Raw genomic sequence first — 72089 nt, 5'->3', positions numbered from 1 at the left:
ATTTATGATGAACCCCATGAAAGAGGTAAAAGGCATATACTAAGAACCACCAAACTCTGATAAAGGAAATTAAAGGTAATTTGAAAAAATGGAAAGATAGCCAATGATCTCTTATTAGAAAAATTAATATTGTTAAAATAGCCATACTACACAAAGCTATCTACAGATTTAATGTTATCCCTATCAAATTACCCATGACATTTTTCACAGAACTAGAACAAATAATCCTAAAATTTATGTGGAACCATAAAAGATCCATAATTACCAAAGCAATCCTGAAGAAAAAGAACAAAAATGGAGGCACTACCCTTCCAGACTTTAAAGAACACTACAAAGCTACCGTAATAAAAATAGCATGGTATTGGCACAAAAATAGACATAAGGATCAATGGAACAAAATAGAAAGCCTTGAAATAAATCTACACGCCTAAAATCACTTGATTTTTGACAAAGGAGGCAAGAATATACAATGGAGAAAAGACTGTCTTCAGCAAGTGGTTTTGGGAAAGCTGGACAGCCTCGTGTAATTAATAAAGATGGAACATTTCCTCACGCTGTACACAAAATTAAACTTAAAATGGCTTAAAGACTTAAGTATAAGACATTACACCATAATATCCTAGGAGAGAACATAGCAAAATATTCTCTGACATAAATAGTATCAATGTTTTCTTAGTTCAGTAGTCACAAGGCAACAGGAATAAAAGCAAAAATAAACAAATGAGACCTATTAAAGCTCATAAGTTTTGCATGACAAAGAAACTGTCAACAAAATGAAAACAACCTGAATGCCAGACTAGGGCTTTTGCACATCTTTCATGTAAAACATGCTTGTTTTGCCATGCAATCTGCCCTCATCCAGAGGCTATCTCAAAGTCACTGTTGAGCACAAATGGCTAGCTCTCAGAGCCTTCAGCAAAGTCCTTAGAGATCTGTGTGGAAAAGTTTCTTTGAGTTCTTAACCTTCTTTAAATGAATGTGATCCCATTATTCCTTTCCTTTATGATTTTTGTTGTTTCCAACAGTTGCCCCAGTGACACTCTCCTTACAATTATTTACAAATGCTGACATTTTCATAAGAGACTTATTGAAATATAATTCACATAGCATAAAATTCACATTTCAATTCTATGATTCAGTGATTCTTAATGCATGTAAAGAGTCATGCTATCATCACCATTATCTAATTTTAGAACATTTTTATCCCTCCAGTAACAAACCCCCTACCTATTAGCTACCATTTCCCCATTGTTCCTAACCAGGTCTTAGAAATCATGAATTTATGTTCTTTCTCTACAACTTTGCCTGTTCTGGACATTTCATATAAATAAAATTACATAACATGTGGCTGTATCAGTTAGGGTTTGCCAGAGAAACAGAACAAACAGGATGTATATATACATATATACAAGAAAAAATTCAGTATAAAACTTGACTCACATAGCTATGGAGGCTGTGATGCCCCATGGGCTATTGTCTGTAAACTAGAGAACCAGGAAAGCCTCAAGAGTGTAATTCAGTCTGAGTCTGAAGGCCTGAGAACCAAGGAAATCTACGGTGTTCATCCCAGAATTTGCCCAAGAATGGGGGGCACTTATGTCCAAGGGCAGAAGAAGTCTGATGTCCAAGCTCAAGAAGAGAGGGAATCTACCTTTCCTTCACCTTTTTTTAATTTAATTTTTTATTTTTTTTGTCTTTTTGTTGTTGTTGTTATTGTTGTTGTTGTTGCTATTTCTTGGGCCGCTCCCGGGGCATATGGAGGTTCCCAGGCTAGGGGTTGAATCAGAGCTGTAGCCACCGGCCTACGCCAGAGCCACAGCAACGCGGGATCCGAGCCGCGTCTGCAACCTACACCACAGCTCACGGCAACGCCGGATCGTTAATCTACTGAGCAAGGGCAGGGACCGAACCCGCAACCTCATGGTTCCTAGTCGGATTCGTTAACCACTGCGCCATGACGGGAACTCCTCCTTCACCTTTTTATTCATTAGAATCCCTGATGGATTGCATGCTACCCGCCTTCATGAATGAGGGTGGATCTCTTCACTCAGTCTACTCAATCATATGCTAATTTCTTCCAGAAACATTTTTACAGACACACCCAGAAATAGTGTTTTACCAGCTATTGGGGTGGCTCTTAGCCCAGTCAAGTTGACACATAAAATTAACCATTACAGTGTCCTTTTGTGTCTGTTTTCTTTCACTTAACATCATGTTTTCAAGTTTTACCCATGTTGTAGCATGTATCAGTACTTCATTCCTTTTTCATTCCCAATTTTTTTTTTTTTGGTCAAATAATATTTCATTGACTGGATATACATTTTCTTATCCATTCATCAGTTGAGGGACATTTGAGTTGCTTCACTTTTTTGCCTATTATAAATGATATCGTTGAGAATATTCATTAACATATTGTTGTTTGGTTGTGTTTTATTTCTCTTGGATACATACCTAGGAGTGAAAATGGTATGATATCTTTATCATTTTGAGGAACTTTCCACTATTTTGCAAAGTGGCTGTAATATTACATAATCCTACCATTATATGATATATAAGGGTGTGATTTTCTTCACATCTGTACAAAAACTTATTGTTGGTGGCTTTTTATTTTAGTCATGATGATGTATATAGAGTGGTAATTTGTTGTAGTTTTTATTTGCATTTTTCTAATAACTGATGATGCTGAGTATTTTTTCATGTGCTTATTTTTTCCATTTGCATATTCTTTTGATAAATGTCTTCAAATTACTTGCTTATTTTTATTTTTATTTTTTATTTTTTTATTTATTTTTTTATTTTTATTTTTTTTATTTTCCCAGCAAGGGGATCAAGTTATCCTTACATGTATACATTACAATTACATTTTTTTCCCCACCCTTTGTTCTGTTGCAACATGAGTATCTAGACAAAGTTCTCAATGCTGCTCAGCAGGATCTCCTTGTAAATCTATTCTAAGTTGTGTCTGATACTTGCTTATTTTTAAATTTGAGTTATTTGGTTTTTATTTTTGAATTATATGAGTTCTTTACATGTTCCAGATATGTCCCTTATAAGATATGTAATTTGCAAATATTTGCCCCAATTCTGTATATTGTATTTTTGCTTTCTCTAGTGTCAATTGAAATGCAAAAGTTTTACATTTTGATAAAGCCCAACATATCATTTTTTTTTGGTCACTTGTGCATTTGGTATAATATCTAAAAAGCCATTGCTTATCCTAATGTTATGAAGATTTATTTTTATGTTTTCTTCTGAGAGTTTTATAGTTTTAGCTTTTATGTTAAGATCTATGACCTATTTTCACTTTTTGTGTGTGGTGTGAAATAGTTGTCCAGCTTCATATTATTCCTTGTTGACATCTGGTTTTCTCAGCACCATTGATTGAATAGATTATTCTTTTCCTACTGAATTGTCTTGGCACCACAGACACAACTGTATTTTAATGGTTACCATACATGTTTAAGCACATCCTTATCCTTCAATAAATTCTTTCATAAATTTAAGATTAAATATACTATTTAATTTCTAAGCAAATGTTTATGGGAAACACAGATGGACTAATTTATTGTAAGTTTGGTGGCCTTAGAAATTGACTTAAAAACTTGTCCTTATTTCCAAATTAGGAAGAAGGATGGATGCATATTCAAATCCTGAAGGTTGACTCTGGTTGAATCTACTTCTCAGAGGATCATTTAAGACATTTCCAATAAGGAGACAGGGCCCCTGAGTAGAGAGACTTATCCATAATAAAACATAATTAAGAGTCCCTGATCTCTGTGATCAGAGAGACAGAGATCAACTCAAAAAACAGACCAACTCAAAAAAAAAAAAGGAAGAGGAAGTCTCCAGTTTTGCCTACCCAGTTCTTTTCAAATTCACTAGTGAGGATAGAGTGAATGAGGGAATGTAGGAAGATCAGGTGTGTAATGCTAATGGATTACAATGTCAGAGTCATGCATATGAAAAGAAACATAAGGCATGGAAAGCAAGCATTTCCCCCTAAACCTTCTACCATACTTCTGGCAGGATGCCAGCCTCTGGTGCAGGTTGTAATTCTTTCCTGTTCACTTCCACACCCTACTTTCCCAAGGTATTTGGTGAGGAGAATCTGATGCTTATCTTGTTCAAGTATAGCTTTAAGATGAGGGTTTATCACATACACATTATAATTGTTCCTTTATTTTAATGCCTTTCATATGAACAGTCACCATAAATGATGAATTTTTTTTATTCCCTTTCACCCAAAGACCAACTGACTCATGAAACAGCTCAAAGCAAAAAGCAAAGGATAGATTTGTTGAGATATATTTTTTTCTTTTTTTAAAAACCGTTGTAGGCAAAAAGGCCATTATTGGAGGATTCTTGGTCTAAATATACTCTAAATTTTGAATGGAAATTGATGGTAATCTACATTGGGCCAAGGATTCATTTCTGGGCTCTACAAAATGACATTTTGGCTTTACTTTACATGGAGCCAAAGGAAATTGTTCATTAACATTTGCAAGCTGTTTCTTTGTATTCACAGTCTGATGAAAATGAGTTGAGAGCCAGAAAATGTGAACTGAATTTCTATTTCTATCATTGACTCCATGTGTGGCTTTGGACAGAACTCTTAATTTCCCTGAACCTATTTTCTCCATCTGTAAAATGGGGATAACAACAATAGTAAAGTTAGTTCCCATATATAATTTTTAAAAGGCTCTCTCACAAATGAGACAGATACAATTAAATGACTCATATGAATAAAAGTTGGAAAATAAAAGTTTCCTATAAATCAAGTCCCAAAGTTTAAGAAACATGCACATATTGGAAAATCTGGCATAAAGTATAACATATTTTCCATTTTTAAAATGATGATGGTGATACATTAAGAAATCTTGACTTTAGCATGCAATAGCAATCATTAAATTAATTTTTTAGTACCTTTTTTTTCATCAAGCAGATGTGTCTTTTTTTTCCCCAGAATTTCAGTACAACTACTTTTCTAACAGTTTCTGGGTTACAGCAGATGTTTTTTACATGTGGTTCTGTGTTTCAGAGCTTAGCATAATACCCAAACCTACGGAGTAACAAGTTAGTTATTTGAGTTCTATGGTATAAAACCAACACATGCAGAGGTGGTTAAAAAACTCTAAATACTTCGTAATATTCCCAATAATCCATTTTATGTTTTCTTTAAATAGGGAGCTCATTATTTCAACAACTTGAAAAATTTCAAGTTCACACTGTAAGGAACACATCTGCCACAGAAACAGGCACTCTCTGCTTCCACATCACTAAAATGAATACAGCACTTCAGATGGCTGCTGGGTCCTTGGGAGCAAGAGGGTCTCTTTAGATGTAGCATATGGCTTTACTTGTCCCACGTACACTTTCATTATAAAAACATCCAGTGTATAAAAGAAAAGCTTGTGGCTATTTCCCAGATCATACGGTTGGCATTTACCTACTGAATCCAAAAGGGTTTATTTCAGCTTCCCTTTCATTTTGAGCTATTCAGGGATTGAGCAAATGATCAAGTTCTATTGTTCGGCATATTTCTTCAGCTGCATTACTAGGTAAATGTTTAGGTTAACCTTGGTTTTGCTGAAATAATGGCTATTTCAAGGGACTTCATTCCTCTCATAAAGTGGTTCACAGCATAGATGAGTGTCAAGCAGAGGCTAAATTATCCATTCAGTGGTTGTTATCAATATAAAGACACATTTGTGGGTGTTCCCTTTTTCTCTCTCTCTCTACACACACACACACACACACACACACACACACACACACACAGCTACACCATGGCATGTGGAAGTTCCTGGGGGGCCAGGGATAGAACCCATGCCACAGCAGTGACCCAAGCCACCACTGCAGTAAGAATGCTGGATCCTAAACCTGCTGTGCCACAAGGGAACTCCCTGGATATTTTTATCTTTCTGGTTGGTGAGGTGCCCTGGGAATTTAGATAGAAAAGGAAAACAAACAAACAAAACTTTCAAGGTGAGTCCAACACCCAGCCATGCATGAGAATTACGTCTTAGGTTTCTTGAACCCCTTCGTGAATTCAGGGTAAATATTACTTATGTGATTGCCACTCTGCAGACCAGCACCAACATTTTAAATTCCCAATACAGACTTTATGTGGACTTCTTTCCTACTTATAGTATTTGGATGAAGCTGGTGCTTGGCCTCTTGACTTTCACATGTACTATAAACACAATGTTTATCTATTTCCCCTATGAAACCCTAACCTGGAATAATTTGAGAATTAGGCTTGCATCCAGGTGCTTATGCCATTTATTAATTTATTCTTTCAAAATGTATATACACATTTTGAGTGTATAATATGTGCCCAGCAAGTATATTTTATTGTAGACATTTGAGCACAAAGGAGGAGGACCCCTAGCCATAGCAAGTCTCTTTGAGGGAGAAAGCATTAAATGGAGACATTAAAGCAAGTAAGGTGGAAAGGGCAAAAATAAAACAAAATAAAAGATGCAGGATACAAGAAAGGTGAAGTTTCACTGATTATCCCCTTAATCTATCACATATTTCACACCATTTAGGCTTGAAAATTTAGTAGCTAGTATTGTTTCCTTCCTTCTTTTTTAATGAAAGATTATTATCTTGATTATTAGAGATTACTTCAAATTTCTAATTCAAAGCTCTTAGGAAATATCAAGCAGAAATTTGAAAGGCAACCTTTGAAAATCCTACCAGATTGAATAGCTCTGATGTTGTTATATTCTGCTGCATCCTGTGTATAATAATAATATAGGACATTAACTGAAGATTATTTTCAATCTGGACCATCCTTTTATGTCTTCAAAATGGCATTCCCACACAATAATCTTATTCTATAATGTTGTTTCTGCGAGAATAGGCCACTCTTTCTATTAACTGTGTCACAGATTGTAATAGCAATGGCAGTGATTGAGATCCAAGTGAAATGTGCATCAGCTAACCTCTGAATTGGAACTGGACCCTTGTTAAGTGAAATTAGCTAATACATCGACAAAGCTCGCCACAATCCAGACTTCTTGGTAGCTTATCAACATCAGCCTCAGGGCTGGAGGTAGTCTGGTCAGCAGGTGGATCTGAGGGAGTTCTTTGATTTTTGCCTTCCCATAGCTGTGCCCTTGCTGAAGTGAATGGCACCCCTGTTATTCCAGGGATAATGAGGTAGCAATAATAGCAATTTATTAAAAATAAAAAAGCCACACATTAGCAAACTAAAATTATAATTAAAAGAAAAAAAAAGAAGAAAGCATCTGCATAAATCGTTCCAAATTTTCAAGGGACTGCTCCTTAGAGGACAGAGACATCAGGATTCAAATTTGATGAGTAATTTTCCTAGGCCACATGAACCAAATATATCATCTGACACAGATTTTCCTTTGATTTCCACTTAGGTTTAATGGTTGAATAATCATGGCTCATAAGTTTATCTTTAATAACAGTCACAGCAGACAGTTTATTAGCAGATTCTGCAGGCTGCAGGGTTGTCATTTGCCGTTATAGTGATTGTCTGTTTTAAATATCACAGCTGTTGGTGTTTTTGTTTATTTATTCATGATTTGATTCCTGCCTCTCCCACATCGCTGATGCTCAAAGGCAGGCTATTTTCCTTTTCTCTTTGAATTGTGAAAGGCGGCTGTGACAGCCCCTAGCCTGAGCCATGGAGTGTCACACAGGGCCCTATGGTGCTGAACAAAAAGCCACGTCTTCCTGAATCTGGCAGGGTTCTTTATGAGAGCCCAGCCTTCTTGCAGCGGACTTTCTCTGTCAGTGAGTGGTGGGAATGAATGGAATCCTATCAGGGGCTCTAGGCCAGTGAAGACCCTTCTTCATGTGTTTCTTGGCCATGAGAGTGGAACCACTGGGAGAAATACAAATGTCCAGGCCTCCCATCTCCTATGCAAAATGAGGTACCTCTATGAATAAACATAGAAAGCACTGTAAGCTGCAGTCTCTAAATCCAGCTGAAAGGAGAGCTTGGTCATAATACATAGCATCTTTCATTGAATTGTAAGGGGACAGACTCATATTGAACAAATGACATTATTTCATTAGTCTTCAGAAAAGCCCTGTGAGGCAGAAAATCTATGGAGTGATACAATTTTGTAAAGAGCAAGACTGGGGCCTCACATTCTCAGCAAGGAATGAGAGGGGCTACTGCTGCTATGCTGAGGCTGATGTGGGGAGCCTGGACATCCCCCAAATACCAAAATCCTCCCCCTTTTCCCTGAGGAAATAATGTCATGTGCCCTATGTCCCTTGAGTAAATTAAACAATGTCCCCATCTGATGAATAGGAGGTGGGAAAAGTCTGATATTCTACAACTTAATGTGTACTCCCTGGACAGAGGGCACATGAAATGTACATAACTAATCTCAGTCAATTTTTGTGAACAGGCTCAGATCCCTGGGAAGTCCATGAAAGCAGAGAGAAGACAGACCTAAGAAAGGAAGAATGAAGCAGGAAAGCTGGAGGCACATTTCATTCATTTATTGATTTTTGGAGGGATATATCTCCCCCCACCAATACTCCAGAAGGTACCCATCAGTTTTCTTGCCAAATTTAGCAGGAAGGAGGCTCAGAATATCTCTGTGCCCCTGTTGCTTCAGGAAAGGGGAAGGTGCAATCTGCCAAGTACAATTGCCCTTCCCTTTACTGGAGCAGCAGTAGATTTTTTTTTTTTTTTTTTTTTTTACTGCTACCCTGCCTTTCAGTAAGTACTTTTGTAAAGTAACAGTAAAAGCTAACGTGCAATAATATTTCAGAAGTTAATGGTGGGTGCTGAGGATTATGGAGCACTTTAATTTTTACTGTTGCTTTGCTAATATCTTTATCAAAATAATGAGAACCAGAAAGTAGTATCGATTGGTAAGCAGAGCCAGAGATAGGACTCAGTACTGTGAGCTTTTCAACCTGCCTGGCTCCAGAGGCTCTACCCAAAAATCAGGCTGAAACCAGAAAATGCTGTTCCTTTTAATGAGTGAGATGCCCCCAATAATACCCTTGAACGAGTAATTTCAATATCAGCATCATTATTCTTTGAATTTGTGCAGCTTAGTAGTTCTCAAACTCTGTCCCTACAAATTCTGGGAGTCTGCAAGCTGGGTATCAATGTACCAAGGTTCAAGTCTAACAATTACTCATTCTTGACAAAATTGAAATGTAATAAACATAATACGGTAGCAGATACGGTCTTGTTTTATTCTAAGTTTCTTTGCCCATAAATGTTTATAAATCCTTTGGCATTTGATGGTGCTTATCAAGAAACGTTGGCCAATACTTCTTTATTTAAACTATTTGCTGACTCTATGATAAAATTATGTTGACTCTGATATATCCAGCATTCAAAGGATTTTCATCAGGGACACACCCACTACTTTGGTCTGAGACACCAAAAATTATGGCAATCACCTCCTATCAGATCTTTTTGCTTCTGCCTGTTCTCCACACAACAGCCAGAGTGAGCCTTTGAAAATGCAGGTTGGATGATGGGACTCTTGCTCAAAACTCAGCAGCTAGTTTTCCCATGGCAATACCAATGTAGGCACAAGTCTTTATATAAAGTCCTACAAGGCCTCACATGGCCTGGCCATCCAGTCTTTGCCTATGCCCCTCTTCTCCTTCACATTATTCCAGGCACTTTGACATCGGGCTGCTCTTTGAACAGGCCAGGGAAACTTGTCCTGTACAGCCAGTGTCCTAGTTTTATGCTGGAATGCTCTACCCCTAGATATATGTTTACCTGAACTCATTATTTCCTTCAAGATTTTGCTCAAATCTCATTTTCTCAGTGAAACTCCCCTGCTTAATACCTAACCTGTTTGCCTTTCCAATTCCCATTTCTTCTTAACTTATTCCACTATTTTTCCAATCACATCTATTACTTTCCATCACTTTAACCCTTTAGAATCAGATATTTAACAAGGATCTACTGGAAATCTACTAAATAGTCTGTAATATTACAGACTAATATATAATATTACAGACACAAGGAAATCTACTAAATAGTTTGTAATAACCTACATAGGAAAAAAAGAATGGATATATGTATATGTATAATGGATTCACTTTGTTGTAAAACTGGCAATAAAACACCTTGTAAGTCAAACATACTCCAATACAATTAGAAAAAAAATTAAAAGTGGAATTCAAATGTCAATACCATGGGAACAGAAATCTTGGACTTAAATGGAATTTCACATCTTCTAGTAAATGCTCCAGAAGTATGTTGAATAAATGAATATCTATTATTCATGAAAAAATCCTGTTATGTTCTGAAGATACAAGAATTAGCAATACATGTTAGCTTATTATTCAGTGGGAAAAATACAATTAACCAGCAGATATGGGAAATAGAATCATGCAAAGCAACAAAAGAATAATAATGGAAGAAATCATGAAGGATTACGGAGCTGAGTTTAATAGTCATGTGCATTGCATGTACTTACACTTGTGATCTAATGCTACATTACATTGTATATTTTGTATATTGTATATTGTCATTAACATGGTTCCTCCAATGCAATTCAAAACATCAGTATTCACTGCGCCCTCCAAAGAACACTATGACATTCAAGTGCTCCACACCTATGAAATTTAAGAACTGCTATTTGATTGTGAGGTGATTTTTGAAAGGCTTTTCCATATATTTTTCTTATCTAATTCCCAGGACAACCTTCAAAATGCATGTCTTATATGCTATTTCCCTTATTACGTTCTCGCTGTTGTGACTTTCAAGTTTTAAGCAGTGACATTTAAGGTAACTAAGATGCCTAAGGTTCTCAGAGATTCCTGTTATATGTTGCTATGAGTGCTATGATTGCTAACCTGTGTTCACTTTTTTTTTTTTCCAGTTGTAGTCCACCATTATGGGTCTTTCTTTCAAAATAATATTAAATTCTTCAATAATTGCTGGGAGTGGGAAAAGCACAGCTTAATAAAAACTTTTATTTTCTTACCGTGTACTCAGCTGGACCCCGGACTTTGGATCCTCTTCTCTTTCAATTTCATACACATTTATCCTGTAGTGATTGGATAAAAGGAATGGCTTAAGTAGTTATAGGAAATACAAAGATGAATAAAGTAGTATCCTTGTTTCAAGAGCTTGTAGTCAAGGAGTGGTGTCAGTGGTGTCAGCAGCAGCAAAAAACACTATTCTTGCAAAGTTCTTGTGTGTGTGTATAATTTTTGTCAACTTTTCATTTTAGGGTAGATTTAGATTTACAAAGTCGTGAAGATAGAATAAAGACTTAAATATAGCCCACACCTAGTTTTCCCTATTGTTAATATCTTGCTTTATTATGGTACATATTTTACATAATGAACCAATATTGATACATTAATTACATTATTAACTAAAATCCATACTATATTCAAATTCCAATTTTTTTTAAGGGCCACACCTTCAGCATGTGGAATTTCCTAGGCTAAGGGCTAAATTAGAGCTGTAGCTGCCCATCACAGCCATAGCAATGTGGGATCCAATCACAGCTCACAGCAACACTGGATCCTGAACCCAGTAAGCGAGGCCAGGGATCAAACCTACATCCTTATGGATACTAGTTGGGTTTGTTACTGCTGAGCCGCAATGGGGACTTCCCAAATTCCCTTTCTTTTAAAAAACTTAATGAACTTTCTCTGTGCTCAGACCCCATCCAGGATATCACATTGCATTTAGCCATCATGTCGCTTTAGGCTGCTCTTGATTATGATAGTTTCTTAGACTTTACTTGTTGTCAATGACTTTAACAGTTTTGAAGTGTACTTGTCAGGTATTTCGAAAAAAAAAATGTCTCTCAATTGGGATTTGTATGATGTTTTCTTTATGATTGGACTGAAGAAAACATTTTAGGTTTGGGGAGGAAAAGTCCAAGGAGGTAAAGTACCACTTTCAGCACGTTATATAAAGAGGACATGCTATCAACATGACTTATCCCTGTTGATGTTTATCCTGATCACCTGACTGAGGCAGTGCTTTTCAGGTTTCTTCACCGTAATCCCCATGATTTTCATGTACCTTTACTTTGAACAAATCAGGATTGTGAAGAAGTTTCCTTGGACTTTCTGTTTTAGGTCCAGCCTCTTCAAACTCTGAACCAGCTCACTTTCCTCTCATTTCCAAGATTTCCCAAGTACCTTTTTGTCTTTTTGTCTTTTTTTTTTGTGTGGGAAAGACATTTATTTGATGTCATCCATGAAGAAATATCAATTTTGTGTGTGGAGGATGCTTTTTATTGCTTTTAACTAGTGACTCAGATTAGCTATGAAATTAAATACCTTAGTTTAAGAGCAGTCAGGCTAAGGAATTAAAAAAAAAAAGACTAATAATTAATTTCATGGATTCACAAAATTCTAAAATTAAAGTAGCTTAATTTCAAATGAGAGACATAATGCACATAAATTGTTTTAAAAGTTGGAAAACAGAATTTTAGACAAAAACCCAAGCCATCTGTGATTATCAAGAGATACTTACTGCTATAATTACCTTCAGTCATTTTTCTATGTGTGTATATATTTACCCATGTATCTACATATCTTCATTTTCTTTTGACTGGGGGGGTGATCTTATCGGTATACTTCTGCATTTTTTTTATACTGATTTGTTTCCCCAATTAAACCACATTTTGAAGGATCTCAAAATTCTGTGACAGACTTCTGGTCAAACTGTTTCTATTAAAAACACATTTTTAAAAATCCCCTTTTCTCTGAAGGTTTTACATTGGGTTATCATTAAGCAGAATTTTACTATTAAGCTTAAATGGCCAGTTGAGAGAAACAGGATAGCCAGGGAGCTCTCAACACATAGGCTTTCTAAAAACCATAGAAATCACGGCAACAACCAAATTTCAAGAATTTGAGGCCATTTTTTCAGCTCCTTACCAGAATGGTGGTCAACCTTCCTCCTCAGCTCAGCAAACTTGCAAACAATGTGAGTTGCATGACAATCCAGCACAGGTTTATATCCAGCGCTGATTTGGCCTGGGTGGTTCAGGGTAATCACCTGATCAGTGAAGCCAGCTGCTTCCCTTGGTTGGTCATTTTCACTATCACCAGCCTCGATGCCATGATGGATATCCTTGACAGACACATTCTTGACACTGAAATCCACATTTTCCCCAAGAAGAGCCTCATTCAAAACTTCACGGTGTATTTGAACAGGCTTTACTCCAGTTGTAATGCTGACTGGAGCAAAGGCAACCACCAGGCATGTTTGACAGCAACAGTCTCCACTCAACCCCCAGGAACAGTACCAATAATCACCAATTTTGTAGACATCCTAGAAGAACAAGCCCAAAGACCTGTCAGTGAGAATTGGTGGCAGGATGTAATCCAAAGATTTGAGCAGCTTGGTTTTCTTGTCATTACCATCTTAACTGGTGATTTTCGATACTGTGAACCAAGGCATATTTGCACTTGGTTCCAGCATATTTCTTTCATTCCAATGAGAAATTTGCACAAATTCTACCCATTTGGGTTGTAGCCCATTTTTTTTAAAGTAGGTACTGACTTCATTATTATCTCTATGGTTGAGGAGTATCTCAGTGGAATCTATTTTGTTAATACCAACAATTAGTTGTTTCACAACCAGAATGTAAGCCAGAAGGGCATGTTCATGAGTCTGTCCATTATTGGAGATACCTGCTTCAAATTCACCAACACTACCATCAGTACAGGAGAGTCAGTATGAGATGTACCTATAATCATGTTTTTTGCTCAAGTCTCTGTATCCTATAGCATCATTATAGTCATATAATACTTACTGGTCTCATATTTTCACATGGAATTGTCAATGGTGATACCAAGCTCACACTCAACTTTCAGTTTTTCCAAGACCCATACATATTTGAAAGAGGTCTTTCCCATCTCAGCAACCTCCTTCTCAAATTTTTCAATGTTTTTTTTTTGGTCAATCCCACACTCGTAGATCACATAGCCAGTAGTGGTAGACTTGCCTGAATCTATGTGTCCAACAATGTGGATGTTAATATAAGTCTTTTCTTTTTGGCTAAGATTTAGTGATGGTTTACATGGCACACATGTTTTGAGAGCAAATGTTACAAAAAAAAAAAAACTACACTAAAATTAAATATGGAGAATTTACCCCTATTAATTAAGTTTTAAAAATGGCCAACTCCAGTATAAGCATTTAATCATACTCTTAGAGTTGGAAATTTTAGTTGGGGAATTTATAATTATTTCCTCTGTCATAAGTTCTGTGATGACTATATTGATGCATCTTTTGACTAATCTTTACATTTTTAATTATTTCCTTATTATAGTTAAGCTCACTAGAATTCACATTCTTGGAGGTGGGCTTGATGGAAAATTCATAGATTCAAGGATTACCATCTTCCTTTTGTTGACCAAGAAATAAGATGGTGCCATAAGGCAAAAAAGAAAACAAAACTCCATTTATTTGGGTTTTTAGGAATTGCAATTCAGGAGACACAGATTTGAGTAGCAACGCAAATGTACTTCTAGATGAGCTGAAAACCAAAGAGTTTTAAAAGGAAAAAGGAGGAACCTCATATAAGTTATTTTGAAAGAATTATGATTGATGTTGGTAGATTGGAACCATTCTAGTCTATATGTGATTGGTTGCTAAGGCCGTTACTATGAGAGAGTCTGGTGTGTAAGCATTCTTCAAAGTTATTGTGACCCTGTTCGAAGTTCATGTTCCATCTTGTGGAGACATGCACAATCCCCTCTTCCCCTCATGGCCTCTGTGAGCATTACAGACTTCATTCTACTTATTCTTTCACACTTTTTGAAAACCAAGGTAACTAGCCTGGTGCCTCTGAAGGAACAGAATCTGACAAAATGCTCTTCTACCTCTAAGATTCCATGATCCTATGATCATTGGCTATTTTTAGAAGTTTTTTCTGGATTATAATATTTTACACATATATGTATACATATAAAAATAAGGAACACATGTTATATATATAAACACTTTAATGTGGATAATAAAACTTAGACTGCAATCCTACAGAAATTAAAATATATATTTCCTTGGAAATTTAATAAATTATTGATATTTCAATTTACATGTTCAGTATAACTCACTCAAGAAGAAATAAAAAACAGAACACTATTTTGGAGAAAGGTAGTAGAACTGGAATATTAGTTGTTGTGATTCCTTCAGTCAGATTCTATAAACATAGTTGAAGAAAGCCTAGATTACAAGGTAATAAGTCAATAACACATGCTCACCAGTTCAAATCAAGCTCTCAAAGCCAGGTATTGGAAATATGAAGTGATTTTCCCAATATAGTTCACTTAGTTTTACTCTTAATTGCTATTGTGTTTGAGACTCATTTTAATCCTATTATTGATCTAAGAAATAAAGAGTTTGAATAGGGTTCAGAGGAAGTGAGAGTTAAAAAAAATGATTAGTGGATTGACTAGGAAACACTGAGTTCATTGGGGTTATTGAGTTTGGAGCAGGCTAAGGACAGACTTAATATCAGTTTCAGGCTGTATAGGCAAGACTATGGTATGATTAACTGTGTGTAACTAATTTCAGCTTCCACCAAGGAAAATACACATTTACATGAGTATGGATTTGCTTTGGTCATTGCGACGATACAATAGCCTAGGAGACAGCTACAATTTATCATCAACCCTAGGACTCATTGTAGCCAGGAGAAAGAAAGTTCATAGTTTACCATGAGAGGCCCCATGAAATGAACAGAATTGTATTGCATATAGACAAGAAGTGATATCTGCCTCCCAGTCACAAAAGTTTTAGCTGCTACCACAAATAATGATAAGGAAACCATCTGTCCATGAAAAGCAAGCCTCCCAATACTGAGCCCAACTCTGTCCTGTTCAGTCTTTTATAATTGGTTTGGAGGCTATTGAACATAGGCCATTGCCTTCTATGTTATTCTGTGCTTCTCTGTTATTCTGTGTTGCGCATTAGTGGGGACTGACTAGCATTAAGTAGACAGCATCTGTGACTGCAGCATTACACTTTGAGCTCACATAATATACACACAAGATATGTATGTCGTGAGTTACACTGATTTAGAAAAAAAAATTATTCTGCTTTACTCCAGTATAACAATTTACACTTTTGGGAACTTCTTTTGGTCACCGAATCAATAATTCACTATTTGGAAAGTTGATGCCTTAAATTACATTCTGTAATAAGTTCAAGCCGGTAGGTTACACAGATCTGAAACAAGGTAGTGGTATTATACATTCTTCCTGAAGAATCTAGAATAGAGTGCTATATGGATAGAAGTATGGTGAGGAAAATGCTGATTTTGTTAATTGTCAGGGGACCACTCTGTCTGGAATTTAACCCAAGGTAGTTGCAGTCTGTTGCATAATCTATATCTTTTCTCTTTGCTCTGTGACTCAGTCATAACCTCTCCACTCAGACCCTGTTCTTGGACTCTGCTTCCTTTTCTTTCCTCCTTCAACTTTTCACTGTCTACTAAATTCTTCTTTTCAGACAGCATAGTATAGTGCTAAGACCTGGTGCTTAGGTCTTGTGCTTTTGAGTCACCTAGGTACAGGTTTGAAAGCCGCTCTCTTTCCTAGTTCAGAATTTTTCCCAAATTTCTCAGAAAGTCAGTTTCCTCATCTGTAAAATTAACATAAGACTATCTCTAATGTAGGGATATTGGGTGGATTAAATGCAGGAGTATTTGTAACAGATCAACCTTTATTGCACATACTAAAACTAACAACTTCTAGGAAAAAGTAGGTATTTTTTATATGATCACTTACTTCACCTTTAAGATATTACTGATCATGCAATAATTGTGAATTGAGCACTTATCATGTCACAGCTTTATGCATAGCAGTGTACAACAGATTGTGCTGGATGAATAGTTACTAAAAATCATAATAATGGTAAAATATAGATATGTTTCTCTTACATTCATGGAGCTTAGAGTAGATTATGATTCTCTTTTGGTTTAATAACAGATTTTCATGGAAAATAAGAAATGATACACATTAAACTATGTATTATTTTAAGGTACATCATCATTACAGAAATATGTTAAGTATGAAAAATGCACACATTTTAGTAAAAATATTGTATAATTACTGTCCCATTGTGAATTTAAAACTGATTAATTTCTGAATACTAGCCATCATCTTGAATTTTTCTTGGTTATGTTTGTTCCATTCTTTAACCAATCTATTTCTTTTAGAGCAGCTGTCCTCATAGGCTCTATCCAATCCTGTGGTTGTTGCTCTGCTGTGTGTTCAGGCCTTTCTGCTACCTTTGTTAGCCCATTGTTCTGCTAATATTGTGGGTTATGCCTGAAAATTCCAGACCTGGTGAGGTGTCACATTCAACAGAAAGCACAGTCAAGAAACCTTAAGTAATTTAATACAGTTCCAGCAGTCATTTTCTGCTTCTTTTCTGGCAGAACATGAAAGAGACTTTCAATTCCAATGCAGCCCCTCTCCACACTCAACTCCTCTCCATCTACATCTCTAAGTGCTCAGCCTTTCCAAAGCCTCTCCTTCTATCTCTCCCATTCTTAACATGCTCTTTAATATTCTTTAACCTCTGTGATAAAAATCAGAAAAGAAGGAAATGTCAATTAGGCAATTCCAGGATCTTTCCCAATTGAAGGCAAGAAGGAAGCAGGGTTTATGAATATTTCTTCAAACATGAATCATTTTGTTTCTGTCATGCAGTTATAGCCTTTTGCTATTCTCACCTAAGGATGGGGCAATAAGGCAAATCAGGATAAGGAGTGAGGATGGGATCAGCTGAAACTGGGGGATAACTGACAGAGCTGGTCTTTTCAAATGCTGAGCTCCTCTTGAGCACATCTCTGTACTCTTGACAAGTGTGTTTCTTCAACACTTCAATGCAGACTTTTGGGACAATCCTAGGCTTGGGCGGGAGCAAGAAAACATTTGTAGAAGTTGCTCATTGATTCAACATGGACTTAGTTTTACTGTTGGCTCCCCTGGCATGTAAGCCCCATTTCTCTGGTAACACTGTGTCTGATACCCCAGTATCAACCCTGATTGAATTCTAAGTGCCAATTATTTAAGAATATTCAGGACATTTAGGGTTAACATAATTGCAATATAACAATCATTCAGTAATGTACAAGGCTAACAAAATAGAAGCGTGAGTATCAATATAAGAAAGAATCATAATTTATTGTAATAATTTTCCCTTGGCATTAATACTTTGCTATCTTATAGTTTATCATGTGTGCTTATCATTGATGTTTTATTATGCAATTTTTAAAATGGAAGATGTCAACATATTGGATTCACTTTATTAAACTAAGTACTGAATTTGGGGGGAATTTGGCTTCCAGGTCTGGGACAATATGCTTGAAATAAAACTGACTTAAACATACCTTAGATCTTCCATGTAGGTAGGAAAATTGCACAATCTATAGTAAATTAGGACAGTGGCATTATTGGGTTAAATCATAGCTTAATTATTCAGTTACTTGAGGCTACATAATCATCCAGCCATATCTTTTGATAATGTTCCTTTAGACTCTCTGGGAGTAACCAAATTTAGAATGATGTGCTGTCATGCCACTTCTAAAAAGCATTTTGTGTGCTGTCATTGGTGGTTGGTTAGCAATGCCTCAGAGAATACTGTTTGTGTAAATTTCATTAATTATTTTACTTCAGACATGATGAAAGTGATTTTTAAAAATTCAGATGAGATCTAAAACAAAACCAGACATAATTTTGGATTCAGAGCCACAGAGGATTTGTTTCAGGAGCAAAACTGTTTCCATGGAGTTACAAAGTGTATCTGAAGTTTATAATTTAGTTAAAATTATCAAGTATTTGTAAAGTTACTCTGTGTTTAAAATATGTTAAACATTTTCATAGATACTCTCAGACATTTAGGATCAGAAAAAGTTTGAGACAGCCAAGTTTTGAAAATGGAAGTGCTAGTTATTCCATAGCTGCCACTCCGAGTCTCACTGCATAATTAAGCTAGAGTTGTTGCATGTTCCCCAGAGGATCCAATTCAGCAACATATATCTCACCTCTAGATTTATCTCCCATAGTCCTATGAGCCCTGGGGGTATTGGGTAATCACCTATTGACTTATTGTGCTAGACATCCAGCCATATCATTTGTTGTTTTACTAAGGACAACTGATATTTCCTCAGAGTTTGGGCTTTCCAAGTAAATAAATATAATTACTTTTCCCTCTTTCCATGAACTGTCTGCAGTACAGATAAATTATCACTAGGTATATAGAAATATATGTATAGTAACATCACAGGCCAAAGAATGGAAACAGTTATAGCCAAGGTTAATTGAGACTGGTGTTAGAACTCACACTTCCTCTCCTTTACACTTTTTATAAATACAACTGCATGTTAGAACAACGAATTATAAGTGTGAACCAATCAATAATGAAGAGTGTTCTAAGTACAAGGCTAGAGAAAATACAGACATCTAAGCACCATTTTATACTTTCTTATTAATTGTCAACATTCAAAATCACTGCTTAAAATAATCCCATCATGGCTCAGCAGAAATGAATCTGAGGACACAGGTTCTATCCCTGGTCTTGCTCAGTGAGTTAGGGATCCAGTGTTGCCATGAGCTGTGGTGTAGGCTGCAGATGCAGCTTGGATCCTGCATTGCTGTGGCTGTGGTGTAGGCTGGCAACTGTAGCTCCAATTTGACTCCTAGCCTGAGAACTTCCATATGGTGCAGGTGAGGCCCTAAAAAGATAACAATAATAATAGTAATTATTATTATTATTCTAGTTTTATCTCTGAATTTGGATAATTAACCCTCAAAATTTTGAGGGTTTCAAAATACTGATACTTCAGGGCTTCTACATTTTTTTTTATACTCTTTTAAACATTTAACTGTGCAATATGGTTTATTCAGAGAGCCTGGGTATAGTTCCCTGTGCTATACAGTAGAAACTCGTTGCTTATCCATTCTAAATATAATAATTAGGATCTACTTTAGATTCCACCTATATCTTAAAGATTTCTCTGATAATTCTAGCATAGCATATTCCCTTTTCTGAAGTTTCATAATTTTTATTATTTTCACCATGATTTGGGATCCTAACTACTAGCAGTACTCTGTTTTCTTTATGAATCCTTGAATATGCATATGGAAGTTGAGTATTTGAAAGATAATTTTTATGTTGAAAAGATGATATGTGGTCTTCTTCCCAGAGTACTAAATATATTATAAAAGATAATTTCCAATGATGTATACTGAAACTTTCTCATCTTTTAAAATTTTATTCTCTTTGGGTACAATTGAACATACAACTAATAAGCTGAGGCCCAATAAGTATCTCATTGGGCATTTATGCTTATTGCAATTCTTATTTGCTCAACTGTAATAAAATTAGGAAATGACTGGTAGCAGCATTTTCGCTTCTGTTGAAAAACTAAGTTTATATCATTTTAGCAGATATCCAAGATGCCGAGATATAATAATTCATTCTAGACTTATTAAAGTCTAATGCAAACTATTACTTTTATCCCTTTAAGTTCCATTTATTCTTTTCTCTCTTGCCTTTTTGTTGTTGTTGTTGTTTTTGTTTGTTTGTCTTTTTTAGGGCCACATTGTGGCATAAGGAAGTTCCCAGGCTAGGAGTCCAGCTGGAGCTATGGAGCTATGGCTGCTGGCCTACACCACAGCCACAGCAATGCAAGATCTGATCCTCTTCTGCCACCTACCCCACAGTTCATGGCAATGCAAGATCCCTAACCCACTGAGAGAGGCTGGGGATTGAACCTGTGTCCTCATAGACCTTTTTTTTTTGCTATTTCTTGGGCCACTCCCACGGCACATGGAGGTTCCCAGGCTAGGAGTCTAATCGGAGCTGTAGCCGCTAGCCTACTCCAGAGCCACAGCAACGTGGGATCCGAGCCGTGTCTGCAACCTACACCACAGCTCAAGGCAACGCCGGATCGTTAACCCACTGAGCAAGGGCAGGGACCGAACCTGCAACCTCATGGTTCCTAGTCGGATTTGTTAACCACTGCGCCACGATGGGAACTCCTGTCCTCATAAATCTTAATGGGGTTCCTTACTGCTGAGCCATGATGAGAACTCCTGTCTTTTGCCTTTTGAGTAATTTTTGTTTAGTATTTTAGTCTACATGTATTATAACTGCAAAAGACATTATAATTATGATTTTATATAGTCAATATTCCTTGAAAATGACCCAATAATATTTTTTTCTTTCTCTTTTCCTTGTCTAGGTTTCAACTAGAGTGAATTTCCATTTGTCTGAAGAACTCACTTTGGATTTTCTTTTAGTATAGATCTTCAAGCAAAAACAAAAACAAACCAAAAAACCAAAAAAAAAAAAACGAAAAACAAAAAACCACACTGACTTTCGTATGAAAATTACTTTATTTTAACTTCATTTTTTGAAAGACATTTTTATTGCATATAGAATTTTTAGGTTGTCAGTCATTTTCTTTCAGTGATTAGAAGTGCTACTCTATTGTTTCTGGCTTGTTTCAGTTCTGTTGAGAATTCTCTTGCCAGCCTTATAATTACTATTTTAATGGTAATACATATTTTTTAATTCCTGTCACTTTTTAGAATTCCTTTTTGTCCTTGATATTCTGCAGTGTTACTATGATGTATCTAGATGTGCTTTTCTTTGTGTTTTTCCTCTTTTGAATTGAGTCTTACCTCATTGGAATTCTTTGGGTTGAGGTCTTTTACCAAATATTTTAGTTTTAGAAAGTATTTGGTCACTGTCTATTCAAATATTGTTCTTGCTTCACTCTCTCACTTCTCTCCTTCTGGAATTCCAACTATAAGTGCCTTTGAGATGTTCCCATTTTCTCATGTGTTCCCATGTTTTTATTTTACTTGTCCAATATTTTCCATTCTACTAATCCTGCTGTCTCCAACCTCTGATAAACCCATCTAATATGGTTCTTACTTTCTCTATATATTTTTTAATTTTTAATTTCTAAAATATCCATGTGATTATTTTATAGGTGCCAATTTTATGTTAAAACTCTCAAACTTTCCATTTATTTCATGTGCTTTGTCTTTTTTTCTGAATATATGAATCAGAGCCATCTTAGAGTCCTTGTGTGTTAATACCAGTATCCAGATCATCTGCGAAACTGCTTATATTGTTGTTGATATCGTTTCTTCTATTTTTCTATGATATTTTCTTGTATCTTCTCATTTATAATTTTTAAAAATTATATGCTGGACATTATGTACTAGAGAGCTTTAGGGGATCCCCTTGATGTTATATTATGCCAGTGAGAGCCTCCCCTTTCCTATGATCAACAGATAGGATAAGAAGCAGACAATTTGAATTCAACAAAAAAATCAGTTGGGTCAGTGCAAGTTTTCAGGTTTAAAAAGACAGTATAACTCTTGTTTACCCTCATCTCTAGGTAGACACATGGGATATGTATTAAGAGGCTTTCACTAATTTTTCTTCTGTCTTGAAGACTGTCAATAATGCAAGTCTGCTTTTAAGAGATCTCCAGCCAAGATTTTTAGCTTCCTGCTTAACAAACCTTCAAATACAGCAAATGTTTTTAAGATAGAGTTTAAAGTGGGTTTTTCAGCAAAGCAAAGCACAAAGGAACTGCAGCAGATTTCATTCTCCCTTTTAGAAAATTTGGCCCAGCTAACCAGACTCCCACGTAACACCGGAACTCAGCGAATATCCTTATGGGCAAACTAGATGCCTTTCAAGATTCCAGTTTGTTCTTCAGCTCCCAGAAACACTCAAAATAATGCTTGACCCAATATCTGGGTACCCTGTGGCCTAGTCAAGTTGACACATACAATTAACTATGACACTATTATTAAATTTATATATTATGATTATATGCTTTATAATATATACATGCATATGGGATATAATTTATTAAACATTGTGTCATAGAATATATTATTATGAGAACTACTTAAATTGGCATTCAAGGCCACTCAATATATTATATGTGTTCAATTCATATTTGTTAATTATTAAAAATGTTTCATTCAAATACCATTTTATGTAGAGATATAGTTAAGCACTCACATTTTGGAACTATTTTGCCTGTGTTAAAATCCTAGCCCTATCACTACTAGCTGTGTACGTTTGGGTATCTATTGTCTTATCTATGTAATGATGACAATAATAACTATGTCAATGTGTTGCAGTGAAGATTAAATACAAGAAAAAAACTAACTAGTGACTGGTACCTGATAGACACTCAACCATATGTGTAACACTATCATCATCATCATCATCATTGTTGTTTTAATTGTTTTTTAGTTTTGAGCCCTATTTCCCATTCCAATTGATATGTTCTTCTACTTTCATATTTTCTTGACCCTATACATGCACTTCTCTAATGACTTTAACATAGCTGAAAATTGCAATTCTTTGGATATATTTATTGATGAATATTTAAGTTTTTTATTTTCCTTTTTTTCATTTTTTTTATTACTCAAATGAATTTATCACATCTGTAGTTGTATAATGATCATAACAATCTGATTTCACAGGATTTCCATCCCACAGCCCAAGCACATCCCCCCACCCCTCAAACTGTCTCCTCCGGAGACCATAAGTTTTTCATTGTCTATGAGTCAGCATCTGTTTTACAAAGTTCCGTCTGTCCTTTTTTCAGATTCCACATGTCAGTGAAAGCATTTGATGCTGGTGTCTCATTGTATGGCTGACTTCACTTAGCATGATAGTTTCTAGGTCCATCCATGTTGCTAAAAATGCTGGTATTTCGTTCTTTTTGATGGCTGAGTAATATTCCATTGTGTATATGTACCACATCTTCTGGATCCACTCCTCTGTCGATGGACATTTAGGTTGTTTCCATGTTTTGGCTATTGTAAATAGTGCTGCAATGACCATTGGAGTACATGTGTCTTTGCGAGTCGTGGTTTTCTCTGGATAGATGCCCAGGAGTGTGATTGCTGGATCAAATGGTAGTTCTATTTTTAGTTTTCTGAGGAATCTCCATACTGCTTTCCACAGTGGTTGCACCAATTTACAATCCCACCAACAGTGTAATAGGTTTCCTTTTTCTCCACACCCTCTCTAGCACTTATTGTTTGTAGACTTTTGGATGATGGCCATTCTGGCTGGTGTAAGGTGAGTTTTTTATTTTCTTGTCTAGTTATTGTGGCAGTTTTAATCCTCCTCCTCCTCATTATCATCATCATTTTCATCATTCTCATCATTTATCATCATCATCATCTCTAGTCATTAAGACATGACAAACATTATCTGTTGAATGAATGAATGAATGTATAAAAGGATGAGTGAGATAACATTTCCCATATTTGCTGAGAGAGTAAATAATAAAAAATACTACACAGTATATTCAGCATCTAAGTCTATGTTTGTTTGTTTTTTTATTCAGAATGATATTTCTACATAAATTACCCAGAACCAATAAGAAAGAGGAAAAAAAAGTTGACTTAATACTGAATTGATGTAGTAATGCAAATGCAAATTGAATGACTTCATGGCATATAGTAGGAAGGTCAATGTTGCTTTAGTTCAAATAAAGAAGAATGTTAGACAACTGAATCACCACAAGGCACACAGTAGTTTAGGAATGAAAAACAACATAATCAGAGTCTGGGTTTTGAGTGGAGATTCATTTTCAGCAAAAGAGTATCATCCATCATGTTAAATTTTGTTAATTTTAGGTTTTTTCATTTATTATTTGTATTTATTTTACAAATTATTTTGGATTTTAAATTACATAAGAATTAATAAACATAAGGGTATATATTTAAATTCATAGGTTTCAGATGCATTGATATTAAAGTAATATTATGATAAAATATAATTTCGGATTTGGAGTTCGTGAGACATTTTACTTTAAAAGGAGACCATGCCTTACTCAGATATGTGTAAGCACCATATGACTCAAGTATTTTATTCAGTAGAATTCCATCTGAGCACAGCTTGTTAGCCTTTAGATTTGGATATATGTGCCCCCAGATACATCACAGAAATGTACCAAAGCTCAATATATCAGAGTTAATCTGTGATGCAGGCATCAGTCCAGCTGGTACATCTACTGCTCTGAGTACTTCACTCTATTTTCGGCAGTAATTTATTTGGCATTCAGATGGAGATCTTGTGTGGGAGTAACAAAAAAGACTCAAGTCCTGAACTGCCCAGTTCTCCTAAGAGCCACCATGTGAAGATGTACGGTCCTGAACCTGAGACAGCTGGTAGTTGCCTGTTCCTATCCCTTCTTCTACATTTGTATGAACAGTCTTGAATAAATGGTGAATAACTCATTTTTCCCCTACTCCAACAACTAAGTCTCATAATTGGAATTTGCTACTTCTCTTAATACATTCAATTATCTGCTGATTCAAGCATCTTCAGGTCAAATGCATTAGAAAACAGCTAATTATGCCCTTTCCCATGGGTAAGAAAATCTTTAAATTTAATTAAAAAACCTTAACTCAACTCCTTCACATTAGGGTCTACTTCCCAATGGATTTTCTACAGGGTGACTTAAAGAACCAAGCTCAATATTCAAATTAGCAGCAGCTATTACTTGTTATTTCTTTCTCTTTAAAACAAAATTATTTTTGGTTGAAGGATACTTTGATCATTAATCTCATTCTCTCAGTTATGCCTCTGCATTCACTCTCAAAAGCATAGATTAATTGAGAAAGTTTGCTCGCTGGTTTTAAAGTTGTTTACTTTCTACATCTTGTGCCAATAAAGCACCCTAAACACAGACTTCCATTTCTCAATCTCAATATTCTCTTTGACATACTAATCAACACATAAGCAAAGGTGGTAGAAGAAATTCTTAAAAGAAGAGGGAAAAAAATGTTAAGCACCACATCTGAGCTATGTGGGGTTCAAATATAACAGGGTGTTCTGACTTTTATGAGAGAAAGTCACAAAAACAGTTTTCTACTTCTCCTGTCTAAACTGGAAAATTGGAACACAGAGAGCTATCTTGGTTTAATATCTTCCAGAAAAGCATAAAAATCAAGGCAAATCATGTGCTTTTTCTTTAGTTTCATGAGCTTTTTTTTTTTCTTGACTTAAAACAAACCTGTTTTTCATTAAAAGCTGGCCTTACACAGAAAGAGAAATCCAGATGTTGAAAGGAAGAAAGCAATCTGGAAAAAAGGAAATTATGTCTTATCCATAGATGAGTTTCCCCCTCTCATCCAATCTCTCTCTGTCCCTCCTTTCTTCTTCCCATTCCCCTTCCTTTCCTTCCCTTCCCTACTCTTCTTCCTTCTCCCTTCCATTCTCTTTTCTTCTTGTTTGACCAATTACTTTTAGAAGACAGTTAATATGTGAGTGATGTAGTGATACCTCAAGGTGCCTGTGATGGACCAAACCCACTTCTACACCCCGCCCCCCGCTTCCTTGCTTGTTTGAATCAGAGTCACTGGAGAGTAATTAATGATAATAATTGTTCTTACTGATTCAACAAGCAGGCATTGGAGAGAAACTGGAGATTTTTAAAAGAGAGATGACATCAAGAAAGTGATTTTTGGGAGTTCTTGCTGTGTGGCAGTAGGTTAAGAATCCAACTGCAGCAGCTCAGGATACTGTGGAAGGAAGTGCAAGTTCAATCCCTGGCCCAGTGCAGCAGGTTAAGGATTTGATGTTGCCACAGCTGTGACATAGGTCACAGCTGCGGCTCAGAAGTTCCTGGCCTAGGAATTTCCATATGCCACGGGTACAACCATTAAAAATAAAAGTGATCTTTTAGGAAAATTTATCTGTCAATGATGGGCAAGAAGAATTAGAACTGGAGGGTGGCAGACACGTTAGGGTTTATAACTCTCAGATAGAAGGTGTTGGGGTTTTAAACAGCCTAGCACCATGAAAATTAAAAGGACTTCATACTGAGAGACATTTAGAAAGAATTAACCCATGTTAGATTAGGTATAGAAAATAAAAAATAGAGGTGAGCTAAAGATTATGTTCTGCTTTCAACCCTGAATGACTAAAGAAAATGGAAGTGTTATAAATGAGGGCTGATTAACAGAGCAGATTAGGTAAAGAGGATAAATTCAGTTTTAGGTAATTTGCCATTCAGTGTTATAAAGCTAATTCTAAATGGAAATGACCAAAACACTTGGGGGAAATTTGGAGAAATTGAGAAAAAAAACCCACCTCAGTCATATGTTGACATAACTCCCTGAACCTCTGGATACCTCCTTATTCATTATTTTATCTGCATGTGTACTAAAATCTCACTCATCTGCCTTGTGTGACCAGAAAACAATGTCAACACAGAAAATGGACCATATATAATCTCTTATCTGTTTTCTAAGGCAGGTGTATCCTAATAATGGGAAGATATTTTTCAAACTTAGGTATTTTATTAAAAGATGACCTGAGAATGCATGTTTGGAGGAGGGAAATACATGAGAAAGAAATGGTAAGTGCTATAATGAGGCCAGGAAGGAAGGCACAGAAGGCTGTGATCAGGGGATCTTTGGAAGCTACCATAGGAGACAGAGGAAGTAGGGGTGGTGAGGGCCAGAGGAGGGAACTTGGAGGTAAACATAGAAATACCTAATGATTAATTGGGGGGTGAAATGTTGCATATGTGCTACAATACAACTATTCCATGTATACCCCCTAACCCCTATGGATTTTAAATATGTATTACTCATCATTCCATACAGTTTGCTTGTTTGTTTGTTTTGTATATGAATAAAAAAAACTTTGATAGAATGAGAAAAATAAGGTCTCTGGGGGGATGATCATATGTGGTTGATATTCGTTTTTGTACAAATGTGTATATGTACGTGTGTGTGTGAGAGAGAGTTAGGAAATGAGTATGCAGAGGGGTGATTTACTGATGGTGGGTTGCTTGTCCAAGTTGCTCAAGAAGTTGGGGAGTTTGGGAGGTGAGTTGGCCTCTGCAGCAATGATGGGTGCAGGCCTCATGGTACAGGATGGGCTTGTCAAAGAACAGAGGAGGCAGTTGAGGACATGGGTATCTGTGGTCACAAGTGAATTCTATGATCAAAAGTAGGTTAAATCACTCTACCGTGTGGCTGAGCCTTAATAGAAAACAATTTTTTACATAAAATAAAGAATAGCTTTGGGAATAAGAAAAATGCTTTTGTTTTCAACATCCAAGAGACTTGGCCTTAAATTAATCAAAAGTTTATGAAAAGAAGAGGGAAATCTAATGGTTTAAGCTACGCTAGGTGTTCTTTCCTAACGTTAGAGAGACTGAGAAAGAGATATGCCTCCAGGGCAAAGCTTGGTCTCCTGTTACTCCCCTGATCAGAATATTTGAATTAAAAGATTTCCTCACATTTAAAAATTTCTGGCTAGGCTTTGTAATATTAGTCTCTGTAGATAATAAAAACTCAAAATAGAAGATATGGCACTCCATGTCCTAAGAGTACAGTCTTTTGAAGAGAAATACCAATGATCCCATGGTGGTTATGAATGCCTAGATGTTGCTTAGGTCAAGAAAGGACCCAGTAGGGATATTGCTGCCTAGAAAAATCAGAACCTATGACCAGGTCTGTGCAGCAGAGAGTAGAGGTGGAGTTAAAACTAATCAGTGAGATGAGGCTATTTGTACAGCTAGGCCAATCCCAGAAAGCCCATAATATTTCAAGGAGACATTGAGGTTCAAGGAGTCAGGGCTAGCTTAGCCACTGCTTCAGTCTTTGAGAAGAGGTACAAGGGTGGGAGCAGATTGTGATATCCACTGTCTGAATACACCATGGGCTTTTATGCTTCCACATGACTAGTCCCTCAGTCTGGAATTCCTATCTCCTAGAAGAATTGCAATGCTAGTGTGATGTCAATGGGACATCCCAAGAAAACCTTTCCTGAAAAAAGGAGAAATAATTGTTGGAGAAAGCCTCAATAATGCTGATATTTAGAATACCTGATATTTGAGGCAGAGTGCTATTCTTCCCAATTTTAAGAGGTTAGCGCCTTATCCTCATTTCACTAATGAAAAAGAACTGGTCAAAAGTTATCCAGTTATAACTGTCAATGTCAGTATTTCAATCTAAATAAAATTTATAGATTTAAACTCCCTGTTCTTAACCACTATGCTTGTAGGAAAACGTTTGCATTCTCAAATCTGTTGATGAATATATGAAATAAGAAATGCTTAAAGTCACAACTGTGTTGACCACTTTAGGTATCCTCTCTACCCGCCCACCAGAAACATGCTGCATGACCTAGAGGCTAGAGATGGGGAGCAAAGAGCGAGGGTTTTATTATCTCATCAAACATTTATTTCTTTCATTTTCATAAAAAATGCAATAAAATAATTTCCTAATCAAAGGATTCTAAATATCCCACCCTATATGTAGGCTTCAATGCAAGTTAGCTTACCATCCAAGAGTTTTCATACTTTGGTTCCACCTTATTAATCCAAACCTATTCAATTCATTTCAAAGTCCACAGACATTGATGGAGGGCTAGGAGTGTGCCAGTCACTTCCATGGAGGAGAAACAAAGATGGATCCCACAGACTTATCTGCATTTCAATGTAATCTTCTAAGTGCTATATCAAAGATGTATTCTAAGTATGATCAACACAGACACAAAAATGATAGTCTGAGTAACAGAGAATGCAAACTTTGAGCTGGGTTTTGCAGTATGAACAGAAGTTTTTCCTGCAGAGAAGAGGTAGAAAGCATATCTCAAGGAGCAGCAGAGCAGAGCAGGAGAATATGGGACAGTATATTGTGTTCAAATAATGGCAAGAGGCTCAGTTAAGGACCAAACAATTATATGCATGAAGGCAAATAGCAGAAGAGAAAATTTGAAATGCAGCACAGGGTCAGATTATGGAAACCCTTGCATCTTGTGCTAAGGATTAAACAATACTTGTATGTTTTAATTTTTTTAATTAAGATTGATTTTCTTGGGAGTTCCTGTTGTGGCTCAGTGGAAACAAATCTGACTGGTAACTATGAGGATGCAGGTTCAATCCCTGGTCTCACTCAGTAGGTTAAGGATCCAGCTTGCCATTAGCTGTTGTGTAGTTCACAAGATGACTAGGATCCCACATTGCTGTGGCTGTGGCACAGGCCTTTAGCTACAGCTCTGATTCAAACCCTAGCCTGGGAATTTCCATATGCCATGGGTGGGGCCCTAAAAAAGACCAAAAAAAATAAATAAATAAAACAGATTGATTTTCTTCTTAGCATTCTATCTCAGGTATGTGAATTACAGAAATCTAGAGAATTTTAATTTGCTTACATCCCTTGGCAATCTTACATCCCTTACATCTCTTGTCCATACTATAGGAAGGGCAAGGGAGAAATTCCTCCCTCTTGGTCTCCTAATATAATTAATTTTGCACATATTGAAGCCTGAGATGACTACTTACAATTTTATCTCCCAGGTTATATGGGGAGAAAAAAAATTAAACCATGAATATTAGGAAGGGAAATTTTGTTTTTATAAAGTTTACTCTTGTAGGAAGTGAAAGATGAATTGAAGAGAAGGAACATGTCTCCTTTTCCCTTATATATCTTTTGAATCCGGCCATAATATTTTCCCCATTGCACTCCAACCCACCCTGCCAATTGCCAACTCCAGCTTGGTCCTCTTCTCACATTGTTCTTCCTGCCTTATTAAGGAGAGAGTGCTTCTCCCTCTTCATTCCAAACAATCTCTCCCCTTCAGGCAGAAGCAAGTCCTGATTCCTCTGTACAGTGTACTAGGTCAGATTTTTCAGATGTAATCCATGTGACAAGGATTCCTAAACAAGTGATAATGCTATTTTCAGCAGTATGGATGCAGCTAGAGATTCTCATATTAAGTGAAGTAAGTCAGAATGAGAAAGATAAATACCATTATGCTATCACTTATATGTGGAATCTAAAATATGGTACAAATGAACTTATCTACAGAACAGAAGCAGACTCATGGACATAGAGAATAGACTTGAGGTTGCCAAGGGGGAGGGGGGAGGGAGAAGGATGAATGGGTAGCTTGGGTTTGTAGATGCAAACTATTACATTTGCAATGGATAGGCAATGAAGTCATACTGTATAGCACAGGGATTTTCTGATTTTCTGCACCAGCTGCTCCAGTGGTCCAAGGCCAAACTTTTGCAGACAGTTGCAAAAGCAAAGCACATAGAAGCTGGGGTTTGGATGCACAGAATGATGGGTAAAAGGGATTCTAGGGGACTTGGATGGAACAATGGCAGGTTCTAGTAGAATAAGGCAGTCCTTTCCTGCTCCAACCAGACTAGTTTGTTCTCTAAAATTCTCTGTGTGTTATTTTGTCTGCCACTCAGAGAGTGAAGCTGAGCTTCTTTTAAGTGTTCCTTGGTGTTTAGCCTACTACTTGGCACACAGGATGAAAACATTTTCCCCAAGTAATCTTGGATCTCTCAGAAGACTTTCAAAGCAATTTACCTCCTCAAGATTCCTTTACATCTTAGGAATCTCGAAAAGTCCAGGGAAGACCCTCACAGTATAATATCTGCTTAGGTACACCCTGAGGCCCTCTTCACTCCTAATGTGAACCCTAGGCTATTTCTCAGTCTGTGACAACTCCTGGAGGTCGAGAGGATGAGGTGATGCATCTGTCATTCCAAGTGTAAAACCACAGAAATAGAGACTAATTTAGTCAGCTGATGGTAAAGCATCAAGGGATCCTTGGTGACTCCAAAATGCCATTTGCCAGCATGGAACCTGTTCAAATGTAATAGGTCTTCCAAGTTAATGCATTGAAAACTGGCTCAATAAGACCATTTTAAAATGAAAAGAAAAGTACAATAGAAAATTGACTGTCAGCCATGTGAGGAGACAGTAGGCCTTTTCCTTCTTTCATTTCTCTATTCTTCATAGATGGATAGCAATCTAAGGCATTTATATGTAGAACAAGCCCTGGGAAATTGCTTAACTAAAGCACCTTTCAGCCAAGGCTGGTAGGAACAAAGTGATGCCTATTGATTTTTTTTTAATCCAAATTCAAAACGAGTACATTGTATTTATACATGTATCTCCTCCCTTACATCACTTTGCCAGTTTTGAGGGAAAATGTTAAAGCTTGGAGAAAAGTGTGTTGCTAATATATATGATTCTCTCTTTTGTCTGTTGTCAAGATTAAAATAGTAACCACTACAACAACTTCCTTTTTGTGAAACAAAGAGCTAATCAAGGGACATTGGGCACTTGCTATTGGCTAGCACAAAAGAGCAGGTCAGCATATATCCTTGTAGCCTGACTCCATTCATAGTCTTTTCTAACTTTGTCTTCTTACCTTGACATTTTCTGGTCTAGAGACTGGAAAAGCTGGCTTTTTAAAGCTTGTCCAAACTCTTCTGGTTAGAATACTGAGGAAGGGTTATTAGAGCTGTCGGTCAGTCATTAAACTTAAAAGACAAGTCAATCTTGCATGTAAACATCAAGTCTCAATAACCTATAAATAATTTCTTTACTTCATTCTTCTTCTGTTATGATCATGAATTCCTTTTTTTAAAGTTGTTTTACTTTTCTGAAAATATCAGAATTAAGTATTAAGGATTTTAGATTCTGGCTAAATTTGCAAAGAACACTATATAATTCAGAGTGAGTCACTGTTCTTTAGTTGATGGGGGTTACAGCCGAATACTTAGTAAAAGTTGCCAAGGTTGGTATCAGGGAATGCTGCGGAGCTGAGAGCATAGAGAAGGTAACTATGACAAACATATTAGCACCAGGCAGGACAAACAGAACAAAACAAAACAACAAACCAAACAGATACCAAGTTTTCTTTTCTTGATACAAATCTAACATGAAATTGTTAAGCAAGATAAAATGGCAATAATCCCTGTATACTGTAGCAAGGAATTATGTAGAAATATTATAAAAAGTGTTCACTTATAATTAAGATCATATTAGTGTCTTAATGCTATTCTAGTTTTAATATATTGGTTATTTTAATTACTTGGATGTTATTGCTTTCAGGACAAATCTGTTTCTCACGATCACACACTCTCTCTCCACTTATTCACATAAGAAGCACTTACTGAGCACTTTCTGCCTTCCAGGGCCAAGATTATGCACTTTGGATTCAGTGATAAGAGCAGTTCTTCCTCTCAAATTGTTCACAGTCTAGTTGCCTGTGATAGACAGGGCTCTCAGCTGCAAGCTACAGAATCTATGCTGAGTTAAGCAGGGAAAGAATTTCATTAAAGGACATGAAGTAACTCAAAGAATCACCCAGAAAGAAAGAGAATCAAATTCAAGTCAACACAAGCCAGCAACAGCATCCAGAATGATACCACTATAGGAGCAGCAAGGGCATCTGTGCTGCAGGCACAAGCACCAGACTCTGAAGTTTTCCCCAGAAACACATTTGGGACCGGGCCCTAGAGGCTGTCACTTTTAACCCACCCCTGTGCTTGCCCTAGGTGACCTGATAGTGCTACCATTGCTGTCATCCTCTCCTGAAAGAGGTCCTCCCAGTCTCTGCTTTTTTGTTTACATCATTAGTCTTAGTTTTAAAGGTCCTGTGGGACCTAAAGGTCTGTTAACCAGTAAGCCTAGATTATGTGCCAGGGCCTAGATAGAAGAGAAGCCAGCAAAGTGAATATCAGACATGTTCAGCTTCTCTAGTGGAATTCTCCATTTAAGAATGGTACTGGCATACAGAACAACCACAGTGACAGATACCCACTAGAGTGCCTGATTTTGGTTACCCTAAAATCAACATGTGCTGTGTGTGTGTGTGTGTGTGTGTGTGTGTGTGTGTGTGTGTGTGTATTTTTAGGGCCATGCTCATGGTATATGGAGGTTTCTAGGCTAGGGGTCAAATAAGGGCTGCAGCTGCTGGTCTGCACAACAGCCACAGCAACACGGGATCCAAGACACATCTGCAACCTACACCACAACTCATGCCAACACAAGATCCTTAACCCACTGAGCAAGGCCAGGGATTGAACCCACATCCTCATGGATACTAGTCAGGTTCATTACCACTGAGCCGCAATGGGAATTCCCAATATGTGTTCTTTCCTTACTTACACAGACTGATCTGGGGTATCTAGAAAGAAATGAGCTTATAGGATTTTTGATAAGAGAATGATGTCAACATAACACAGAAGTTGCATTGGTCCATTTATGATTTTTCTCAGAGTACAAATGTTTTGTGTAATCAGCTGACAACTAGTGACTGCTTACACAGCTTAACACAGCAAGCTGTGGAGTAGCACAGGACTATTCATGGTGCCCATTCATACTCTCCCTCCTGTTTATTTGGGCATGTGGTCTGTTCAACAAGAGCTCATTGTGTGATTCCGCCCAGTCTTTGTGCATTTGTCCTTGTCTCCATAGATCAGCAGCCTCAATGCTTTTTTATATACAACCCACTCAAAAATAGTCTAAGATATTCTGTAGTATTTATTAGGAATTATAACATCTCAAAAAAAAAAAAACTGGCCTAGAATAGTTGTTTTCCTTGCTATTGTTCTGGTTACAAAATTGCATAGGTTTTGAGCATTTGCCCCAATCTATTTTTTTTTTCTGATAAGCCCTGCAATTATTTGTTAAAAAAAATTAGGACATGAGGTTTCTAGAACATGTAGATCTGTTACAGTAGAAACACTTAAACTTTAAAAAGTGCTTTCATTAACATGATGCAAAAATCTTAGACAGCCATTCACACTCTTCCCCTATTCCCAAGAGGGGTAAAATTCACAATTTTTGGTGCCAGCAACAAACCAAGGTCTCTGGGTGATGTTCATTCTCCCCTAGTTCTGTCACAAGTGTAGCTATAATGTATGGAATAGACTGAAATGTTCACCACTAACCAATATATCTATACAAGAGAGTGAGGAGAGGGATAGGAAAGAAGAAAATAAGTTCAAATTTATAATTATATGGAACATGGAACAAAAAACAAAGTAATATTAGTGAGAGCCATAGTTGTCATCTCTGAAGGTGATGTAGAGGCAATAATGCATTGTGATTTCCTCCTTTTATTAATAATTCTGTGTGGCATTTGCCATCAGCAAATCACTCTCAGTTAGGGTTCATTGAAAGATCTGAGCGCTTTGTGGTAATCCTAAAGAGATTTGCATTAAATTTTACCACTGGGAAAAGAATTACACATAATTCTATAGGTCCTGTCCATTCTCCCCTCTTCCCCATTTTTGCAGCAGCACACCTATACATCTTGACCATGTACACATGGCAAACCTATGCATACGTAGCCAAGATAAGAGGTCCATGGGCTGATGAAAATATTCCTTCATTGGGGATTGAAAATTCTAAACCAAAATTACAGGGCAAGGGAAGCAAAATTTTTTCAAGTGGAACATTAGATCACTAGGTCTAATATTAACAGAAGGCTCTCCAACTTTTAAACTCTGGTTCCAAGATCCATACATTCTGTTGATGGAAGAAATAGATTTATATATATTGAGTTATAGTTAAGAGAATTTTCTGTCACTATAGTGCCTGAATCTTTAATAGGCTATGTCACCATTTTACATGTCCAACTGCTTTTAGAGAATGCAGCCCTAAGTCCATTGCTATTGCCTCTTTTCCTGTAAAGTGAATATTTCTTAGTTAGGAGCATTTTTATTGTGCACTGCAATGTTTAATAAAGTATTTTGTGATTCCTCAGATTGTGATGCTGATATGAGCATGGTAAGCAGGGAAAGCAAAACCATCACCAGTATCCAACTGACATCCTTTCCATGATGGTTAGAATCCAGTATAACTGGATTGCAACTGGATGGCTGGTTTCCCTGAGATATTACTCCACACTGGGATGAGGAAAACTTAGTCACCCAACATTGGTTCTTGCTGCTAACATAGTGCTCATTCCTCACTGCAAGTAAACAGGCCAGCCTTGGGTCCACAATATTGAACTCCTGTATTCCTTCAACAAGGCCACTTTGTTTCCAGCTTATTGAGCAGGGGTAGAGTGACTGTGGAAATATGCTGTCCAACCTTCATAAAGCAAGTCATCTTATGCACTTGGTTATTGAAAGCCTTCCCCATCAAGGAAGACTTTTGATGAACATTTGCATTGAAACCAAAATTCTTCCATTTTGAGCCCATTCTAAAAGGTCTATCTATGTTTCATCAAACCTCCTTGATACCTATCTTGCAATTTTGTTATCCCAGAACAAAGAGCCTTCACATAGGTCATATTTCCTTCAAGGAAAAGTTAACAATCAGATATACTGTTGTTTAAAGTTCAGCCTTACCAGGAGGGATATTTTATGCCTTGAAGGAAAGACTAGCTGCCTCATCCATCATCAGACAGGCTCCAGATGCTGGCTCATTGAGGGCTTGCTTCAGTTGCAAAAGTCACCTTCCCCAAGGAAATAACTCTCCCAGGGAAGCACATACCCACTGATTGACTGAAATGGAAATATAAAAGCCTGGCCATCTTTGTCTAACGCAGGACAATGCTGTTGACTATGTTGTAGAGTTCCTCATGGGGCTAATCAAGTGTTTTGGTTCTTTATCACCATTTTACTTCTTCCTTTGCTGAATTTGCTTTTTTCCTCCCTTACTTTCTAAGGTGTTGATGCCTGATAAATGTTCTGTATTTCAAACTCCATCTAAGTATTTGTTTCTGAGGACCTAACCTGTGACACCATCTATAAATGAGGCTCAAATGTTTTCCTTCTTAGTCAATGAGTCTAGGAACTTACTTGTAGGTAGAGGTTGAAGGAAGTTTGGCTATGCTGCAAGATTAGCTGTACTGGAGTGAAAGTTCCATGTTCATGAAAAAATGTTCTTTCAGGACTTACTTAATCCAGAACTTTTATGTACAATTTCCACCTGATGATAGAGTAATTAAGTGTATGTCTAACTTCATGAGTTAGTGTATTAGATAAAACCCAGGTTACAACAAATTGCTAAAATCATATGTCACCAGTTAATCCATGGTCAGATTTTTAGTTTCAAGAGTAAAAGTTGGCTCTATAAAATAGTCTTACAACTATCCCAAATATTTGTGGCTTCATTTCCCAAACCTGCAGAATTTCCCTGAGGTTCTCTTTTGAGGGAGACTTGATCCATGCACATCCAAATCTCCCAAAGACACTGTAAGTGCAACTGTTCTACTGTGTGACAGAGAAATGAGCTCTTATTCCACCAAGTCATAAGACAAAGCACTGCCTGAACACTGAAAGAGAGCTTAGATGCAAATGATCACTTTGAGACTTTCTTAATATTACGTTTCAGAAAAGTATGATAAGTTTTGTAATAGAGCAAAACATATCAGGTTAAGTATGCCCATGGTAATGACCATGGTTCATCTAAGCTAGTGTAGGATAGAGGATGATTCACATAAGGATCCTTGGAGGTAGTGACATCTGGGATGGGATTTGAGGAATAAGTTTGAATAAAGGGACAAAAAAAAAAGATGAGATGGCATTCTAAGTCAAGGGAGCAGCATTTGTCAAAGAAGTGAAGTGAAAGAATACAGACATGGTCACAGTAATGCAAGTTTTGAAGTCAAAACTTGTATCTCTTCTAATTTGTAGGGACTTTATCTGGGGAAAATGCAAACTGTCAAGATAAGGTTTATTTAATATTATTGGGAGAAGCTCCAGCAGTGTCTAAGGGATATATCCTCTCCTAACTGACTGTATATAGAGAGATTGGTGGCAATCTTGCACACATTTAAGGAAAAAAATAAATTGGAAGAACTATTCCCCACTTGACCCCTTTCAATCCCTGGGAATTTGACTTGGAAGGAGGTTTACACATGCATATACCAACCACTTAAAGTGTGTCATAGTGGTTAATAATGTAGGCTCTGGGTTCAGGACTTCATACATTATTGTCTATGGAGCTCTGAGGTAGTTACTTTACCTTTCTAAATTTTAGTTACCTTGTACATAAAGTGGAGGGATTATATCTTTAAGTTATTGTGAGGATTAAGTAAGATGAGGCCAATAAAGTACTCAGGGATGTGCAGTCATATAAAAATGTTCCAGAATTAGCTATTATTTCATTATTATTACTTGAAATATTTGTATGATATGCTGCAGATATCAGCTTATTTAGATAAGCATAATAGGACCATAGGCTCATTTTTGTTCTCACTTTAGTGTTCTTTGCTATGATTTGATCACTTTCTCTCCTATGATTCAGGATGGCTACAAACCAAGTTTCAAGTTCATGTGCATGATTATGAAGATAATAGAAAATCCATTCTCTAATGCCATCAAATCATTATGTTTATGTATGCGTTTAACATTGCCAAATCTGGAATGAAGGTTAATGTTCGTGGCCAAGAACAACCATTTGCGAATTTATGAATTTGAATCTCATTTGGCTTTATTGACAAAAATAATCACTAGAAATTCAAGTAATTAATTTATATTAACATCAGGGATACTAGGCATATTTGTGATATCTGGACTAAACAGACAGACATTTATCTTATCTAACCATACCCTCTGTGTCTTACTGTAAATCAGGAAGAATGCTGCATAGAAAAAGAAGATCAGAGTTTATCACACTCTGCACCACACAAAGTATTTTCCAAAATGGGTTTTGAAAACTGCTTATTTTTGGTGATTAAAAACCGTTCTTCTGTCTACAACATTGTAAATTGACTATACTTTAATAAAATTAAATTTAAAAAATGGTTCCTCTGTGAAAATGGATTCCATAGTCAATATGGGAAAATATAAGGTTTTATTCCAGCTTGAGATTTAATGGACATATAAACATTATATAAGTTTAAGGTGTACAACATGATGATTTGATACATGTATATATTGTGAAATGATCACCAAAAGGTTAGTTAACAATCCAGCACCTGGCATAATGACTTTTGGGTGTATGTGTATGTTGAGAACATTTAAGATCTATTCTCTTAGCAACTTTCAAGTATACAAAACACTCTCATTACCATGCTTTAAATTAGGTCACCAGAACTCATTCATCTTATAACTGGAATTTTGTACCCTTTGACCAGCACTTTCCCATTTCCACCTCCACTCCCAACCCCTGCCCTTGGCAACTACCAATCTACCCTCTGCTTTTATGACTTTGGCTTTTTTTAGATTCCACATATAAGTGAGATCATACAGTATTTGTTTTTCTCTTGACATTTCATTTAGCACTCCATCCATGTTGATGCAAAAGGTAGGACTCTTTTTTTTTTTTTTTGGTGAAGAATATTTCACACATCACATTTTCTTTATCCATTCACTTGTTAGTGGACACTTAGGTTGTTTCCATGTGTTGGCTAATGTGAATAATGCTGCAATGAACATGAGGGGTACAGATATTTCTTTCCTTTTTTTTGTCTTTTGTCTTTTTTGTTGTTGTTGTTGTTGCTATTTCTTGGGCCGCTCCAGCGGCATATGGAGGTTCCCAGGCTAGGGGTTAAATCGGAGCTGTAGCCACTGGCCTACGCCAGAGCCACAGCAACTCGGGATCCGAGCCGCGTCTGCAACCTACACCACAGCTCATGGCAACGCTGGATCGTTAACCCACTGAGCAAGGGCAGGGACCGAACCCGCAACCTCATGGTTCCTAGTCGGATTCGTTAACCACTGCGCCACGACGGGAACTCCAGATATTTCTTTAAGACTGTGACTTCATTTCCTTAGATATATACCTAGAAGTAGGACTGCTGAATCAAATGATAGTTTTATTTTTAATTTTTTGAGAAACTTTCACGTGTTTTTCCACAATGGCTGTACCAATTTACATTCCTACCAACAATGCACAGAGGGTTCTTTTTTCATAAGAACTTAACAGTTCTTATCTCTTGTCTTTCTGATAACAGCCATTTTAACAGGTGTGAGATGATATCTCCTTCTGGTTTGATTTGAATGTCCCTAGTGATTAGAGATATTAAATATCTTTTTCATGTATCTACTGGCCAGTTTTAAAGTTAAACAATTCCTCATTGCAAGATCTCTCAGAAACTTTGTCATGTACTTATAAGTTGTAGATCTCTAAGAGGGGCTACAGCAGTGCCATCCATGTGAAATACAGCATGAACCACATATGCATTTTTTAATTTTACAGATGGCATATTAAAATTAAAGAGGTAAAATTAATTTTAACCATGTATATTCTTAATTCAATATATCCAAGATGATATCATTTAAGCACATGACTGATACAAAATTATTATTGATTTTTTTACATTTTCTTTCCTCCCACATTAAGTACTTGAAATACAGTATTTATTTTCAAATTGCAACACATCTCAATTTGGACTAGCTGCATTTTAATAGCTCAACAGCTGTATGTGGTGAGTGGCTACTACATTTGACAGTGCAGGGCTAGACTATGCAGTTATTTCTCAGTCTGGCTTTTCTAAGATGTGTTAGAAATGCTTCACATCTTTCATGGGATTTGTTAAGGGATTATATGTTATGAAATACACTCATTTTGATAAACACTCATTTACGGGGAAGACTAGTGAAGATATCACTAGATGCAAGAGAAGTGTGAAGAGATGGAAAATGCCATCCAGATACAAGATTTAGGCAAAATGGAAGGCTGCATGGCTGTTGTGAATAACATCATCGTACAAGTATCACAACTTGGTGTATTGACCTATATGCTGGAGCAGACTGACATCCAACTGGATTACCCAGATGAGTATGCAAAAGGAAAATGAAAACACAGCATGTCAGCAAATATAATTGAGTGAGTGATGCTCAGAGCTAGAGCCTGGAGGTATACCATATACAGCCTTGCAAGAGAGGTCCTCACAGGCTCTAGGAAGGACAGTGATCCCCTCTAAATTTAGTCATTTTTTTCCTATCAAAAGGAATCCTGGAAAAGAAAGTATTTAGCTCTTAGAACTTCTTATATATTCTAAGTCACTTCTAGACATTTTAGGTGAAATCCAATAGATAAGAATTGCTGAAAAGAGATGCTGAGCTTTTCATCCCAAACAAGGTGTGGCTTGAATCCATAAGGACGTCTTATTTTCATCTTGAAGGATCATAGCCCCAGTTGTTTCCCCCTACCCTAAAATAAATACCTCAGTGACTGCCTTGGCATTAAATTGTATCCTCCAGGCCTGAGTTCATTGTTTACTTTCCCAGGCAGCTAGATTACTCATAGGGCTTTAGGGCAAAAGAGAATCTATGCTCAAAGACTGATATAGGTTTGAACACTGTACACATTTCCATTCCAAAAAGGGAAAATAATAATGAGACAGATTCAGGGACCAGTGTAGAGCCCTCCTCTATTGAAAACAAACTCCTTTAACAAGGCAAAAAAAACCCACAATCCTTTTCACAACATTTGCTCAGGTGTCTTGAATTTAAACCTAAAGAGAAGAGTAAGGAGGAGCAAGGTGAGGAAAGATGCAATTTGTATAATTGCAGTACTATTGATAGGAACACCAATACTGCCAGATTTAATTATTCCTTTCATCTTGCTTTATTTCACTTTCAAAGATCAATACACTTGTTCCCTTCTTAAGCAGCAACGATTTCTACAATCTAAACATAAATTAAATCATGCACTGCCATCTCAGTGTTTAGAGACTCTGTCAAAGACATAGCCCATTATAATTATTTTCTCAATCATTCGCCACAAGAGAAACACTTCAGGCAACACTAAAACTTAACTTAATCACCAGAAACAATATCAGCTCAACAAATGGATCTTATTAGATGGCTATTTTACAAAAGGAGTAAAGCTCATTTCCCAATACTTTAATTCTTTGCTAAATTTCAAACTGTGTTTACATACAGAAATTGAACTATTGCCATATTTTATATGAACCATAAATGGAATAGTATCATGCATACTGTTATTAAAACTGATTTCCAATGCAGCATATGCAAATTTCTAAGATCATAAATCACTGTGGGTAGTTTATTTACTTCCACCCTTAAAAAGAACTGTATGTTGGAGTTCCCGTCGTGGCGCAGTGGTTAACGAATCCGACTAGGAACCATGAGGTTGCGGGTTCAGTCCCTGCCCTTGCTCAGTGGGTTAACGATCCGGCGTTGCCGTGAGCTGTGGTATAGGTTGCAGACGCAGCTGGGATCCCGCGTTGCTGTGGCTCTGGCGTAGGCCGGTGGCTACAGCTCCAATTCAACCCCTAGCCTGGGAACCTCCATATGCCACGGGAGCGGCCCAAGAAATAGCAACAACAACAAAAAAAACGACAAAAGACAAAAAAAAAAGAACTGTATGTTAATGCTAAAATTGAGTAGTAACTATAGAGTATAGAAATGGCTAAAAAGAAATAAACTGAATTATTTGAAGACAAAGCACTTATAAGAAAAGCAGCAGCTCAGATGACCTCCAAAACTTTTTCAGATCCAAGAGATTTCAGGTGAAATATGAATTACACAAACAAATGTAGAATTGTGAAAGACGCCAGTGGTGTTATAACTGTGAGCAGATGATCCAGTAATGTCAGAGGTATGCATCAAAACATAATTCTACAGCATAAATATGAAGAAACTCATATATATACACCAAGTAAAAAACAAAAGCATGATAATTATTCAATCTTATTAAAATCAAGTATAGTAATACCATACTACTGGGAAATGAGAAGTATGTATATATGTGTGAATGAACATGTGTATAAATATGTACATGTGTATGTACATATGTGTGTTTGTGTGTGTGTTTTCATATATCTATTTTTGTTTACATAAATGTGAGACTGTATGTATATGTGTGTTTTCAAGTGTGCTCCTGATCTCTATAAATAAAATCATTAAATATATTTATTTTGAGGATTTTAAGGACAACAGTAGAATCTGTTATATCAAACATTTTGTTTTAAAAATATGAATTCAACCATATATAGAAATTAATGAAAAAATCATGTAAAATTCAATTTTTTAAAAGTAGTGAGGAGAGATTTTGATTAAGAAGATTTTAGAAGAAGCTCTAAAGAGTGCATTTTTATCTTGTTAATTTTTTATTATGACATTTAAAACTTACAAAATGTCTAGAGAAAAAGGAAACAAATTTCCTGTAGCTATTATTAGATTTAGTTAAATCTATCAACTGGCCATATTAACTTTAAAAATAATGTTATATTTTTAGTAGAAGTTTCTATATACTCTTTTACAAACTCATTCCTGTCCTTGCTTCCTCACAAGTAATCACTATCATAAAGTACTGTATCCTTTCCGTTCATGATTTTGTGCCTTTAATATTTAATCATATTAAACATATAATGTATTACTTGCATGTTTTTATGGAATAACAATCCTATTGTAAATGTCATTTCATATTTATCTTTCTTTGCTCAAAATTATGTCTTTGAGATTTATTTACATCAATAAATATTCATATTGTTAGCTTTAGTGAATCCATTAACTGCTATGCAGGAGTCACTGTAAAAGTCTAACACTTTATTTTTGTCCATTCTCAAATTAATAGACATTTATTTCCAAATCTGTTGTTCTTTTTAAAAATGTTTTATTTATGTTTTTCTATGCCCATGTATTTTATTTCATTTTATTTTAATTTAATTTTTTTAGTTGTTATTTCCCCAATACATTTTTTTTCTCCTGTACAGCATGGTGACCCAGTTACACATACATGTACATATTCTATTTTCTCACATTTTCATGCTCCATCATAAGTGACTAGACATACTTCCCAGTGCTACACAGCAGGATCTCATTGCTAATCCATTCCAAAGGCAATAGTTTGCATCTATTAACCCCAAGCTCCCAATCCACCCCACTCCCTCCTCCTCCCCTTTGGCAACCATGAGTCTATTCTCCAAGTCCATGATTTTCTTTTCTGTGGAAAGGTTCATTTTTGCCATGTATTAGATTCCAGATATAAGTGATATCAAATCTGTTGTTCTTCTAATCATTTAAGCAAGGATTATTCCTGAACAAGTACCCCTGAGCACATATCCCCCAAATATGCTGTGGAACCTGAATTGTTCCACAGAATTGTTGAGTTTCTGGGAAGGGCATCTTTGACTTTAAAGGATCACTGCATTGCTTTCCATTGTGTTTGTACAAGTTAAATTGTAGTATATAAAATTTCATATTATCTCACATCAAACCAGAACTTGCTATCAGGTTTTTAAATTTTGTCAGTGTAAAAGATGTGAAATGGTAACTCAACCTTTTGTTTTCATTTGCACTTTGTTGGAAGGAGACAAGATGGTGGAGTAGAAGGACTCAAGCTCACCTCCTCTAAGGCAAACACCAAGCTCACAACTTACTGCTGAAAAACCATCAGCAAAAAAAGACTAGAAACTGCCAAAAAAGATTCTCTACACCCAAAGACAAAGGAGAAGCCAAAACAAGACTGTAGGGGATCCCATTCATAACATAAGCAAGTCTCATAACCTGCTGGGTGGGCAACACACAAACTGGCAAATAACTATCACAGAGGTTCTCCCACAGGAGTGAGAGTTCTAAAGCCCTGTCAGGCTCCCCAGCCTAGAGCTCTGGCATTGGGAGGAAGAACCCCTAGAGCACTGGTTTTGAAGACCAGCGGGACCTAATGCAAGAGCTCCATGGGACTGGGGGAAATGGAGCCTCCATGCCTGGAAGGCACATACAAGGTTTCACATACACTGGGTCCCAGAGCAATGCAGTGACTTCACAGGAATCTGGGCCAGACATACCTGTGGGTCTTTGAGGGTCCCCTAGGGAGGCAAGGGTTGGCTGTAGCTCATGGAAGGGGTGGGCAGGACACTGAGGGTTGTGGCTCCAGGGAGTAATCATGGGTGTGAGCTCCCCTGGAGGACACCATTTTGGAAGCTAGACCTGGCCCCATCCAACAGCCTATAGGCTCTAGTGCTGGGAAACCCTAGGACAAAAAACAAACAGGATGGCAACAGAGCCCCACCCACCATCAGACAGGCTGCTTAAAGTTGTACTGAGCTCAGAGCTATCTCTAAATTTGGCTTGGACATGGCCCTGCTCACCAGAGGGATAAGACCCTGGACCCTGCTCCTCTCACCAATGGGCAGGCACCAGTCCCTCCCACCAGGAAGCCTGTGCAAGCCCCTGGATCAATTTCACCCACCAGGGGGCAGACAGTAAAAGCCCGTGGAAAGGAGACCACAAACACAGACAGAATGATACAATAGAAGAATATGTTCCAGATAAAGGACTAAGACAAAGCCCAGAAGAATAAGTGAAGTGGAGATAAGCAATCTACCTGAAAAAGAACTCAGAGTGATGATAGTGAAAATAAATGATCCAAGATCTTCGAGAAAATGTGCACTTTGCTGTTTGTCAATTAGCCCATCATGACATGAGTTCCAAATATTTTTCCAGTTTATCATTAGCCTTTATACTTTGGTGATGGTGTCTCTCCAAACTTTTTTTTTTTCTATTATTTTTTTTTTCCTTTTCTATGTATATTTTCTTGTTATTTCTTTTGTATTTACCCTTTTCTCCTTTTATTCCAGATTTTTTTTTTTTTTTGGTCTTTTTGCTATTTCTTTGGGCTGCTTCCGCGGCATATGGAGGTTCCCAGGCTAGGGGTCTAATCGGAGCTGTAGCCGCTGGCCTACGCCAGAGCCACAGCAACGCGGGATCCGAGCCGCATCTGCAACCTACACCACAGCCCACGGCAACACCGGATCGTTAAACCACTGAGCAAGGGCAGGGACCATACCCGCAACCTCATGGTTCCTAGTCGGATTCGTTAACAACTGTGCCACAACGGGAACTCCTTATTCCAGATTCTTAAGGTGAATCCTTATCTCCTTTTTTTTTTCCTTTATTTAAATACACATTTAAAGTTTTGCTTTGGTTCTCAAAACTTTCCTCTGGAGACAATTGTTCATTCAATGAAGTAATTTAAACAGTGAGAATTTTAAAAATAGTAGGCTGAAGTATGTAAAAAAAACTTTAAATGATTCTTTTGGGTTTCTTGCTATCGCACAAAGTGGGTGGCTACCTAGGCTGCCTGCATGGTTGGGGCTGGGCTTGCATACATAGTACAAATTTAATTGTGTTTAAGCTGGCATGCCCAGTAATCATGAACAAGTGCTTTTTCCAATTAAGAAGCTTCAGCTTTGCTCCCTTTAGGTCATCTTATAAATAAAGACATTAGAATTCTGTTTAATAAGGAGATCAGTGAGCCCTAGTCAGCAGAACAACTTCTAGAAACTTGGCTGAATGATTAGGGAGTTATCCTAAGATATTACCAGCTTAATCCAGTGTCTTCTAACTACGCCTCTCAGTACATATTATTGTCCTCAGAGAGCAATCAAATACTTTAACTGGAAACTTTCTTCTTTGTGTGTGCCAAAGGCCAAGACAGTTTAAAATTTTAAGATTCAAAATCTTTAACCAATAGACTATTAGAAATCTTCTTCCAAAATCCCTTGCAGATATGATAGCAATGTATTACAGCATCTTATAGATGGCTGTCTTTACAGATTCACACATAGTTCCATTTGGATTGATTTCCATTATTAAGGTGTCTTGGGGTTCATGATCATTTTAATCATTGGTGTTTTTATCTATCATTGTTTTCCATAAAATATGAAAAAAAAACCTTTATTATGGGTAAAGAAACATTTCCTTTTTTTTTTTTTTAGGTCTACAAATGTGGAGAGCACAGATAATAAATCCATTTACAGAATCTCCATTTTATGGACTCCATACACAATTTCTAAAGAAGAGATTATAAATCTAGAACCAAATTTCTAGAGATTTTTATTTCTGAGAGAAGAAAATATTTTGCCTCTTGCTTTCTCCTTTTTGATTTATTTTCTTTTTTAAAGAACTGAGATGGGCACATTTGATAAATGATAGTTGGAAATAGTTTTTTGGATCCACCATGAGAATGACTGGCCAATTTTCATCACTAGATGTTTTAAGAGTCATGTTTTACTGCAAAAGTCATAAGGTTTTTTTTCCCCCTAAAAGGCTATAAATAGCAAACTTTATATACATTTATGCCAATAATGAGGGTTGAGTCTAGTGATGTACTCATAATTGTCTAAAAATTGACTTTATGGAAGAAAAAAAGCCCCAATTTTAGCATTTGCTGATTCTGTACTGTAAATACTCCCACTAGAGGCTGATTTCCAACTACTAATGTGATGTCATTAAACATGGAATTGGGAAGAGAATCATAGTAGTAGAGGCAGACATGTAAATACACCATTACATGTATTTCCACCATATAGATATAAGTAGCCTCAAGAGTATAGGTAATGTTTAATTAAGTGGAAAATAATGAGTATTGAATTAGTATATTGGCTTTATTTTAATTTATTTACTTTAATATATGTGATTAATTTTTAATTAACAGCTGGTTTAATGATCGGTAAACAAAGTTCCTAAAAATTTAGTGAGTGGCTCTTGTGAAACAGTATCAGTATCTGCAGCACATCACTGGTTGGGTCTTTCTGTGACTCTTTGGTTTTGTGACTTGTCCTTATGAAAAGTAAAGCATAATAATTGGGGTTTTCAGGGAAATTATTTCTTTACTTGGTAAGTTAATTTCCTTTTTCTTTTGGAAAAAATATATAAAAATACTTTTTCTATCATTCCACTTATTTCCCACATTTTTTGGTCAATTTATGTTACATTTTTATTAGAAAGTAATTAATTATAATTTTACTAGTACTTTTAAAGAGAAACATTTTTCTATGACAGAATTTATATTTATACCAAATCTTTGAAGCAAGTAGATTTCCTCATAATTAAATAAAGCTAAAATTGAGGTCCTCTGTTGTTAAGACATTACCTCAGTTTTATAATATTAGTGAATAATTTCATTAGTCCATTTTGGATTTTGAAAGGAAAATGCTATAGAGTGAAAAGTAAGAGCCTGGAAATCAAATGATCTTAGATTCAAATCCTGGCTTTGTTATTCACTAGCTGTGTGCACTTGTGCAGGTTAGTTAATTCTCAGACTCAGCTCCTTTTCCTTAAATGTAAATAATAACACCCCACTTTTGAGACAGTGTAAATATGATTAATAAATATGTATATTTGAAACATTTGATCTCCAAATGAATTTTGAGAGACCTTATCAGTTTCTCACTATCTCTGTCTGAATTCTGCACTTAACTTTGCATTTATTTTCAATTGGAAAAAATGTATTATAAGCACACGAAAAGATTATAAAACAAAAATAAGTCTACCTCATGCCACAGACCCTCAGTCCCCCTCACCAAAGGTGTATCTTCCCACTATACTCTTCCAATTTCTTATTCTCTTTACAAAAATGATCAATGCACATTTATTTTCTTTAAAAAATAATCAATACATATATATCTATGTATATATGACTGTTCAGCACCTTGTTTTTTTTAAACCTAACAGTACATCCTAGCAATTATCCTATTAAAGTACACATACATCTGCCTCATTCTTTTGCCTGGCTGCATAGGACTCTACTCTAGCAATGTGCCAGTATTAGACCAGTCCCTTGATGAAAATGTAGGTTGTCAGTGTTTTTTTAAAATTATTACAGTGAATATATTTGTATATACATCATAGTACACATGTACAGTAATATTAATATAGCAATTTTATGGAAAGGAAATTATCGAGTCCATAATTTCTTCATTATACTATGCAGTGTTACTGTGGGAATTTAATGGAATAATTCAGATAAAGTGCTTAATGCAAAGTCCAGCAGAAAGTAAATGATAAGTAAATGTGATGTATTATTATGTATTATGTAGGGTACCTGTGGCTCTCAGTGCCTGCAGGCAAAGCATTATCCAGCAGCCTCAAACAAAGAGAGGCAGGTGCTAGATATTGGGAGCACAAGCACTCTGGCGGGAGGTATATGTCAGAAGAGCTAAGGGATCAGAGGGCAACAGGGTAGAGTCCTAAAGCTGCCCACTCCAAAAACATTACATTATTTAATTTTTCTTAAAGAGTGATGTGGATGTCACTGGAAATGGTCTTGCTAGACCTGATAATTATGTTTTAGGCTTAAATGATAGATTGTTCAGTCCAATGATCACTTTTGTTCTGGGTGATATAAAGCAAGTATGACAATTTTTTATGTTTTCATTGAAGACTTTGGTAAGTTTTAGACATTTTCCATAGGCATTGAAGGCAAAAGAAGTTTAAGCTTTATTACTTAAGTTTATTCTATAATATTTACTACTGAAATCGGAATATTTTAATCACCCTCTATGAGGAGAAAGCCAATAAACTGGAAACTGGTTTATAATCTCCAGTATCAGGCAGCCAGGCCTTTGGCATTAGAGCTGATGTATTGACTCTGCTTTGTGGTTCATGCCAAAGCAGAGGCCCCACAAATCCCATTTTTTAATTGGATTTTTTCCCTTTTTGTAACAAACAACTCTCTATCTCTATATTAGGAAATATTCTTCTTCCCCGCTGAGTGCTTAAAGGTTAAGCATTCAAGAAAGGAGGCAGATTTATTCTGGCTTTTTATTTTCACATATTGGATTGCTTTCTTAGTATTCACTGAGCATTCAAAATGTGAAAGCGTCTCAAAGCTAAGATGCCTTGCTTCTTGTTCCTGAAGGTAATCATGAGAAGAAAACATAGCATTTGAACTAATTAGATATATATTTATATTTAAAGGAAAGACAACTACATGCTTTTTTTTTCCCCAGAAAAAAAAACTAGGTATTTAACCTAGTTACCATTACACACCATACTATCCATAGGGAAGTTCTGCAGGTGCCCTGCAAGGCAAGCTTGGAACCATGCATCTTGATAGTGGCTCTGCCACAACGTGCATAAAGCATGTCTATTGCCCTATTTACTTTCAGGGAGATTATCAAAATCTCAGAGCCCAGATCCCTACGGTCCTAGATGCCAAGCTAATTCAGCTACTAGGCTGTTTAAAACATTTTGTGAACAGTTACTGTTTCTAGTGACTTGGGTGTTTGTCAGTAAATGACGATGAAAGTCAATATCAGAAGGCAGGAGGATCCTGAGGAGGCTGCTGGGTGCTGGCTGGTGAAATTAGCCCTTGGAATGACTGCAGGACTTATCTACAGTGGCTTTCATGTGCTAGAGGAAAGGCTTATCGCCCAGGTGTCTGTGAGGCCAATGGGAGGTGCCTGGGGCAGGGCATGGGAGCAGGGGGATCTAAGCCAGTCATGCCTACTTGCACTAAAAGGTTAGATGGAAATTTTCAAAACAGTGCCTCCCAGGAGTTCCCATTGTGACACAGCAGAAATGAATATGACTAGTATACATGAATATGTGAGTTCCATCCCTGGCCTCATTCGGTGGGTCAGGGATCTGGCATTGCTGTGAACTATGGTGTAGGTTGCAGACATGGCTCGGATCCTGAGTTGCTGTGGCTGTGGCTGTGGCTGTGGCTGGCAGCTGTAGCTCTGATTTGACCCCTAGCCTGGGAACATCCACAGAGGGCAGGTGCGACCCCAAAAAGGAAAACAAACAAACAAAAAAACAACCAAAAAAACCCCAAAAGGGTGCCTTGCAATGTTGGTATTATTAGCAAGTTAGCCTAAAATTGCCAAAAAAATGGCTCTGTGTTTTGGGTTGAGTGAGTCTACTCTGGTGTCCTTTAATAAGCAGGTTTTCCATTCCCCATTGGTTGTCAAAGAGAGGTGTTGGGGGTGTGGCTTTCTCCTGGGCATATCTAAAGGTTTGGGTGCCTGATGTGAAGCTCAAATCCCTTGCTCCTCTGGGAAAATAATTGTATCTGTGATTCTCCCTGATTGTGGATGACTGCAGCCAGAGTGTAAAGTTGTTTCTTGGTGTAATTATACCTCTATTTCTCCTACCCTCTCAGGGCTGTCCTTTTAACCTTTGCTGTGGAGACTGTATTCATCCAGTTTTCCTTTAAGAGGAAATTATTTTCTATAAAGTTGTGGATTTGGGTCCTTGGGAGGAGGTGAGTCTCCTTTCCTGTATTACAATACACAGATCTCTTTTGGTTTTCCTCCTAATTCTTTGGCAACAGTTTCTAAGCTGGACTTTCACACTTTATGGAAATGTAGATCTTAATTCCTTGCTCCCAATCTTCTTCCACTTAGAGATCACTTTTTTCTAGGATCCTTCCCTGACCCACAAAGTCTAAGTAAGGTGTTTTAGAACTTTTCCTGTTGCAAAAACACCCTGTGCTTCCCTCCCTTCTCTCATAGTGGTCACATCTTAGCCGGGGATAGTGGGTTTGCCTGTCTTTATTCCTTACTGAACTATAAGCTCTTTGTGACACCAGAATTCACTGAACTTATTTATCTCTTTAACTCCAGTACCCTAACACAGTGCTGGCATATAGTAGATTCTCCAAAAAAATTTTTTTAAAGCAATGGCTTTTAATTCTTTCTTAGCCCTGATCTATTTCCTATAATTTAGCTGCCTACTAAGCACTAGTACTTTTGTTTCAATACACCCGAAGCTGAACTCCCTTCCTCACAACCTCCAGGCCTTCTTTTCTCCCCATGGCAACTCTATTATTCTAATCTGCTTGGCTCTAAACCCTGCCTCCATCTCTCGCTCTTTTCTCTCCCTTGCCAGTTCCATCAATGAGTTAACAAGCCTGTAGAGTCTCCTTTTTCAAAGTCTCTTTAACTTCTCTCTTTTGCTATTTGCTTCCACGATCCTAATATAAAAGATTTATATTTTGGGGTTTTTGTTTGTTTGTTTGTTTTTTCCGGCCAAGATTTGCTGTGTTTTGACTAGATGACTAAAATAGTCTTGTGCATTTCAATCTCTAATCTCCTTCCAATATATCCCATGATTAGATTAATTTCTAGACAATTCCAACTATATTACTTCTTTGTTCAAAATCTTCAACTATTCTTTATTCTTGATTTAGTTAAAAAACAAATAGCCTAACATTTAAAGGCTACCTAATACGGCCCTGATCTGGCTGTCCATCTTTATTTCTAACTTCTTATACATTCCTACCTGGGCACTTTTGTTCACTTTCTCCCCCATTAGTGGAATGCCTTCTTTCTATTCTTTTTCTTCATATGTTGGAAGCCTCCCCTTGCATCAAGGTTCATGATAGAGGCTGCCTCCAGCATAAAGCTTTCCCTGATTTCACTTGATGAAATATGATGTCTCTCATTTTATTTTATTAAAGTATAGTTGATTTACAGTGTTGTGTCTATTCACTTTCTGCTGTGCAGCAAAGTGACACAGTCACACATATATATATATATATATACATTTTTTTTAATTTAATTTAATTAATTTATTTATTTATTTTTATTTTTTATTTTTTTTATTTATTTTTTTTTTGCTTTTTAGGGCTACACTCATGGCATATGGAGATTTCCAGGCTAGGGACCGAACTGGAGCTGTAGTTGTCGGCCTACGTCACAGCCACCACAGCTTGGGATCTCCGATCCTCTGAGCAAGGCCAGGGATCAAACCCACATCCTCATGGATACTGGTTGGATTCATTTCCACTGTGCCACAATGGGAACACCTACCATTCTTTTCTTATATTATCTTCCATCATGGTCTATCCTGAAGAGATTGTATGTAGTTCCCTGTGATGTACAGTAGGGTCTCTTTGCTTATCCATTCTAAATGTAATATTTAGCATCTACCAACAGCAGGTCTCTGCTGGCCAATTATTCCATAAATCTCAGTGTACATATGCCAATCCTAAACCTCCAGTATATCCTTCCTACCCCTCTACCTGTTCTGATTTGGTAACCATAAGTTTTTCAAAGTCCAGGTAGTATTCATATTCACATATCTAGATTAAGTTGCCAGCCCCTCTGGGACTTGGGAATAAGAGGAGGCTGCTCTTAGCCTGAATAAAAGAGACTTCATGCCTGACTTGTTTGCAGGGAGAACAAACACGGCCATGTTTTGTGCCCTTACCAGAGCACAAAAGGACAGGGCATATCCATCCTTTTACTGTTCAGAGTAATGGGGAGCCCAGCTGGGGTGGTTACCAGGTTCACAAAGAAAAAGGCAAAATTTTGGCAAGTCTTAGGGAGACCTAGCAACAAAACCCATTTCCCCCACCCCCTTTCCCATCCATTTGAAATGCACGTCTCTTCAAAGCAGCATGAAATCCCTGGGAACTTCTTGTGCTCTTTCAACAAGTCAGTTCTATGAAGGGAGAAGATTCAATCACCTCTGACCCCCAAAACCAGCGCCAACTCTGGCTACCAGCAGTCTTGGGATCACAAAAGAACCTTTTACCCAGGTCCCCTCCTCTCCCTGACTCCAATCAGTCTCCTTGCTGCTTCAGATGACAGCAAAGAGGGCATGTGTACTCTGTATCACTGCTTCTCTGGAAATACCTTTGTGATGGCCTCTATGTGCAAAAGTACCCCTTCACAAATAGACATCCCTGCTTGTCAAGAAAAAGAGGCCAATGCAAATGAAAGACCCCTTCTACCTTTACACTCAGTGAAATTTTTTTGCAAATGGAACAAATTAGCTCATGCCAATAATGAAATGGTTCTGCTGACTCTCAGCAATTTAAGTCTGTTAATTAAATTGGGAACTGCTTGCCTTCTGTGGTTCAGTAGAAAGGATTTATAATCTGAACATACATGTTTTAAATAAAAATGTGTCTGCTGAGTCTTTATTTTGGTCTGTAAACTAGTCCTGAGTTAGCCTGAAGCAAGAATGCTGATGGAAAATGGAGACCCAGATACATTGCAATGCCTGATGGATGGGCGAAGCCACCCAGCTATGCTGCTTCATTTTTCTCAGAAGGAAGAGGGGTTGCACCTCTGCTCAGAGGACATAAGTCACAGGGCCGGAGGTCAGGGGTCACAAGTATATAAAGCTTTATGATCGTTAGCTGACAGTTATTTCCACTGGATGGAGAGAGAAAACTGTGCTTATTCTCTCTTTCATGTCTTATCTCTCTGAGTTTAATTTCCTTGTTACATTCAATCTGAAAACATTGCTTTCTCAGCGTTTCTGCTATTTATTCTTCTCTATCTCATTCCTTTTTACTACTGTTTGCTCCAACATCCTATTTACCTTCTCTCAGTCATGTTATTACTGTTTTATTTGTTTTAGCCAGCTCTCAACCTTCTCCAGAAACTTACTGTTACTGAGATTTTCTTATTGACAAATTCCTGCCTCGTCGAAGAAATGCTGAATTAAATTATAGAGATAAACTCTTTGTGCTCTTGTAATTTTTTCTATTAAGTTTATTTTGTTAATATGTATTTCTACATTTTATTTTGGCTTAGATGAATGGATATAGAGAGAAGGGGAATAGCATACTATGTTTTTCATTTTTACTTCCAATGCCTGCTTCCTATCTTACTCAAAAATATGAAGAGTCTAGATAAAAATTAGCCTTAAAAAACTTTATGGATTTCTCAGCAAATTTAAGAATAAAATGAACCTGACCACATGCTTCTATGTTGTTTATTTGGAAGCATATATTTCTGAATATTAATAGAGATGTCCATGTCAGTTATTTTTAAAAAAAATAGAAGAAATAAGAACGAAATAGTAGAGCAGCAGAAATTAACAAATCTCACACATGCTTCAAAAAAAATTAAAAAATTAAAAAATGAATCTGGAAGAGAAGAAAAGGAGATCAAAGGCAGAAAGAATGTTTACAGAATGACTTTAGAGTGAGTCCTGTGCTCCTTCACATCCATCACAACCCTCATAAACTGTCAGTCTAGTGCTGTACCATCTCAGCTAGATTGAAAGCTCCTTTGAGGCAGCTTGGTATCTTGTGTGGAGTTCTATATCCAGTCTCCAGCACAGCTCCTGACACACGATGAGTGTGCATTAAGTGTGTGCCTGAGTAAAGAACTGAATGAGGTGAGCAGAAACTTATAATGGGGCTCATACTCCAGGATTGTTCTGTCACTTATCTGTTCTCCATCAAGCTGTAGCTCAAGTCTTATTTCTTGTGATCCTCCACACATGATGTTTTCTCTCACTTCAACTTTCACGCCCTATTCTTTCTCAATGAAGCAGACCTCATTCTCCACCCATTTCTACTGACTTGTTCTGTTTAGTGTTCTATTTCCTGATCCTCCTCAGGGAGCTAAGTGAGATGTTGCAAAACAGAGCATGCATCCAACTCTATTGGAGTGACATGTTTGATTTGTCTGTACTTCTTTCTAGACTAGAAGTATCTTGACTATAAAAAGAGTCTTATAATCCCTGTATTTCCAGGGTCTGTCCCAGAACATGAGGCAAAGTAGAAGTTCAATTGTTGCTTGTTGAATTAACCATGAACAAAGGAGCACCAACAACAATCAAAAGAAACATAAAGGAGAGAGAAATAAATAACAATGAGAAGGAGTGTACTATTGACAAGAGCTCATCTGCATGTAACTTGATAATACAAAATGAGTCTATGGCCATACCACCCTGAACACACCCTCTCTCCTCTGATCTGGGCCTGATGGTTCTGATTGTGGAAGCTAAGCAGGGTCGGGCCTGGTTAGGACTTGGATAGGAAAATATAAGGTGAGGTAAAGCACAGTCTTATCAGAGGGTTGCATTGATTTGGAAGCTAGTGCCATCCCATGTGGGCTATCTGATTGGATACATCTGCACTTCTGGGAGGATAAAGGTAAGCAACAAGGTTGGTGAGAATACATTGTTGGGTTGGGCTACAAATGAGTAGAAGGCACAGGACAGGTAGTGTGTGTGGGTGTTATCCTCTGTGAACAGTTATGTATTTTTCTATTGACTCCATGAAATAGCTCATTAATTTCTACCTCACTGTTTTTTCTCACATTGTCCCTCTCTTTTAACTCTTCCCCTTTCTTGATCACATGTAAACAATCCTTCAGACGCTTCTCTGTCTCCACTGAAATTTCACTGACATATAGCCTTTCAAAATACTTACTTTTTCTACTTTACCTACTAATTTGCAAGATCTAAGAAAATAGCCAAAAGTAAACAAAACTAAAACATGCGGACAATTCAATCGATGCTAAAAAAATGAATAAAAGTGTTGTTCAGCAAATGTCATGGAACTTTACCAAAAGAAAAAAAAAAGTTTCCATGTTTCCAGGCTTAATATAAGACTTCCAAAGTAATCTAAGCCTGTTATCTTCAGAATACCTGCAATATTGCCATCTATATTACACAAAAAATACAGGATATAATTACAAATAACTTGTAATTTCCACTGCTTTGTGTACTCACTTTGTCATCCAATCAGACTATAAACTCTTTCAGTGCAGGGATTATAATTTAAACTTTTTGTAATCTTTCAAAGTACTTGGCCTAATAACATATTATTTACTCAATGAATACTTGATGATTGAGGAAAATGGTTTTCAGATAACTTTTTTTGGGGGGTTCCAAGGAAACTTTATTTTTTCATTTTACTTCTTAAAATCTCTTTATTATTTTTTTTCTGTAACTGTTCAGATAACTTTTTAAAATATATGTTTATGAAGTAACACAGTTCTCAAATACCTTTCTGATTTTCTTCCCCCAATTTTTGCCTTTGTTAAAAATTTTGGGACATTTTGGTCTATAATTCTACATGTATATGGTATACATAGAAATTCAGTTATAGAGAAGTAGAAATAGCTATTTCATGTTTTATTGTAATATGTATATTTTAAAAGGTCTTGTATTTATAAGCTTTTCTCTTATTCATTCCTAAGAGAGTATGATAAATTGCGGTTTACTGCCCTTTGAATAATAGACTGTCACGAATGCTACTTCTAGTTTTCTCCTTTCTCGGCTAAACAACCTTAGCCCCTTTAGACACTTAAATGCCATGAACAGATGCTCAATAATATTACTTGGTCGCTGGGCATAATTTATAGTGCTTATTTCTGGAAGTAGATGAAAATAGAAGCATTATGTATTTTTAAAGCTTTTCTTTCACATATGGCATGCTTTTTACAGGGAGTGAGGATTTGGATGAATGAATAGATGAATGTAGCTAATATTCTCATTTCAGTCTCATCTAAAAAGAGGAGAAACACAGGAAACATCAGAATGGAAGCTAAAATGCACAAGATGCTATTTTACTATTAACTCAGACCTTTCTTATGCCAGATGGTGTTGGAGGAAAGCTTTTATTTTCTTGATAATGGGCATCTCCTTTGAATTTTGCTATCCAGACATGTTTCCTCTCTTCTTGGCATTCACAGACATCGTGCCTTTTTTTACACACCTCTTATATGCAGTAACTGGTTTGGTATTTCCAGGCATTGTATGCCCTTTTGACTGGTTTCCAGGAGGTGAACTTATGCTCCTTGATCTTTGAAAATTGTCACGGATTCAGATAGCCATGTTTACTACTATAACACCCCATAATAGCACTTACCACATTAAAATGGCATTTACCTCTTTTCCTATCTCTCCGACACCCATACTATGCACTCCCCGTTATCAGGAACTCTTTCTGACTTTTCTGTCTATTCTAGTCTTGCACGTGGCAGATGCCCACTACACATTTCTTGAGTACATGAACAAACGAGGACCAGAAATCCAAAGATACTTTGATATGCTGAGTCTGGAGCACATCTCATGTTACCTTATTTAATATTTTCAAGAAATTCCTGAGCTATTCCCTTATTTGCTGCCAAATGTTGGTTATTTACCTCTTTGATATACACTAGGTTCCATCTTTTCAAACATTTTCTAATTTAATATTTGTAGTGATCCTTTGATGCAGGTAGTACTGTTCCCATTTGTAAAAGAAGGAAGTTGAGGCTCAAGGAGGATATGAAGTCCCTAAATCCAAACCTACCTAATTTTAAAACCCAAATATTTCCTTCTTGATCATCATGACTAGCAGACAAAACGTTTTGGACAAATAAGTTATTTATGTGACTTCTGCTTTCTTTGTTTCTTCTCTAATATCTGCATCTACTACCTTCTCCCTCTGTATTTCACATTAACACTCTTCTAGATAGAAGACTTTACTATTCACTATAAAATATTTTAAAAAATCCTTATTGACCCTCTTATAGGCTGCTAGTCCAATATTAAGTCAATAAATACATTCCTTTGAGTAACAATCTTTGCTTCAATCAGTTTTGACCAGACTCTTAAAGTCACACTCTAGAAAGCCTGGCTACTTTTGCGTAAGGACTTGCCTTGTTAACTTTTCCCAGAAGGAGCCTGTAGGTCTGGAAATTGCTCAAAATTTCATGAGTGGTCAGTCACAAATAACAGATGCTCCCAAAGGTTAGTATGAGACCCTCATCAATAACTTTAAGCACAGCTTTACTAAAGTAGCATCAAATTCTAATTGGATATACTAGACTTCATTTAAGGAGCCACAGTGAACTAATTGTAATGTACTATTACATTCAGTATATCAGCACAATATTGCATACAAACAAATATGTGTGTGTGTGAGTATATAATGTTAAAGTAGAGGGAAGGGTGTGGATGTGGGGATAGGGTAGTGGACTGAAAACATTATTTTAACCTTGTTTGTTGTACCATAACATACAGGTCTTGGTATTGCCCATCAAGAAAGATGTAAGAGTAGAGGGAAAAGAAAGAGTAACTAAATAAGCAAAAGAGAAAGAGGTTGCCAAGCTAGTAAAACTAGATCCTGAGATGAAAGGAAACAAAGTTCAGCTAATACAACTTCCTAACCCAAGGGGACTGCCATTTCCATTTCCATCTGTGAATATCAATTTTCTTCAAAGGGATAGATCAGACAATTCTCATTCTTCATTTTGCAAAGATGAAGACAGAGAGGGGAGAAATCAAAACTATCAATACAGGAAGGATGTGGGTAGGATATATCAGATGCACTCATCTAATAGCAGAACATCGGACTTAAAAGCAACTCTTGAACCTGAGAAATAGGATTGTGCATGTGGCATTTAGCATGGCACAGATGGAATGTGAACTAGACTTCTTTTCCTGAGACCTAGACTCCAGGCCCAACTCCATCACCATTAGCTTGCTGTGTAGCACTGAGCAGTACACATGCTTTCACATCTATGAAATGAAATGAGATTCCTACATTATTTTCTAGAAATAAATTACATGATCCTAAAGAAAATATTTACTTCTGATAATGAATGAGTTTTAGAACATATTACTCCATGTACTGATTCAAAACAGAAATAGTTTCAGGGGGTGTGGGTCACCACTTCTGCCAGATACTAAATTCGCAATCTTCATTACACCACTAGAGTTTTGACTTAGATACAATCAATAGGTTTACTTATAAGTAATTTAGCCCTCTGAGCCCTACCTCTTGCTCAACTCTGTGCCAAAAATGCTTAAGTGTGTGCCCATGCCATGACTAACATAGACTTGGTACATGTGCTGGGTGGAACTGATTGAACTGAAAAACCATGACACAGGTACCAGTGGAATCTTCAGTGGAAGAATTGAAACCCCAGCTGTTGCCAGTGGGATATCTTTCTAGAAGGCTTGGATCCCTCTGTATCCCTGAAGATACCTCAAGAGTACCTGAGGCCAGTCTTGATTGAAGCAGTGCTATGACCAGATGTCATAGTAGCTCACATTGACCCAAAGCATTTGAAGAGGAAACAGAGTGTGAATGTGTCTCTTTCAGAATAACAACCTGCTGCTGAAGGATATCCCCCCCACACTTCAGATGCAACAGCAACAAGTGGCACAGTTTTCAACTGTTCAACAGAGCATGACAGACATTGAAGTCTCTGGAAATCACAACAGTTGGGTAGTAACAGGATCATGCCTTTCAAGTATGTGACATATATAATTATTTCTCCCTTCCTGGGATAAACATCCTTCATTCTCCCAATATCTGAAGATGAAGAAGGCTGTAAAATTTTTGTCTGAGCAACAGACATGTTATATGCTGAAAGAGCCATTGAAGCAGCTACAAATGAAAGTCCTGAGATAGTTTATATGCTTTCCCTTCTTCCTATTGTTAGCTGAATGAATCAGGCTGGAATAATTAGTGTCTTGGAATAGCTGAATAATGGTTTGGAAAAGAGCTTTATTCCAGAATTGGGATGATATGTTTATTTTCCCCAAGTATAGTTGATTTACAATGTTGTGCCAATTTCTGCTGTACAGAAAAGGGACCAAGTCATACATAGCTATACACTCTTTTTCTCATATCATCTCCCATCATGTTATACCCCAACAGATTGGATACCATTCCCTGGTGTGTACAGTAGGACCTCATTGCCCATCCATTCTAAATGGCTTTATGCTCTATTGACTTATCTTGGAAAATCTTTATTACCAGAGGATCATTCACTAATTTGGCAGCTTGCAAGAAAGTGCTCTGAACTGAGGCTCTTAGTGGACAGCAAAGATGATCAGAAGGTTCCTGCTTTGAATTTATTAATTCACTGGGTCAGCAGGTATTTTCACTAACATGATTTAGATGATAAGCCTTCTTTATGTAGCTGACCTCAGGGATAGAAGATACATGGGATGATGGCAGCCTAAGTCTGAGGAAGGGCAAGACCAATTCAAGTGCAGATTGCACCACATCGTCAACACTAAGTGGCAGGTTCTCATCTTAACATGTGCAACTCAATGTTGACATTCAGAAGACAGAATGTAATGACTTGAATATCTGAAGTACCTTTGGAAATTCCCACCTAGTTTTTGATGAACAGTTTAAACAGTTTTCTGAAATCTTATGCTTTTAAAACAAATTGAATGTCATTTATTGATGAGGCATCCTGCAAAGAAACTGTATAATAAAATATTACAGAGGTCCTTGCACTGTTATATTTACAGAGATACATATAAAAATTGTATTGAAAATGTGAAAAAAAACTTTCAGTAATGTGGGTCTTTAGCTTTCTATTACATTCTCCTTTATTAAAAAATTATGTCATTCCAGTGCCTTCCTCATAGATCTGTTCCACATCTTCTCTAGGCTCTACATTTTTCTTTATAAGATTAAATTCCTTGTTCTGGGTCCCTCCCACAGAACCACAGTTGGGTTAGAGAGGTGCTAACATTCACTAGGTATCAAAGCTATTATGCACCTTGTAGGGGTTATGCCTTTCACCACAGCACCTGACTGAAGGAGCAAGTAGCGGTGGCAAGCAATGTACTTTCATGTGGGTACATCCACTTGAAGGCAGTCATGCCTTTTTCCAATTCACTCTAAAGTGTAGTATAGGGTTGAGTTATTCTTGAAAATGGAGTTCCCCCACTTGCCCCATGATCTGAAAAGACCTGAACTATAGCAATTCTATTAATATCCATTTTCCAGTGCCAAACATACATCACAAAACTAATTACAAGGGACTCTTGGGGGGATGGTTAAAAAAAAGGATACAAATCAGTTCCACTTAAGGGACAAACCATTCTAGGTAGCTCGGATTAAAACTTTTGCATCAGCCTATTTTGTTGGAATAACAGTACGTGATCATGAAAGACAATTTTTTTTTTGCTTTTTTTTGTTTCTTTTTCAGGCCCACACCCACAGCATATGGAAGTTCTAGGCTAGAGGTCTAATCAGAGCTGTAGCTGCTGACCTAAGCCACAACCACAGCAATGCCAGATCCAAGCTGTGTCTATGGCCTACACCACAGCTTACGGCAATGCCAGATCCTTAACCCAGTGAGCGAGGTCAGAGATTGAACCCACAACCTCATGGATCCTGGTTGGGTTCATTAATTGCTGAGCCATAAAGGGAACTCCCAAAAGACATATTTTTTAAAGAAAATTTATTGGTCAAAACTTCCTCAGGGCTTACTTGCACTGAATCCCTGCTGAATCATCTTGAAGGAATAAAACAAACTACACACACTGCACTAGGCCCTAGCATGCATAGTTCAGTCAAAAGCAGATTCAAACCATCTCTGTAGGTGCCATGTCTGGCAGAGAAAGGAAAATCTCACTGAAGCACTTGTTGATAGTCTTTCTCTTGTATGAAGAATTCGATAGACTTTTCTGCAGGTACTCAGCAATCTTTTTGTGGTTTGGAATGAAAATGTTTTGTGTAAGGCTGCCCTAGATTTCATAGAAAATGTAAACCGTCTAAGTTCCCTTATGAGTAAAATCAAACTTAAAATTGTTCCCATAGATCTCCCTTCAATCATAAGAAGCTCCCATTAGTGCCAATTAATGCTGAGACCCTGGCAGTCCATGTGCATGATTCATTCATGAGAATCCTCCTTTATAGCTGAGAAAGCAATGCAGTAGAGCAGCTCAATTAATTTCTCACCTCCTCTGCATGGACCCATGCCCTGCAAACTGCTGAACTCTTATCACGGATAAGCTTCTCTCCCTCTAACCTATCCTCAGGGAACAGCGGACAAGGCAACAATGATGATGAAATTCTGCCTAACATTCCAGCTTCCATGCTTACTTGAGATCAAATTTGAGACTCTGCCTCTAACCTTCCTTTTTCCAATGAAATTTCTAATTCGATTAAGGGTGGTACAGAGGAGCCTAGACCTCTCTTACTCTGCAGTACATTGCTTTTTGTGGACACCCTCTAAATCTGTAGAATATACTGCCAGTCTCATTACTAACATGACTCCAGTAATCAAACTGGCTCAAGTATTTATAAGCAGGCTATGTCAGTGATGCTGGTTTTTTACATCTATATATACATATGTTATTATCCTGAATATTTCATTGCCATAACTTCGGATACCATAGTTATTTATTAAATGATAACAGCCAACTTACCCTTTTTTTTCCAGATGCATCCTTTCTATTCTCCAACCTAAACAGGGGTCCAAAGGAGAAGTGATTGGACACTGGGTGCCAGCCACAGTCTCCCAAATCTGCTACAGTCAGAAGAGTCAAGAGAAGGTACCCACAAGTCCAGGGAGCCAAGCCACAGTGATGATCTTCAAAATGAGAAAGGGGCTCTCTCTGCCTCTGACGGAAAAACAGTCAAGGCCCAGAAAGCTCTTTTATCCAATGAACTTGTAGGTATCTTTCTCCTCACTCCTATCCTTCCTGCTCCTAGAATTGAGCATGAAACACTCATCAATATAGGTGTTTTAAGCCCTGCTTTGCTTAAAGCAGCGTCAAATTCTAAACAAAAATCTTTTGGTTTTAATATTAGTTTTCATTTCTTTCAGGAAGGAATGGGCTTAAATGCGATTTTGTACTTTCTATGAAGAGTAGTGCCAAGTAACACTGAAGGGGAAGCATATATGCAACCTGGGAGAATCAAATGCTTTTCAAGCAACATTAAGCCTTTTTAGAAATAATATATTTGATCAATACCCTAGCTGAGCTCTTAACAAGTATGTAACCTCAGACAAGTCCCTAAACCACTACAAGCCTCAGTCTGCTCATCTGTAAAATGAGAGCACCAGATTGGATTTTTTCTCTGGATCCTTGTAGCGCTAAGAGGCTATGATTTTATACATTAATTGCCGATGACTCTTACCTGGGTGATAAAAATCAGTGGCCTGAAACACTGGGAATCAAGGCTGTTTCCAGATTTTCTTCTCCTGGATGAAGATGGAAATAGCAATCATTACTTGAGCCTTGGGGGCTATTTGCTCATACTCAGGCTTTCTGAAAAGTTGAGATAGCATTAATTGGCTATCTTCTGGGCCTAAATCTGCTTCTAAATTGATTGGGGATTTTATATTTTCCCTATGAGATCCAGGGATGGCTGAGTACTAAAAAGAAGTCAGAGTTAAACAGGAGACATAGTTCTGCTCCCTGAAGGCCTCTAACTAGAACAAACCTCAGCCCTGCTCAAGCCTCTGGTAATTTTCTGGAGAATGCAGGGACCAAAAATTACCCAGGAAAGCTATACTTTTCTGATATGTTTAAATGAATTGAGGCAGAATTTTACATATCTCATAGCATCAAGATGATGGCAAGTAAACTGTATTAACCAACCTAAGATTTATTATTAACCATCTATACCTGACATGGTGAAAGTTATAGATGAGACTATATATCCTTTTTAAGTTTGTGATGTGTGACTTTTTAAGACTATATGTTAATACCTGAAGGATTCATTGGCTTTAATGCTGTTTATTTCCTTTTAAACTTTTTATTATGATCGATTTACAATGTTCTATCAATTTCTGTTATACAGAAAATGATGTTTATTTCTTATAAGGTTGTGTAGTCAGATTAAGTATAGGTTAATAATAATAGTTTGTTTTATTCAGTGCAAAGAAAAAGCCCATGGACTTATGGACAGCAGTTTCACAGGGGTTAACTATGTTCTTACAAACCTCTATTGCAAAAGATGATAGGATTTTGGCTTTGTTCCCTCAATAGCTATATAAGTGGAATAAGTGCTATAATTTCATTTCTTGTGCAAACTATTCAGATAACCCTTTACACAGAATTACAGCTTCTATTAAAAATATGTATTCTTTCCCAAAGCCTTTTACTCTCTTGTTTTAATATGAAACAATGTCAGTGCATTGGGAAAGAATTATTATCCTTGTCAACATCCTTAGGGGGCCTGATTAATATAAGAACCACTTCCTCCTGAGGAATGATAGCACAGGTTGCAGGAGCCTTCCCCACACAATTGTGTAATTCAAATCCTTTGTATGGAGTGTGTTTTTGTCAGACTGTTCAATAGTGCCTGCTGAAGAAAAGTATTCCTCTCAATTTCAATCACAAAGCAACCTCTGAGGAAATTCTCAAATCTGATAAGTAGGCTAGACTTAAAACATCATACTCACCTGTGACACTCTTGCCTCAATAGAGATGTGGAATATGAAAGAAATCTGGAGTATAAATGACAGCAAAAGGTCACCTTCTGTAGTAAAGAAGAAGACAACCAGATGAACAGTGAAAATCTTAAATTCTTCTTCTACATGATAATACACCTAATAATAAAAGTTATCATGTGTGGAATACTTACCTGATGCTACAAAATCTTCTAAGTGGTTTACATATATTAACTGATTTAATCCTACTATAAACCTTAGAAAGTTGTTAGTAGGACTATAACATGTAGATAGTTTTGGCTAGCATTTATTTTACTTAATACTGTTTTTTTTTGCATTTTTCTCCATTTTTTTATGGCCACACCCCTGGCATATGGAAATTCCCACACCAGAGATTAAATCCGAGCTGCAGCTGTGGCAACGCCAGATCCTTTAACTCACTCTACCAGGCCAGGGACGGAACACACGCCTCTGTGGCAACGCAAGCCACTACAATCGGATTCTTAACCCACTGCACCAGAGCAGGAACTCATCTACATCATTTTTTTTTGTCTTTTGCTTTTTAGAGCCACACCCGAAGCATATGGAGTTCCCTAGGCTAGGGGTCAAATTGGAGCTACGGCTGCCAGCCTACACAACAGCCACAGAAATGTGGGATCCAAGCTGCATCTACAATGTACACCACAGCTCAGGGCAATGCTGGATCCTTAACTGACTGAGTAAGACCAGGGATCGAACCCACAACATCATGGTTCCTAGTCAGATTCATTTCCGCTGTGCCACGTTGGGAACTACCTCTTCCTTTTTTAATTTTTTAATATTTTAAAAGCTATTGACATTCCCTTATCTGGATAATATATGACTTTATTCATTCATTTCAGTATTGCAAACTTGGCTTGGAAATGTCCCCTTAACAAGAAAGAACAGAGAATATTCAAAAGATAGAGAGGGGACAGATAAAGGAAGAGCGTAAATTTTATTGTATAGTTTCTCAATGGTTTCAGTTGTATAAGTGCCTTTTCTTTGCTAGATGTTTAGTTATGTTTGTGATTGTGCCAAAATGGCTAGTGATAGATTTGGTGTCTATTATGAGCTCTGTTGCGTGTCCATCCTCCCCTGCCCCATATGCTGAAGTCCTAGGTCTCAGTACTTCAGATGTAATTATATTTGGAAATACATATTTTTAAAGAGGTAGTTAAGGTTAAATTCAGTCACTGACATGGACCTTAACCCATGTTACCATATACAGAAATAAGAGCTCAAAAAATGTGATTAAGTGCCTGAGGGTAGGACATAATCTAATCTAATCGATGTCCTATAAGAGGAAGTTTAAAATGGGGAGACAGACTCCAGAGGCTCACACACCTGCACTGAAGGACAACCATGTGAAGTGAGTAGCCATCATCGAGACATAAAGAGTGACTCCAGAAGAAAGCAACCCTGATGGCACTTTGATCTTAGATTTCCAGCCTCTACTGCTCTGATAGAATAAGATTTATTTGTTTAAACCACCCAGTCTGTGGTATTGAGTTGTGGCAGCCCAAGCCAACTAATAATACAGTGCCACAGAGCAAAAATACAGGTGATAGTTATCATTAATTCATCCATCTCCTCTTTAATTAGCCCAAAGAAATTTGCATTGAGGAAAACCAGGTCCTAATAAGCCCTTAGGACCTAGGTCTTGAAAGTGGTCAAAGTCATCAAGCCCTATTTCCACAAGTAATTTAACCCTAGTTATTTAGTAACAATAATGAAAATCTGTGTGGAGTGTCTAGCAGAAGAAGGGTGACTTTTATAGACCCACCTGAGTAGCATTCAGTGTTCTTCAGTCCTAGGAACTTCTGGTCATGGTGGCACTCCATGGCTATGGACACACTCAGGCCCATTCACAGTGAGACTCAGAGCAGTAACTACACAGAGAATAAACTTTCAGTAGCCTGCTTTCTATGCCAGAGTTGGGTCTTGAAACAAGCCCTCCTGATCCCACTGTTTACTTTTTCACAGCATAGGCTTCAACAATTGTAGAACATTCTGGCATTGGAGTATCTATTCAATATTAATTATGTGACTAGTAAGTACAGTGCTTGAGGTAGAGTGAGAAGGATCTGAAATAATATCGACACTTAACTGAACTTACCTTTTTCCAAGGAATCCAAAGTGCCAATTAAATGAAATGTGTGAACTTGTCACATTATTATACTGGATGGTCCTTATGCATCCTGGAAAAAAAGCCTGTTTTTAGATTCTATCTTTTAGATATATTATACAACCCTTTATAACAGTGCCTTGATTAAAAACTCATAAAAGATAAAAGCATATAGTATCATTTTTATATGCAGATACATTCAATCACATGTCCATACACACACACACACACACACATGCAAACATTCCTACAGACACTGTCATTGGTTACACATTAAAAGTGAGATCACTTTCAATATTGAGAAATATTTTCTTATATAGCTCATCTTATTCTCCAATAAAGCAATTTATCTATTTCTTCCTTTAAGGTCCCTGGTACAAAGAGGGAACGACTGGTTCCAATTCTTTTTATGTTAGCTTTTCACATACAGGGGGACTTAACATGGTGAAATAGGTCATGCCTGTCAATTACAATAGCAGACTTGAATTTTATATGACTTTGATTCTTTTAACTCCCTGCATCTGGGAAATAGAGGATGGGGAATAATCGGTGTTTGGCAAGATTTCATACATTGCCCATAATCTTTTCTTTCAACAAAAATTTGTCCTTATTAGATTTGTCCTAATTATTTAGTAAAATGTCCTAACTATTTAGTAAAATTTTACTGATTATTTACTAAATAACCAGTAAAATTTCCTCTGTTTGTGACTGAAGAAAAAATTCATGAAAAAGGGACAACCAAGACCTTCATACTCGCCCTATGTTCATGTTTTGTTAAAACTGTGTAAAACACTTTTTGTTAAACACAGTTGACCCTTGTGATTCTTGAATTGTTAGCCTTTAGAACAACACTAAAGGACTTGGGGGTTTGGCTCCTACGGAATAGCTTAATTAGACCAACCCTCCCAATGGTAACAGTTATCAAACCTAAACAAAATTTTTAAAAAAACCTATTTGAAGGCACTGAAGGGTGACTAAAACCAAGCAGAATCTGGGGAGGAGACTGCTTTTGAAAGGTGAGCTAAAGAGGTGAAACTTGCCATTTGTGGTTCTTTGACTAAAAAATATCAAATATAGCATAAAGATACAACTTTACATGCTTCAGGTATCAGATAATATAGTTTGGGGTTGAAACAGCAGTAGAGAAATTTGGGAGAAAATCTTGAAAGGGAAGGGATTATGGAGGGGATGAACCTCAAATTAAGTGTGCGAAATTTATCCAGTCTCTTGGCTGACCACTTAACTAACTGCAAGGGAAACAGAGGGGTCCAGAAAAAACAAAACAAAAAAAAATGAAAAAACAATGGAAGCCAAAGTTACTGAGTGGAGAATTCAGCAACTGCCAATGTAGAGAAGACAAAGTTTGATTATCAAGTTAAGTGCCTGCTAGAATTTTAAAAAAAATCATTCTTCTGAATATGTCTATTACCTGACTGTATCACAAATATTTGTATATATCCAACTCATCAAATTATACACATAAAGATATGTAGTTCTTTTTATATCAATTTCACTTTAATTAAAGCTGCTTAAAACAGATAAATATAAAAGAATTCAGTCTTTATACTGTCATTAATAATGTCTAGTAGCCAAATAAAAATCAGTAGGCATGTAAAAATAAAATAAAAAGTGATCCTGGCTCATAAAAAATCACTGGAAACACACCACAAGGTGAGCCAGATGTTGTAATGAGCAGACAAAGACTTTAAAATAACATATAAGTATGTTTAAGTTCTCAAAGAGAAGTAGGTGCACAATAGATGAACAGATGGAGAATCTGAGCACAGTAAAAAAAAAAAAAGAACAAAATGGGAATTATAGACCTGAAAAGTACAATAATTGAAATATTCACAGGAGGAGCCTCAAAACAGATTTGACTGGTGTAAGCAAGAGTCAATAAACTTGAAGAAAGATCAATATAAATTATCCAAAATAAAGAACAAAGAGAACTAAGAGCAAGAAGAAACTTGAACAGAGCCTCAGCAGTCTGTGGGACAACAGCAATTAAGTCTAACATGCATGTAATTTGAATCCCAGGAGGCAAGACAAGAGCGAATAGGATCAAGTAACAACAAAACCAAAATAAATTGAAAAAATTATGGCTGCAAACTTCTCAAATTTGCTGAAAACCATCACATTTAGGTTAAAGAAACATATGGATAGAAAGAAGTACAAATATAACAAAAATCCCAAAGTACATCTTAGTCAAACTGTCGCAATCCAAAGCTAGAGTGAAAATCTTGAAAGTAGCTGCAAGAGACAAAAAGATACAATGCCTACAAGGACAAGCAATAGTAATGAAGTTAACTTTTTGAAATGTAGAAGAGAAAATTGAATAATATTTTTAAAATGCTAAAGTAAAAGTAAAAATTTTTACTAAATCAGAATTCTATATAAGAATGTTACACTTCCCAAATGAAAGTGAAATAAATATATTTTAAAATGAAAAACATAAAACAGAATTTGTTTCCAAAAGACTCATACTATAAGAAATACTAAATTAAGATCTTGAGGCTGAAGGAAAATGACACTAGGTGGTGAGTAGGATCTATGAGAAAGAAGGAATCTCTCTTTAAACTATAAATATGTGGATAAATATATATATATATATAATATATATATATATACAAAACCTAGAACTATCTATATAGTTTGTCTTATCTATCTACCTACCTATCTACCTATGTTTTCTTAAGAGTTAGGATGATTTAATGCACAAATTAGAATATTGCATTATGTAGTTTACAATGTTTGTACATATATATGCAATCTATAATTGCACAGAATAGCAATCATAGCACAAAATATTGGAGTATGGTGATAAATGCAACAAAACTGTTTTAAGATTCTAATATTTTATGTGAGTTAGTATAGTGGTAACTCTAAGTAAATTATAAGTAAAAGTTTATTGTAATTCTCAGAGCAACCTATAAAAATAATGCAAAGAAGTGTAGCTAAAAAACTAATGCAATATTACATTTTTGGATACCCCCCAAAAAGCAGGGGAGTATACATAGAAGAACAAAAATTGATGATACAAATGAAAAAAAGCATAATTGTCAACTTAAATCCAGTCATATCATTGATTACACTAAATATAACAAACACTACAATTAAAAGCAGAGATTGTCAGACTGGATACAACAGTAATACCCAGCAACATGTTATCTAGAAGAGACACTCCTTAAATACAAAGAAACAAATAAATTAAATGTAAAACGATGGGAAAAATAGCTCATGAAAATATGTCTTTGTTTAGACTAAAAATATTAACACAAATAAATGTGAACATTTCATATTGATAAAAGGGTGAATGCATCATGAAGATATAGCATTTATGATTTGCTTTACATGTGATGAATTACTTTGCATCCAGATTGTCTATTTCAGTAAGAACAAAATGCTGCCTCTTTCATAATGTATGCTGTCTAAAGTAATCAACCTCCCATCAGGGAGCTGGATGATCACCCTGCGAAATGGTGCCATACTGGGGTTTCAGTGTTGGTCTCTGCTGTTGGTGGACTGGACACTCAGCAGTAGTCACACATAGCCAGGTCAGCCTTGGTGAATGGAAATCCATGTTGCTCAACCCATGCATTATTTCTACCCTTGCCACTATGGCCATTTTGTTCATGAGCCCACTAGGCAATAACAGGGGTGACTGGGGAACAAGGATGACTGGTATCGAAAAAATGGGCTATCATATCCACTTGATTATTAAAATTCTCCTCCAATGAGGTCACCTCTTGGTAAGCATTCACTTGGGACACAGATACGTTCAGGATATTTGCCCATTCAGAGAGGTCTATAGCATCTCTTTGCCAAATCTCCTTGTCACCAATTTTCCAATCATGTTCCTTCCATGTCCCTAAACATCCGGCCAAAAAATTATCCGCAGACCATAGGACAGTATATAATTGTACATCTAGCCATTTTTCCTTCCAGTGAAAGTTAGCAACAGGTGCATTGCTCAGAGTTCGGCCCACTGGAAGGATTTGCCTTCTCCACTGTCCTTCAGAGATATCTCAGAATGGGGCTGTGGTGCTATAGCTGTTCACTTTGAGATGGTGCCTGTATATTGTGCAGAATCATCTGCAAACCAGGCCCAAGTCTTCTCTTCATCTGATAATTGACTGTGGAGAGCTCCCCATAAACCACAGGTATAGAAGGAGAGAGAGAAAATAATGTAGCAGGAGTGGAAATCATGGGCGTTTTGACCACTTATTCATGTAACTTACTTTTGATTTCAGAGTTTATTTGGTCCTGATGTTGTATTTGATGATGGAGCATTGCTGATCATGACCAATATTATCATTTGGTGGGTCAAATAACATGGTGAGCAGTTCACGTTGCATGATAAGTTAGTGGTCAATGGTTAAGAGCTCAGTTTCTACTAAGGGCTAGTAGCAGATCAAGAGCTATGTCTCAAAAAAAGAGTAGGTATCCCCAGAAGATACGGGGCTTTGCTCTAAAATCCCAAGAATGTGTATCATGATTCACAAATAGAGGCTTCCAAAGGCTCCAAACACCATCCCTATCGTCCATGGACATTTCAAATCCCTTGGATCTGCTGGATCAGCTTGCACAGCAGGCTGGACCTGCTGCAGAGCCTTCTGTTAATCTGGGCCCTTTTCAAAACTAGAAGATTTTCAGGTCACTCCATAAATGCACTGGTGTAACACTCAAAATGAGTAATATGTTGCTTTCAAAATCCAAAGGGGGCCACTAGGCATTGTGTTTTTATTTATTTTTTTTCTTTTTATTTTTTTTTAGTTGTAGGTGGTACCAGATGCAATAATTTATCCTTCACCTCAGAAGGGATATCTCAACATATCTCACACCAAGAAATTTCACTGTGGAGTAAGGCCCCTGATTAAGTCCCATTCTCTGACATGCAGATATATTACCAATAAGTCTGGAGCCATTGATACCTCTTCCTCACTAAGTCAAATCAACATACTATAATCCCTTGCATTGTGGAAGGGGAAGGCAATCAAGACCCTTACAAACTAAATTATGACATAAACCTGGACAGTTGATAGACTCTGAGGTAGTACAGTGAATGCATATTCCTAGCTTTGCCAGCTGAAAGCAAACTGCTTCTGGTGGTTCTTATTAACAGGTACAGGGGGGAAAGTATTTGCCAGATCATTAGCAACACATCAGGTACTAGGAGATGTGTTAATTTGTTCAGGAAATAAAATCACATCTGGTACAGCAGCTGTAGTTGGTGTCACAATCTGATTAAGTTTATGATAATCTACAGTTATTCTCCAAAATGTGTCTGTCTTCTGCATAGATAAATTTTTGGCAGTGCACCTAGGTTTTTCCTTAAGGGAACCTGGCCTTCTCTTCATTTAAGGGGCTTTGGGTCTATAAACTGGCCCAAGTCTGAGGACTGAATGAAGGATATTGTAAGCAGATAGGGTAGGGGGTCTCCAGACAAAGAAAACCAGACATGGCTTTCTTGACATAAGAAAAACTATTTTTAACTTAAGCTACTTTGTGATCCAGGCTGGCTTGCCCTTAAACAGGTATCAGTAATAATAATGTTAAGAAAACTAAAGGACAAAATTATTAGGTAAGAGAAGAATAATA

At 36.9% G+C, this 72089-nt stretch overlaps 2 pseudogenes; one reads left to right on the top strand and one right to left on the bottom strand.

The window, feature by feature from the left end:
* Nucleotides 1-12797: 12797 nt before the first annotated feature.
* On the bottom strand, nucleotides 12798-49555 carry LOC125120759 (elongation factor 1-alpha-like; annotated as a pseudogene).
* Nucleotides 49556-59071: 9516 nt separating this feature from the next.
* LOC125120758 (gem-associated protein 2-like) lies at nucleotides 59072-60089 on the top strand (annotated as a pseudogene).
* Nucleotides 60090-72089: the final 12000 nt, after the last annotated feature.

Source organism: Phacochoerus africanus, chromosome 2 (assembly GCF_016906955.1).
Source record: "Phacochoerus africanus isolate WHEZ1 chromosome 2, ROS_Pafr_v1, whole genome shotgun sequence".
In the NCBI taxonomy this organism is placed as follows: domain Eukaryota; kingdom Metazoa; phylum Chordata; class Mammalia; order Artiodactyla; family Suidae; genus Phacochoerus; species Phacochoerus africanus.
This window is presented reverse-complemented; position numbering and strand designations above follow the sequence as displayed.